This window comes from Puma concolor, chromosome C1 (genome assembly GCF_028749965.1).
Source record: "Puma concolor isolate L17-30 chromosome C1, mPumCon1.1.hap2, whole genome shotgun sequence".
Taxonomy (NCBI): domain Eukaryota; kingdom Metazoa; phylum Chordata; class Mammalia; order Carnivora; family Felidae; genus Puma; species Puma concolor.
Window position 1 is genome coordinate 177,742,276 of NC_141674.1, and position 72,089 is coordinate 177,814,364.

Below are 72,089 nucleotides of genomic sequence, written 5' to 3' on the forward strand. Positions count from 1 at the left end.
GAACTCCAAAGGGCAGGAACAGAACATGTAACTATAAGAACATGTAACAAAAGAATCTCAACCTAGAGAGTAGGGAGAATTTTCTAAATGCCACCTGAACAGAGGGATCTGAAGGGTGAGTAGGCATTGACAAATAAAGAGGACAAAGGAATATATCAAACAGAAGGAAGAAGGTATGCAAAGGCTTTATGGCTAGAGATTCTACAGTGTGATCAAGGAACTTAAAAACAACCTGTGCTACTGGAGTAGAGTGGGCAAGAGGAGATTGCTGAGATGAGATTGAGGATGTATATAAGGGCATGATTTCTGTCTGTATTGGAGAGAAATAAAAAGGCATTAGAGGAACTTAATCTTGGGAGTAGATGTGTGTATGTCCTGATCCCATTTTCGTAATGCAAATATCACTCATGCTGGTATGTTAAGTGGGATGAAGAGGGCTCGAGTAGAAATACTGAGACCAGATGGACCACAGCATACTATAGGCAAGAAATGATAGTTCCATGGACAATAAGATAATGGCGGAGATGAAAGAGTGACAAATTCTGAGATTCTAGGAGTGAAAATGGACAGGGTCTGGAGAGGAATTAAAGATGGGGAAGAGAGGATGAGGGAGAAAGAGATACCAGCAATGATGCTTGAATTTACTAACATAACAGATGGTGGTAATATTCACTGATTTGGCATATTGGAAGAGGACTTGACTTGGAGAGGATGGCTTAAGAGTTTATTCTTGGACATCCTGAGTCTGAGCAGCCTTTTTCACACCAAAAGGAGGAATTGGTAGAGCTTTTGGACATAGCGGACTGGGGCCATGTAGAGGTCTGGACTGGAAACAAGTATTTGGGAGCAATCATTGTAAAGATGCTTAATGAAGCCTTGAGATTGATAAGATGGCCAAATTTTTGCATGAGTTCTTACTAAGCTGCATCTTTTCTTCTCTGTAATGGAAAAAATAACTTTTTAGACAAAAGCACGATTATAATTTATCCTTATTTAGTTTCATCTTGCTATAACCTGTTATAACTTTTTAAGATTCTCATCCTCACTTATTTTCCCTCTCCTCTTTTCAGTTTTTTATATTCTGTAATAATAATAATAATCAGCAGCAGCAGCAGCAGCAGCATGGCAAGTCATCTCTAGATGTTCGTCAAGAACAGCGTGGAACCAAACAAGATAGAGAATGTATCCCACTTGGGACTTCCCTCCAGTGGCATTGGTAGAGGCAAATCCACTTCAGATCAACCACAGCATCCAACTTGACTATTCAACAGCCCGTTTTGTCTCCCAAGGACAGCATGACAGAATGTGTAAAATTATTTATATATCAGGTAACTTTAGAAATATGACAAGAGTACTCCTAAACCTACCGTTCAAGTCCCTATTCTATCAGTTCCTTGGTTTGTGACAAGTTTGAACACATTGCTTAAACTCTCTGTCTTATGGTTTCCATTTGTAGACTATTGGTCACAGTATCTTCCCCACAGACCTGCAGAGAGGATTACTTGAGGTGATGCGTGCAAAGCATCTGGCACCCAATATGTACACAAAAAAGGAGCTAGTTTATTTTTGTGTTATTATTACCACTATTGCCCCCCAATTTATGTGCATCTAACTTGGTACTGGAGCATATCTCTTTTTTGATAACCTGGTAGGTTCATGGGAGGACCATTGCCTCATTCCAGCAGATAATAGCAACACAAGAAATCATGTACGCAAAATTGGTTATAAAATGGAGCAAAAGAGTTGTCCAAGAATAAACTACCATTAAAGGATATTTTAAAAGACAGCATAGGGACTAGATAGGATACTATTGGTTGAGCTTGAAAATAAAACTTTGCAATTTCTTTTTATTCAAATGTTAGGCAACTAATAGATGTGTACTTTTACTATCAATTTGATGCTGAAATATTTACCACATTAGCTAAATGTCTTAGGTACCTAGAAAAATAGGCTACCTACAGAAATTTACATCCTACCAAACATTGACTTATCATGGGAAGTCTAACTTTACTAATTTTACTGAAATCTGGCCTTTTTCTAAAAAAGTCTGCGCTGGCAAAACCAAGGGTTGGGGAAGAAAGAGCACAGCTTTTGGAGTCAGACATACCTAGGATGGAAATCTAACTCTTCACCTACCCCGTGAATTGCCATTAGCAAGCTTCCCTGTTTGTCTCATCTTCAATTTCCTCAACTCTCAGATGTGAAAATTAATGTCAATACCATAAGGTTGCTGAGTGTGTTAAGTGATTTATCATATGCAAAGTGCTTTATACAAAATAAGCATTCAATAAATGCTAGCACCACTTTCCTAAATACTGCTGGCTACGCACAGGTAAACAATGGGGAAATGAAAGCATGATTTTGTTCAAATGAACTGTACCCAAACTATCTTTCATTTCCAGCACTTACTTTCACAAGCTTGTCATTGGGACCCCACCATTTATTACAGCCAAGAAAGATAACGAAATGGTATCAATTGTTAAACACTTGCTAAAAGATAAAGGAAAATCCATTTCTAATGATCTGTGCTTAATCCCATGACATTTAGTGGATGAAAAATGAGTCTCATTCTTTGCTTATAACAGTTCTTAGAGTACTTAATTTTAAATATATATATTAATCAATATAAAACATGCACTAGTAACAATGGCATAATGTAATGTAAGCTCCATGCAGGTAACAAGTTTTGTGTGATTTTTCCCTTTCTCTATATGCCAAGTGCCTGGGAACAGCACCTGCACCCAGTGGATTCAGAGTAAATATTTGGCAAGTCAATGAATGAGTGACTACACTGGTGATATCAGTGTATCAGCATTCTTACTTCCTTCTACGTGTCCCTTTTCTCCCCCTATCAGCTACATTTTTACTTTTACACATTATAAGGTTGTTAATATTTGCCTGTTGTTCCGTAAGCACAGAAAAACTTGCTGTGTTTCGTCCATAGGTCACTCAAGGCTAGTTGTCTTTGCTTTCCCCAAATGTTGTGTAGTTTATTTAGACACAGCCCTGCATGCCATCTGCCTGCATGTTGGTTTGGGGAAGGGGGCTGGAGGTGCCCACTGGTGGCAGCAGCTTTACTCAGACATCAAGTGAATCCCTTGATTTTAACACCAGTTCCCATTAGCTTGCTCTTGACTCGGGCCAGAGACTTTCTGGGAATCTGCCGAACAGATTGGCTCTTGTCTCCCTGAAGCTCCTGTGATCTATAAAACTTAGGCTCCTTCAGCATGTTTGATTCACAAGCCACTCCCAGTCAGTCCCAATCTCCCAAGAATGTGTTAAAATCATTTGTTTGTTAATTCATTCCCATCCTCATTTTCTTTAACGTTATTGATTTCTTTCTTTTTGTGCTTCTCTACTTTTATTTCAGTAGATGTTAAAATGACACCTCATACCTCATTTGCCATCTTAAAGCACAGGTGTTCAAAATAATATTTTTAATACTTTGTTTAATATGTGTGTGTATGTGAAGGAATCAAGAGACACACATGATTTGTTATGGACAACTTCCTTTTGCTTTTCCTGCTGAGTTTGACTTCCCATATGAACCATAATATAGTCAATAAGTGATTGCTGATTCTCTTAGTTTTTCTTGTTTTTAATTTCAGTCTGAGATTTATGTTAATTCTGTGATACATCTTTTAAGCCACATTAAAATCTTTTCTTTCTTTTTACAAAATGCAGCTAAAACAAAAAATATATATATATTTGAAAAGCAACATCCCCTCCCTTCCCACACACACACTGTGGATGAGCAAAATCCTACCTCATAGACAATGAAGTTGAGGAAGGACAGGGTGGGGGAAGGTGAATGAGCAACTGTGACCTGACTTCCCTGTTGTAGGGCCACAGAGCCAATGTATTAAACCAGCCAACATTGTCTAAAAGGGATTGGTCCTGGAGAATTCTAGGAAAAAATATCCAAAGACTATCTACATTTATCACACCTTTACCTAAAGAGAAACAATTCTCTTACCAAATTCATTCACTCAACTAGCACATATTTGGGAAGGAAGGAGTCTCATTAAATGATGATTAAATATCATCAAATGATATTGATCCTACCATTTTCTAACTCTTTCACCTATGTTACATTTTTTTTTTCATGGTCACAGCAAACTTAAAAAGTAGATACTACATTAGACTCTTGTCATTTAAAGATTTAACATTGGAGGTTTTCACTATTTTCCAGTAACCGCCAAAGTATAGGACTTGTAATTTTTCTAAAGTTTTCACTTGAATCTGAGGCCCACTAAAGGTTGAAATAGGGGAACAAGTGATTAAGCAGTGAATGAGAAAAGATTTATTGGTGAGCATCTCTGTTTCAACTTGATTTTCTCATCTCTCTCAGCTCCCATCTTTTGTAGCTCCAGCATCATTCTTGGATCTAAGGATTTCATGTCTCAAGAGTACCCCTTGATTATTTCAAGGGTCTCTTAGGAAAGACATAATATAATGTAGCAATGCTGACCCAGGAAAAAAAATAGCAAACTAGGATTCAAGACCATTTTTCTAGACTCAAAAATTCCTGTTTGTCCTTAGTTCACCCACTGAGATTCCTTCTAATGCTGGGGATAGAACTGCAGCAATGATTTTTATCCTCACTGAGTCAGGCCCCATAAGGAAGAGTGCACCTCTCCCAGTAGCAGACTGTGCCCTAGGCAGTTTAAGGACCCTGTGAAGGTCAACCTGTCAACAAGGAGGCTTATCTCTTCTTTATCCATAGGAGGATATAAAGCTAACTCCCTCCTGACAAGCAGCAGGATAAGATGAGCAAATGCAAACCATTCAGTTGAATCAAATGATCAGTTTAATAACAGGTAGAGATGTGTGACCTGAAGAATATGAGTTACTTGTGGAAGATTGACAAAGAAGCCAAACTTGAGTTAAGAAACAATGGTCTAAGCTCTGCCAAACTCAGAGACAGTCCATGGCCCAGGCCGCCATGGGTTACCAGCTTCATAATCAGTTGGAATTTTATACACCTCCATTGTTCTAGCTCATAATAAGGTGAAGCTTGAAGTCTTCCAATTGTTTTCAGCAACCAGTAAACCAGTGCCTTTGTGCATGGGAAATATTTTGTCAATGACCAAATCTGCTTCTCCTTCCAACATGTTACCTTCAAACCAATTAACTCTGATCTCATAAAGAGAAGTTTGCCAGATCAGAGATTAATAAGATCAATCCTTCCATACAATGATCAATGTATAAAAGGATTCAAAACCTCCATCATCTGAGACTCCAGAAGCTATTTATGAGCTTTCCTACTTCGTGTGGCACACTTTGTTTGATATGTATGTTCTGGGTTAGTTCTGCCTTTTTTTTCCCCCAGGAAAATAAGTTCAAAAACAATTTTTTTAAACCAACAGCGTTTGGGCTGGGCCCCAGGCAGCTTAGTTAGCTGAGATACCCTTAGATAAGTATTATAAACATTTAGAAGGTACCTTGGCCAGATAATCAGTGAGATTATTAGTGTTTTCTCCCAAAGAATACAGTATGCAGAAAAGGTAAAATCTAATTCAAATTACACAAATAATAACTCAGTACATTTGTGTGACACTTTAGAATTATAGAGTACCTTCACATCTATTACTTCATTTAGTCCCTATAAGATTAATGTGAGGTAGATGTTATTCTCTTATTTACCAAGTTAAGTAACTTGCCTGAGGTGACACAGGTGCTATGTGATCAAAGCCAACTCTATATATTACTCCTTCATTGAGGACAATCCTGGTGTCCATACTAAGTGAGGTGCTGGGGCAAAAACAATGAGTAAGACAGTGTCTTTCTTTACAATGTGTTTGCAGTGTGTATACACATATTCTCAGTAACATGTCTAATGTCTCCTGGAATGAGCGAGAAGGCAGTCTTTTTGCTAATAGACAAGAAAACCCAAGCCAGGCACCATTCCAGTTGAGTCTATCTGCCCTGTTTCAGCTTTGACCTGGATAGGTCATAAATCATGTGAAAAGATTGCTCAGTCATTGTGCTGATTTGGTCTTTGCTGAGATTCATACAAGTTGCCTAAAAGCTGAAAAGCAACCTGATTTATCAGATCATTGTTATGAAAGCCATTAATGTCACATTCATTGTGCCAGGCTGCATCGGTGCCCAGGTTACTCCCTAGGAAAAAGTAGGGGCAAGTCTGGAAGTTGCAGTAACTAAGAAGAAACCGTGACCTGAAAAAGTTTCAACGTGACCACAGCTAGAAGTGAATGAAAAAGTATCTGCTGATAGCTGAAATGGAATAGAGTGACATGAAATATTATTCACTCTGATGTCCCCTAAATTATACTGAAACATTGTCAGAATGTCATTATATAAAACTGTCAAACTGTTGGCCAAAGACAAAGTTAGGGGTCTGGTTACTGGAGAGTTATCCCTGCAGGCATGCAAAATGTTACAAATGGCCATAGCCTGTGTCAACAGTCTGCCCCTCCCCTGCCTCCCTCCACCTCCTGCACCCATCCTTCTCTCTGCACTGAAAGGCTTCCCTCTGGTATATTTAGGCTTTGTCCCCTATTTCTCTCCTGAACTATTATTCACCCAGGAGTTACTCCTCCCTAGTCCTTTGAGATCTGGCATCTGGCATGGCTCATTTTGCAGCTGGGAATCCTCTAGAACTTGCAATCATAGTCCCCTTTGGGGGAAGCTGCCACTCCTTCACATGGGACCAGCAGACAAGACAGGCCATTGTTTTCTCTGCTCAAACCATTTGTTTTCCACAGTATCACTCCAAAAAGCTGTATGATATAAGAGCCTTTACCAAATGGCTGAGGTAACTTGGCCAAAGAACTGGGCCAAGAAAGGAATAATTTAGTTCAGTAGAAATAGTACAGGGGCAAAGCAGCCAACATGTTTAAGCCTGGGCAGCAGTGCCTACCTGCACCACCCTCCCACCAAAACCCTCAGCCTGTTGCCATCTCCACCTTTCTTGTGGTGATCTCTATCTTCATCTTTAGAAAGCACTGGACAGAGAATTGGAATGAACTAAGGAAATAGGGTAATGTGTCCACAGACAAGTTGAAAGGAGGGACAGGATCAGTATGGTAAGTGTCACCAGTGATGCACCATATCCTCTTGAGTTCAGACAGGTTTGTTTTGATAATGCTATTCTCTGGGTGATTTGTAGTAATCACATACACACATCAATTCTTCAAATTATGATCACTTGAAAGGTCTGGCTTATTTTTAGGTTGAGAGAAGAAGAGCCTAAATTAGATTATAACAATATTTGGATGGATGGATTTATATCATGTTTTACAAAATCATGTTTTAAATCCAGTAAATGTCAGCCAGAATCTGGGAAGAAAAACTTCGGGCACAGAACAGCTGCTAAAGAGTCTCGTAAATAGAGATATATAATGCTGAATTTTCTTAAAGGGTACCCAAAGTAAAGTATCTCTGCCATGGAAGCCACCCACTCAGCAATTTGACTATCAAAAAATATTTCCACTGTAGAGAGAATCTTGTGCCAAGCCAGGTGCAACCATGACAAACTGTAAATGTCTAAAGTTGTACAAAAAGCCTCTTTATAAAATAGTGGTTGGATATTTTTCCAATAACACTGAATATCAAAAGACAGCACCAACAGTACATTTCCAGAAATCATAATCACTTCCTCCATTAAAAACATCTACTCAGAGCCTTCCCTTTTGACGAGCAACTTCATCTGGCTTTATTTTTATAACACTTCTAATGGTTCAACTGTGCAATGGGCCAGCCGTTGTGAACAGGCCAGTTCTATTATTAGATTGGTTTAGAAGAGTCTATAATCCCAAAGAGTGAAGAGATTTATTCTTCAAAACTGGCTGTTCCCTCACAATATAAACTCTAGTCAAAGAACTTCTGTCTCTGGGAAATGAAGCGGATTTGGAAAATAAGGCGGTGTTAAACTGCTTATGTGAATACATTTTTTAAGAGTTGACTAAGTCACTGTTCTCTCCGTAGTACAAGAGATTTCAGTCTGTACCACTGAGGAAACACATTGTTGGCTTACTTGTTTATGGACCTGGAGTTTACTAGGCCTAGGGTGACAAAGTACCAAAACCTGGGTCACTTAAAAAGAAACTTATTATCTCACAGTTCTAGAAGCAAGAAGTTCAACATCAAGTTGTTGACATGGTTAGTTCCTTCCGAAGGCTGTGAAAGAGAATCCATTCCATGCCTCTGTCTTAGCTTCTGGTGGTTTGCTGGCAATTTTTGTCATTCCTTAGGTTCGGCTACATCACCCCAATCTCTGCCTTTATCGTCACATGGTATTCTTCCTCTGTGTATCTGTGTCCCAATCTCCCCTTTTTAAAAAAATTTTTTTTTCAACGTTTATTTATTTTGGGGACAGAGAGAGACAGAGCATGAACGGGGGAGGGGCAGAGAGAGAGGGAGACACAGAATCGGAAACAGGCTCCAGGCTCTGAGCCATCAGCCCAGAGCCTGACGCGGGGCTCGAACTCACGGACCGCGAGATCGTGACCTGGCTGAAGTCGGACGCTTAACCGACTGCGCCACCCAGGCACCCCACCAATCTCCCCTTTTTATAAGGACCGCAGTCATATTGGATTAGGATCCCACTCTATTTCAATGGGACCACATCTTAACTAATTACATCTGCAACAACTCTGTTTCCAAATAAGCTCACATTCTGAGCTACTGGTGTTAAGACTTCAACATATGAATTTCAAGGGGGCACAATTCAACTCATAACAAAACCAAATCCATGTTCAGTATCTATTGGACCAACTTCCAGAAAATCATCCTAAAAGAAAAAGAATTCAGTTGTAAACTAATGCTTTCCTTTCACTTTTCTCTTATATGCCACCTCTCTGCTGTTGGCTTTTGAAGGAGGGATGCATATTTATGAATGATAGGCTTTTATCAGGGTAAAAGCTGTGGAAAGTTTTGATCCATACTTAGACATTATAATTAAATTTTACCAGAGACTAATTTCCAAGACTGGAAATGAGTAAAGTAATATTGTTAGGCTTTATTTTAAGAGCTAAAAGTAGGGGTGCCTGGGTGGCTCAGTCAGTTAAGCAGCTGACTTTGGCTCAAGACATGATCTCATAGTTTGTGAGTTCGAGCCCTGTGTCAGGCTCCGTGCTGACAGCTTGGAGCCTGCTTCAGATGCTGTGTCTCCCTCTCTCTCTGCCCTTCCCCCACTTGTGTGTGCTCTCTCTCTCAAAAATAAATAAAACATTTAAAAATTTTAAGAGCTAAAAGTAAAATAATGGGAGCATTTTAAGTATGATAGCTAAATTTATTTCTTAAGTTGGAAATCATTTGGCTCGGGGTAGGTTTGTTTTTTGTGTTTGTTTGTTTGTTTGTTTTTACAAGAAACCAAGAGATCTTCCCCTCATCACCATGCAAACTTTGCCATTGTTGGCCTTCTTCCTTAAACTATGTTGGCTCTTATGCCTAGCTCTTCATTTTTTATTCTTTTCCTGCCTTATTCTCACTCTTTGCCACTTCAGGGTACCACACGCCGCCTTCCAACTGCTAAATGTAGAATTTCCTCCAAATTATACTCCAATCCTATCCTCTTTCCCTGCTCTATCCTGTGATTGTAGTTACTTCCTGGATCCAATTATCATTTTTAGGCACCTGATTCCTAAGTTGATATTCTATCCTTGACTTCTCTAGCTACAGACTCATATTTCCAGTTGTTTGCACCTGAAACTCAATAAAACTAAAACTGAGAGCATCATATCCTCCACTCCCTCTGCTATTTTCTCCTCTCTATTATGTTGTTTCTGTTAATTTATTATTCTTCCACTCCACCAGGCTCAGAACCTTGCAATCATCACATATGTGTTTCTTATTGTTTCCATTATTCAGTCATTCTAGAAATTCTGTTGTCTCTGTCTCTGATATGTATGTGATCTGTCTTTAAGTTGTCTTAGTCCAAAGCCCTTATTATTTTTCACCAGAGTCTAAATTGCTTCCTGTTATCTCAGCCTCTCTCTGCTCCATTCTAAATTATACCCTGCTTCTCCCACTTCCAAGAGTTCAGCTGGAAAACATAACTGATTCTCCATTTTCTGTAAATGTTAAACTGAGACACCAGTTTTAAACTGGCATTTCTGACCTCTATGATATGGATATACTCTTCTGGTTTTCCTTATCTCCTTCCAGTTCTATACAGGTACCCCCTTCTTTGGCCAGAGTAGACTGCTTGCTTTTTTTCTTCCAATGGATTTGAAAGAAATGGATTTTTCCAAATAGTGTATTCTTTAAGGCTAAAGACTTATTTATTCCATGTTCTCCATTAAGTCATTTCTGATAACCAAACAATATCTCTGATGTTTAGCATTTTGTTTGTGTTTCATTCCACTTAACACAAGCCTTAACAGAATGATAGGCCCATGGTATATGCTCAACAAATGTCTTAACTGACTACCTTTCCCAGGATGCCTTGCTTTAGAGTTACTGACATTCTTGTCTTACCTTGTCTACTAGATTGCAAAGAAAGTAAGGATTCTAGGAAGGATCTCAGAAAGGAAGGATTCTATTTCATTTATCTCTTTATAGCCCTAAATGCTCTTCCAATCATTTTATTCTGGGCCTTTGATAGACAACTAATCAAAACTACTGATTTAAGCCAAAAATGATATTAGACAATCAACATGACACACCAAAAAAAATGTTATAAACTTCCCAGCCAATGGACAAGAAGGTCAAAATTATTATTTGATCTAAATATTTTGTTAAATGTACATCATTCACTAGATTATGTAACTTTATCTTTGAAACATCATAACAACCCTCTTATGAATATCCCATGGGCTGCTAATGGTTGGATACTTGAAGGAGTGGGGTGAGGAACAGCAGAAGGAAACTTCATGCACCCATGAGCGCTAGTGAAAGTGATGGGAAAGAAATGACCCCAAATCTTAATCTCAAGAGTGTCCCCATGACAACATTTTCATATGCAGCTCTTCCTATTGTGCTTTAGTGTAAGATTTCCTGCAAAAGACAGAACTTTAGTTTTGCCTCCTAATTACTTACACTGAACATTCAATAATAATAATAATAATAATAATAATAATAATAGTTGTCCTTCCCTGTACTTTCTCACAAGCTCACAGTAAACCATCCAAGTCTATTTTTGATTTATCTTGGAGGCTGAGTTCTCCAAAAGAAGAATGAGAGTCTGCTTTCTCCTCTAACACAATAACCTTGGTTTCCCTGAGCTTGTGGATACATATTGAGTGATAGTGATGCTGGAATTTCTGAAAATGCAGAGAAATTTGACACCATGATGAAACAAATGCAGTCTAAAACTACGGGTTTACAGATACGGAAACTATTTGCTATTTTTGTTTATATAAGACAAATACAGATCCCTCTCCACAGAAAGTTAGTCTAGTCTTGAATACCTTAAAATATAATTCAAATTGAAAAATATAATAGACTTTTTTTTCAGAAAATGTCTATTAAAGGTTATAGAGAATTTACTATACGTAAATAAATTTTATACAGTCTATTGCATAAAATCAAGTCACTAGAACCGCTTAGATGAAATAACTTGTCCAAGTCTTGTGGAGATGGTATTAGCATTCAGGAAAATTGCTGTTTCCAGCAAAGGACAGTGAAAAGCAAGCTAGTCTGAGGTGTTTGGGTGAGGTTAGCGTTTCAGAGGCTGAGCTCCGGAGAAAGATGCCTGGTCTCCATCCTACTGACTGCATCTGTTATGCTATGATTATTTACACTAGTCAGTTACTATATCAAATTAAGCTGATAACTTTCTTTCTTTCTTTCTTTCTTTCTTTCTTTCTTTCTTTCTTTCTTTCTTTCTTTCTTTCTTTCTTTCTTTCTTTTCTTTCATTCTCTCTCTCTCTCCCTTCCTTCCTTCCTTCTTTCCTTCCTCCCTCCATCCCTCCCTCCCTCCCTCCCTTTTGGCTCTAAGGCATTTGGATATCTATGGCTTTTTAAAAATGGCTTTATTGAGATGTAATTCATATACCATACATTTCACCCATTTAAAGTATACAATAAAATAGGTTTTAGTATAGTCACAGAATGGTGCAACCATCACCATAATCTAATTTTAGGACATTTTTGATCTGTGTTTTTTGCATAATAAATTACCAACTCTTTTTTTTTTTTTTTCATTTGCTGTATTCTAATTGCCTTTTTAGAATTCTTCCTACAGTCCCTGTACAGGCTATGTTGAATAATAGAAGAAACCACTTTATTAATGGAGGAGGTACACAAATTAAGTTTTTTTAAGTTGGGGAGGGACACAATTTTTAATTAATGTGAGGATAGTACTGGATGAACTCTATTTTCCTGGCTGTCTCACAAAAGGTCTAAGTTCCTAAAATTAGGCTGGTAGTACAGAGGAAAAAAAGCAATGGCCTAATTATTTTTTCAACAGTGGGATTGGAGGTTGAACTCATGCCCTGAGAATGAAAGGAATTCCCTTATCCAAGTATACATTGTAATTTTTAAGGGTCTGGGGAAGGGGAAAATGCAATCCTATACTTCTAAGTGGTATAGAGAGTAGTAACAAAACGTTATATCATGGGCTGGATAGGTACATTCTGAGGGGGAGAGAGGAATATATTGCTTATTTCATCACTTGGCTAAGCCCAGATGGACTAGGACCAGCAATATATGACTGGGCATCTGAAGGACAGGGCCTGTTCAGTGTCCGCTTGAACAGGGCATAGAATGTAAGTACCTGTGCAGGAAATTAAACCCTAATGATGGTATTCCAGAGCCATGGTTCTGAAGTTGAGGTGGGATGGGCTGAAAATGAGGTCAAATAACCAATGAAGAAAAACTGGAACCACTTCACAAACTCACCTTGTCCAACTGTGTTCAAAACACCCAACACACATCAATCTGCACTGAAATCCCTTGGTTCAGACACACAGACTGGTTTTTGCAAACAAGGCAGTAGGTTCAGAAAAAACCGAGCAAGTCTATTGCTGCCAGTCCCAGAAGTTTCCTGGATTAGTTCAGGCAACAGCTGCATAAATATTTCTTACATTGGCTGCCTGCCTTACTCCACTTCTTTGTAGGAAAGAGCTTTGCAGAAAGATTTTTCTTTTGGCAGTTCAGTTTACTACTTGTATCTTGTGCAGATTGACTTGAAGAACATTATTTCTAAAACTAGGAGTGTTCCAGGCGTAACTACTGGAAGCTAAACAGACACTACCAATTTTTCTCTTTCTCCGTCTGGTTTATTCCTATTCATCCTTCAAGACTTAGCTTAGAACATTCAGTATCAAGTAATGATAAGGATCAAACAATAAAACTCTAAACCTTTAGTAAGTAACAGAAAGAAACACTCAAATAAATGGGAAGATATATCTATTTAATGGAAAGAAAAATTCAAAATTACGAAGAAATCAATTTTTCCTAATAGTATTTATTCTCTATAATAACAGTCAAAATCTCAATGAGCTTGTTAGGAGTTGACAAAATGACTCTGAAGTTTATCTAGAAAAATTTAAATGCTAGGGGGAGGCTGGGTGGTTCAGTTGCTTAAGTGTCTAACTCTTAGTATCAGCGCAGGTCATGATCTCACAGGTTTGTGAGTTAGAGCCCTGCATTGGGCTCTGCACTGTCAGTGCAGAGCCTGCTAGAGATTCTCTCTCTTCTCTCTCTCTGTCTCTGTCTCTATGTTTCTCTCTCTCTCAAAAATAAATAAATAAGCAGTTTTTTTAATGCTAGAAAATTAGGAAAATTCTGAAAAACAATGAGAGAACTTGTCTACACATGTTATAAACCTAGAATCTGTACTGACCCATGAACTCCTAGACTCCAGTGAGTGCAACAGAATAGGGCCTATAAATAATCCCACATGATACATGAAATCGGCACTCAATAATAGTTACGATTTTGTGAGCCCTGATAACGTGCCCTGTAATCTTCTAATTCCTTTACATACAGTCATATATGCAGTCCTGACAACTCCAAGAGATAGATACGCATCTCTGTTTTATATGTAAGAAATCAGGTCCAGTGTGTAAGCAGTGGAGCCAGAAGTTGGACCCACACAGCCTACCTCCAAGACCCACTCTCTTAATCACTACTCTATATAGTATTTTAAATCAACAAGGAGAAAATATCACTCCAGATAGGTGGCTCACTGAAACCCTACCTCACTTTTTATATCACAGCTTATTCTAGATGGCTTAAATGTTTAAATATAAAAATAAAACCATAAAAGTAACCGAAGGGGCATCCGGGTGGCTCAGTGGGTTAAGTGTCTGTCAGCTCAGGTCATGATCTCATGGTTCATGGGATCGAGCACTGCATTGGGCTCTGTGCTGACAGTGCAGAGCCTGCTTGGGATTCTCTCTCTCTCCCTCTCTCTCTCTGCCCCGTCCAGACTCATGCACATGCTCTCTCTCTCTCTCTCAAAATAAATAAATAAACTTATAAAATAAATATAACTGAAGAAAATATGGGCTTTTAGAAATCTTGATGTAGAGAGGCCTTTTTACAGCCCATACAAAAGTCAAAATCAAAATAGAAAACACTGATAGATCTGACTCAAACATTTTAAAAACATAAAGTCAAACGAATAAGTGAAATAATAATTGCAGTACATACGACAGGCAAACATTAACATTCCTAGCATCAAAAGATCTTTTACAAACCAACCAGGTGGTGATAAGCATGCCAATGAATACATACATAAATAACTCATAAAATTTTTAAAAATAGAAAAAAATGTGAAAAGATGCTTAAATTTATTAATTATTAAAGAAATGCACATTAGAATAAAAAGAATTTTCATTTATCAGATTGGAAAAGACTTGATAGATAAAATTCAATGTTGACAAAGGCACAGGAAAACATGGAAACTTGAATTTGTGCAACTTTTCTGGAGAGCAATTCGCATTTGTAAATCAAATTTCTTATGTGTGTAACTTATGGTCTAGCAATTCATCCAGAGACTTATCTGTAAAGATCACTGCCTGAGTATCCACAGATATATATACAAGAATATTAAGTATAGAATTATTTAAAATTATTTAAATTTCCCCTATCACTTGATAGGGGAAACAACCTAACTGTAGTTTGATAAGAGACTAGCTAAATAAAGGCCCAAAATATAGGAGGAAACTATATACCTGTGAAAAGTGATATAATTTCAAATTTATTGATATGGAATAATCCAGGATATATTGTTGAATGAAGAAAATCAAGATACAGAAGAACACGTGGAGCACAGCCACATTTATATAAAATTATAGCTACACACACACACACACACACACACACACACACACACGCCCAGAAGATTTACTTAATCTTTTGTCACCAAAATATCAACCTGTGATCATCTCTGGGTGAAGAGACTTGGGGTGAATTTTACTCTCTTGTTTATATTTTCATGTATTATTTGGAATTTTTAAATAAGCAAATAAATACAACTAAACAAAGAAACATAAGAGATCCAGCTGAAGCATTGCCTTTTCAGGAAGCCTTCCCTAACTCTAGGCTGGTCTAAGTGTTGCTCTCTGAACTCCCATAGCACCCTGTGCACATCTCAACCACAGCAAAACCGTATTATAATGTAAAGACATCACTTACCATTAACTCACAAGCTTTGAATACCCTACTATCCTATTTATTTTGTTTTTCCTGTGCGAAGCTCAGGGACAGGCACGTAGCAGGCAGTCCATGACTCAAACTGTCTGGGAACTCAAACAACATCCTATAAAGTGATATATTCTAAGAGACCATAGGTGTCAAGTTTTATGAGATTAGGATGTGATTTTTTTTCAAGAGTTTCAGTGAGATAAATAAAACATGGGAAAAGGCAAAGTAATGGCCTTTTTTTATGGCTCTGTCTGCCTTCAAGCAAGATACAGGGTCTCAACGAATTAACATTCTTCAAAATCTTTTGAGTACTACGGTTTAAATCTTGACAATGACGGACACTGTCTTATTACAGGGAACATGTCTACTTTTTCTGGAACTCTCACTTTCTGGATCTGCAGACTGGAAATGGGAATGTTTCACCCAGCAACAGCCATTTAACCTTCAATGACTGGTGATGAGGAATAGCTGAGAGTATTTGCTCTAGGGCCCTGCTTTTGACATGCTTTATTTCAGCTCCAAATTTTCCAGTGAACTCTGTCTCTATTTTGACATTGAAAACAATGTTTCAGCACTGAGGGACACTCAAAAATGTTTCACAATAAACTCCTCTTATCTGTTTGTTGACTTCATCATGTGAGGTTTGCCTTTAGCCAGATTACAAATTATATTCCAGGGATAGTGCTTTTGAATTATAAAAACAGATACGAATTGCAGGTAGAAATGGTCTCTAAAAGGAGTGCCTGGGTGGCTCAGTCAGTTAAGCGTCCGACCATGACTCAGATCATGATCTCATGGTTCATGGGTTCAAGCCCCATGTTGGGCTCTGTACTGACAGCTCAGAGCCTGGAGCCTGCTTCAGATTCTGTGTCTCCCTCTCCCTCTGTCCACTCCCACTCATGCTCTCTCTCTCTCAAGAATAAATGAATATTAAAAAAAAATTAAAAATAAGAGAAATGGTCTCTAATTAGTAGCTATTATTAGATAGTCACATGAAATATACAATACATGAAAAGGGGAGTAGGTAACATATCAGATACCCCAAGAGTAAAAAGGAGCCCTCTGAGTGAAATTAGTTAAAAACCTAAAGACCTGTACCCAATATCCAAACTGTTAATGTATGTATAAACATCTGCCCGAAGACAGTGTTGGTTTTGTGATGTTAGTGGTGCTATTACTGCTTAAATTCAAACATGATACAATGGCAGTAAATGAAAAGTTACAGCTTTACCCCTCATTACACCAACTAGAGAGAATGCCTTCTTATTATTCTTGGGTTTTTCAGGTAGTTACTTCATCATTATGCTTGTTTGCCTATGTTTAGGCGGGTGTGATTTTCACACGCTCCTCCAGCCTGTGAAAGCACCAGCCTTTAGTGATCATGTGAAAGCTGTGACTCTTATTTTATAAATATTGACACTGCTAGGTCAGTCAGTGTCTTTCTGAGTGTTTATTTACTTAATCTTTTGTCAGTGAAGTTTAGCATTTCCACAACATGTTACTTTAAGCACGTGTCATCATTTTGAACTTGCCATATTACATAAGACTGTTTGTAAGACCTGTAATGCATGGCTAAGCATTTGTTTATTTAAAATCAATGGACCAAAATTTTTAAGAAATGTAAAATGTTGGAGCATATGAATGAAATACTACCAGGAAAAAGAAGGATAGAGGAAGAATTAAAGGGTGATTAGAAACTAGAAGAGTGATGGGCACCTGGGTGGCTCAGTCAGTTAAGTCAGCATCTGACTCTTCATTTCAGCTCAGGTCATGATCTCACCATTTGTGAGGTCAAGCCCCACATCAGGCTCCTCGCTGTCAGTGCAGAGCCTGCTTGGGATTTTCTCTTTCCCTCTCCTCTGCCCCTCCCCCACTCGTGCTTATTCTTTCCCAAAATAAATTTAAAAACTTAAAAAAAAATTAGAACCAGATGCAAATAACTTACAAGCTGTCATCAAAACAACTGCACATAAATCGTATAACATAGAACATTATAACATTTTTATATGATAAACACTGTAGTTAACTTAGATACAGTTCTAGGACCACACGGTCTTTTTTTTCCCACTTTACACAAATATAGTATTCACTTTCAAAGTAAGGCAATCTGTTATATATTCAATCAAGTCAATGACCATTTAGACTTCTTTTTTGAAAAAGTCTGTTCATGCCTCCCTAAACTTGAATTTCCAAATAAGCAGGACAAGTAGTTCTTTTGATAATTCAATCATTGGACTCATTAAGAATTGTATTGGAGAAGAATGAGCTGTTAATAAATATATAGAATAAAAAGATATAGATAAAAGACTTAGGTACAGAATAAAAATATATAGATAAAAGACTTATGTAACTATTAGAATCTACTAGAGTAGCTCACAGTAAGCCAGCTACATCTAATTTTCAATACTACTGATAGCTATTTCTTGATTTAGCAACCTGAGACACTCTCTCAGTGACATACTGTGACAGACACTTCATGTCACATTACATCTTGCTGTCTCCTGCTTTCAAATGATATAATTTATATAATTTCATATAAAATGCTTAAATTCCCTTTATTGTTTCATCATTTTTAGATACTATTAATTCCCTCTCTATAAAATGAGGACATAACAACCCTACATGATCCTTCACCTCTTTTCTATCCCCAACTCCCAGCTTTTGTCAACTACACCAGGACTTTTAATTTATAAGTATTTGTAACATTTACATTTACAGCCATGTTGTCCTTGTCTTATAGCTTTACTTAAAAGCTTCTGATCTTCACTTAGTGGTTAATTTAATTTAATTTTTAATTTTTTTATGAGGCAGAGAGAGACAGACTGCAAGCTGTGGAGGTGCAGAGACAGAGGGAGATACAGACTCTGAAGCAGGCTCCAGGCTCTGAGCTATCAGCACAGAGCCCAACATGGGGCTTGAACTCACAAACTGTGATATCGTCACCTGAGCCAAAGTGGGGTGCTTCACTGACCGAGTCACCCAGTTGCCTCCACAGTCAACTTTAAAAATTAAAGAAAAATGACATATTATTATATCTCTGCTCAAAGAAAATGATCTAAGAATCAACATAAAATTAATTCTCTTTTCTTTTACTCAAACAATTCCTCAGAATCAGGCCACAGTTTACTTTGTGTCATATACGGAAATAATTTTCTTGTACAAGTTTTTGTTTTTGTTCTGAAGTTTCTAGTTACCTTTTTTTTTCTACTGGACAAGAAACATATTAACCCTTCATCATATCATTAGGTAATCCAGCTACTTCTAATTCCCTCCCCATCCATTCATCTCCTCCATCTTTTTGTTTCTTTTTACCTGATTTTGTCAATAGAAAGATATTTGACATCCTTTTTTTCAATGATTGATTTATTGATTGATTTTTGAGAGAGAAAGTGCAAGTAGGAGAGGGACAGAGAGAGATGGGGGACAGAGGATCTAACACAGACTCTACACTGACAGGCTAATGGCAGCAAGCCATGGGGCTCAAACTCACAAACCTCAAGATCATGACCCGAGCCAAAGTTGATATCCAACTGACTAAGCCACCCAGGTGCTCCAGATATTTGACATCCTTGACATCCATCTTTAAGGTCACTTATTTTTCTTTATACATTATTTCTGTCTCTTTGTTCTACTTTTGAATTCATTTTTATTGAATTTGGGGGAGAATCATATTTTCAATTTCCAGTAATTTCCTCCTGTTCTCTTTTGCATAAAACATTAAGTATAACTTACCTGATAGATATCATTCCTTTTTGAAACTCTCTGAGGATATTAACTAGAATTGAAAAAATCTGTTTTCTCCCCTAAATTATCTCTGGATTTTTTGGTTCATACTTTCTTTATTCATCTTAGTCCCATTATTTGGAGCTTTTGGTTTTCCCCAGGTTATCTGTTCATATATATGAAAGAAAGCCTAGGTTGATGAATTGCAAGTAGCTTATGTGAATTTCCTCTACTGTTGAGTAGATTGTTTTTTCTCAACAGATGCAACTCTGGGAAGATTTCTGAGTAAGTGGGCAAGTCATGTCAATGGGTAGGCTTCTTTAAGATATGTAGGTAGAGAGCACAAAGACCATCAGGGTTTCACTTCCAGTATCAGAACAGGAGGGCTCCTCTCTGGGGTCCACACCTTCACTAGAAGTACTAACCCTTTCCAGACTAATTGTTCACTCTGCAAGTATCATCATGTCAGTAGTACTGCATACATGCTTTCCTTAGGTGGGAAGAAGCAACTGTTTTGTGTACAAACTGCCCACTTCCCTCACTGGTTCTCTATACCTGTCAACTCAAGCTACTGCAGGAAAGGTGGTTCACACCTTTTATGCTATAGCCTTTTATGCTAGGGCTTATATGTACAAGCCAAAATAAGCTGAAGGTTTTAGGTATTCTTTTACTGTTATTTCAGTGGCATCTGAAGAGGAACAGTGGATAAACATATGTACTCTGGGGACTATCTTTTTATTGAGAGAGAGAGAGAGAAGAGGGGAGGGGCAGAGAGAGGGAGAGAGAATCCCAAGCAGTCTCCACACTCAGCACAGAACCGGATGTGGGGCTCAATCTCACAACTGTGAGATCATGAGTGGAAATAAAGAGTCAGACGCTTAACTGACTGAGCCACCCTGGTGCCCCGACTATCCTTGTCTAAAAACTTGCGTTGTGAATTCCCTTCCCCCTCTGCCCAATATCTTACCTTCTTTCCTTTCACCCTTCCTCTCTTCATCCTTCTATTCTTCTGTTCCTCTCTCCTTTTCATTTACAGAGAAGTGCCTAGAAGTTAAGGAAACATTAGAATTAAAAACAGTGATGAGAATTTTCCTTTTTTTTTTTTAATTTTTTTTTTTAACGTTTATTTATTTATTTTTTTTGGGACAGAGAGAGACAGAGCTTGAACGGGGGAGGGGCAGAGAGAGAGGGAGACACAGAATCGGAAACAGGCTCCAGGCTCTGAGCCATCAGCCCAGAGCCTGACGCGGGGCTCGAACTCACGGACCGGGAGATCGTGACCTGGCTGAAGTCGGCCGCTTAACCGACTGCGCCACCCAGGCGCCCCGAGAATTTTCCTTTTTTAAAAAATAGAGGTTCTTTATAATGTCCACAAAAGAAATATCAGCTATTTGTTTTCCAGAGACCTAAAACTAAATGTAAATTCAGTGTACTTTTCTTCTAGACAAATCTGTTTGTAGATTTCTACTGTGAACATGAATATGTATATTTGAAGAAAAAAAATGGACAGGTACAATTAATTGGTATATTTAACTGAATAGTTCATTGAACATGCCACACTGGCATAAGAATAATTCAGATAAAAATTATATTGAAACAAAGAATATCCTTAATTCTTTCTCACATGAATTTAAGAAATACTTTACTGAGTGATATATCAGATATTGGGCTAGAAATGCTAATCCCCTATGAGATAGGTATTAATATTCCTATTGTGCAAATAAAAATGCAGGGAAGTTAAACAATTTACCCAGGAACACAGAAGCTAGTAAATGACAAAGCCAAAATTTAAACCCAGATCTCTGTGCTGTTCCTAATCATTTTCCTATTATACGTTAGAGGTATTAAGAAATATACCCTTATATACCTTATTCATATATCCCACAGTATTGTAAATGCTGCCCGAGGACCAACCAAGACATTTAAAATGGGTGTGGCAGCTATGAATTAGAAAAACTTCAGCTCCCTGGAAATGCAATTCGAAATCCTTGTGTTCAATGAGTCAGTTAATTAAGTTACACCCATTTTCACTGTGTAAGTTAAAATGTGTTTGCCACAAACAAATAGACCCCTTAAGGATGGTAAGGATTTTCCAACACTTCCCACAGAAAAAGCTCAAGCTAGAGGTGTGTGGTGTGGAGAGAAGAACCTTGGGAGTTCTTGGAAGAACAGACAGAAATGGCCTTGGGAGACAGACAGAAATGGTTTTCGATTCTTTTGCCACTTCCTAGCTGCCTAAGTGCATGACATTTATTTCCAAGACTCAGTGCTCTCATCTCTAAAACGGAGATGATAATACCTTCTTCACTGAATTATGGTGAAGATTAAATGAAATGAACAAAGTGCTGGTAAATAATAGATGTTTAAATGGTAGTTCCCTTCCACTGTAGTGTCTTTTATTTAAATACCTTATAATTTACAGGTAAGATATTTGGTCATATACATAGTAGTAAATAAAAACCCTATCATTGAATAAGCATTCTTTCTAGAATATATATGTATATGTTAAGTTCAAATATTCCTTTAGGTATGATTTACTATGTGACTGTATACTGCTTAATAGGATCATTTATTGTAAGGTCTTTGAAAATCAGTTCTTCAAAATATGTATTTCTCCTGAAGTGTTTTAATTTAACATATTTATCCTCCTACATCTTCGGTCAATTTAATTAGATTAACATTTGTATTATGGTCACTATAACTAAAGACAACCATTTTCTAAGACACTTGGAACATAACCAGGAACTTTGTGGTGCACTTTTCTCCCAGTAAAATGCAATAAGGAAAATGTTCAAATGGAAAAATATATACCAATTCACATAAAGGCCAGAGTGAAGAACGTGGAAGAAAGCACTTACTTGTACTTCGATCTCTCATTTGTCCATCCTTTAGATAAAATATTTGCTCCCTTTTGGACTTGGAAAATGTAAACAAGTATCCATATAAGGAAAATAGTCACTTAAGTTCTAAAGTGTGACTTACATGTGGCCGGTTCAGACTTGTTTGTGACAAATGTGTACGTGTTGTCAGAAGGTTATTCCAACATTTCAACTCTACTCTTGAATTGCTATGTTGTAAAACAAAAATGTTCTGATAGCAAAGATTGTTCTGAAAGGTGGATTAAGAGGAGAAAAAAGGAGACATAAAAGAAGCAGCAATGTTTAACTGAAGTTAATGACGAGTTTCAAATAAGTATCATTTAGGGATAAAAGGTAAAACTCAGTGGCCTTTTGTCTTGGCTGAAAGGAATCTGAGAGTAAATTTATTTCTCAATCATAATAAATATATTAGACTAGGTATTAGACTACTTCTATGTTATTGAAGTTTTTAATTACTCTGTTCTATGTGTTGAAATTTTTTAATTACTCTATCAACAATCTTAATGCAGACATGACTTTAACTCAGAATTTGGGGGGGAAATATACACTTAAAAATGAACAGATATAGATATCGACATAATCTTGGTGAACAAACCAACTGATGATATGAAGAGTTATTTTTTTAAACTTCATTACAAAGACATTGAAAGGATACACCCTGAATTCTTTTCAGCTGGCACTCTTGAGGATTTACGGAGTGTGATGGGAAAAGAGGACTTTGTCGATATAAAATTCTGTGCTTGCTGTTTCTTTTTCAAAACAGAAGCACACTATATTTATAATTCAGAAAAACTTTAAAAGCTTTTTTTTTTTTTTAATCATCATTATCCTTTAACCCAACAGTGTAAACAACACATGGAATAAAGAGCTTTGGGGCAGAATGCTCATTGACATCAATATGTCAGGAAATAAATGCATAGATGACTTGACCTTAAATGATCTCCAAAAAAGGATGTCTAAAAGCTTAATATTTTTCATCACAAAAAAGTGTTTGCCCTGTTTTCTTGCTCCCTGTACTCTACACGTTTTTTTATATGCAGCTCCTCTCCTCTTACACTTTATTCAAGTACATTCTCCTGTTTGCAAGCTATCCTCTTAGAGAAAATCTCCCAAAGGGGCTCAGAGGTAGCTTGTAGGTGTATATTGTTTGACTAGAAAGATGTTCTAGCATTTTCAAATTAGTTGCCGGTATTTAAGAATTTGGAGAGTCCACACAAAATTTCAGAATCCCAGCTTCTCTTGAAAGATCAAAAGACATAACACAGGGCCCACGTACCTGCATGGCAATGGGATTGCTTCCAGCTGCCCCTCTTGCCCCAGCCCACCATAGCCGGACCACACCATTACTTCCCAATAGTCCTTCCAGGGCCAATGCTCCATTTAGCACGCCTCCTGCACTGTTTTTCTGTCTTATGATAAACAGGAAAAAAATTTCTTATACCTTATCTTTCTTTTTGGGGGGTTGGAGGTGGGGAGAAATGAAAGGTATATCAAGCAAGCCACCTGTTTCAAGAAAAAAAAAATGGGGAAAGGCATAGTTCTTTAGGGTAATGAAGATGGCTTTCTGCATTTAGTAAGCAAAGAATGCCTATGTTGAAAAAAGGAACTTAAAAACCACCGTAGGAAACCTGCATGGAATAAAGCATGAAAAAAAATGTAATAATTTGTTTTTAACTGGGAGCAAAATAAGTGACTCTTTTAGGAAATGTAATTACAAGCTAAGCGAAGGACAATTCTCCTGTCTCTAATCCGCTTCACTCATTGGTATCACCTGATTGTCCCTGTAGATATTTGAGTTTGTCCCCCTATTTAGAAATACACCCAGACACAGGCTCTGTTCATCTGCCTGCCCCTGCCCTACTTCTATGCCTGGGGCTGTAAACAGCAAAGGCTGCCAGGCCAGCGGTGACACCCCTCCCCTCCCCTCCCCTCCTCTTCCTGCTCTCCACAGCACTCTGCAAAGATAAGCAAGGCGGCTGTAAAAATTCCTTTCGGCTCTCCAACTCCAGGCTCCTTCCTCCTACACAGGCCCCTCTCTCTCCAGACCCTCAATTTGTCAAAATGCCCACATGAAGAGCCGCGAACTTCCTTTGTTAATATGGTTCTATTCATCTTACAAGGTCACAGGCCTTCCATTAAGGCTGCCAAACTCAGGGCAGAATTCAGACCACAGCTGACCCCTGTGGGAGGGAGCAGAGGGCCTGTTCAAGACAGCAGCCAAACCTTACGGAGGCATCTGCCGTCTGTCCATAGGCCACAAGCAGGTCTAGAGCTTCGGGGTGCAGGCAAAGGTTCTCAAGGCCCCAATTTTAGGGGAAAGAAAAGGAGCCTCTGATTAACCATGTCAGAGTCAAATCTGCATCCCAGGAAGAAGCTGTCTGGGGTACAGATCAAGTCTTCATTAACATTTGTCAAGTACAGAATGCGGCTCTTTTTTTTTTTGGACTACAGCAGGAACCTAGAACTCTGTCGTTAGGCCCAATTCCTAGTACTGATACCACCTCATCCGATAGTCCACAAAGCACTTCCACATGACTTCTCTTATTTGACTTGGTCAGGAAAAGCTGTGAGGTGGGTGGAGTTGGCTTTATAGTATCATCTCCAATTTACAGAAGATGAGATAGAATTCAGAGGGCTTCATGTGACTTCTTCAAGGTCAAGGAATGAGTAATGAGTTCATGTTTACTATATTTGTATCCAAACCACTAAACTGTACATATGAACAGTGGGATAACACTAAAAATTATGAATTATTATGAAACTGCAGAGGAAGAAAATACCTTATCCAAAACAGATGTTCTATAACAAAACTAATATTAAATAACTGGGGAACGCAACTCAGGAAAAAGGACTCAAGATTTTAAAAATGTTTTTTATATAGAAATATGTTACAAAGATTTTACAACATAGTAAATCATTATGTCATACCATAGAAAGAAGATGAAACCTTAAGAAAAAAGAAGAAAGTGCTCATAGTAACGGATTGCAGTCTCCATGAAAGTGCATAAACGGTTAAGGCAAAGTACCATGTTGGTACTGACATGTTGCAAAAGGACTGGGAAAACAGTTTTTTAAAATACATACAAAAGTATTTCTTTTCTTCCATTCTTCTCAAAGACATTTGAACGGGATACATTTATAAACAGTCTTGCTCTACAACCGTGTAAAAATAACTCCTTGGGTAAAAAACAGTGAAAGTAAAAATGCTCTAGCTGAGCACATTCAAAAGTTAATCTGATGATTTTAAAACAAAACCTTTCCAAGTGTGAGCTTGCTTTCTACATTTAATCTACCAGGCTAAAAGCGTGCTCCCTCCTGTTCCAAGACAGAGATCATTAATGATAGCGGAGTTGAATTCAGATCTTGCTCTCCTGGGTGACTTTGAGCTTCTAGTTTCTATGGCCAAACTATCAGCGTATTTGAAGTCCTTATGCATTTACTGTTATATATCTACAGCTTTGTTTCTATCTGCAGCTTACAGGAGAGCCATTTTCTGAAGTGTTATATATGCTTACTACAGTATTTCACCATGATAATAAAGATACAAAGGTGCTCTCTCAAGTTATACCGTAAATCCTATTTGAGAATTCTAGTTAAGTATTTCATTTTCCACATATATGTAAATCCCTTATGATCGACAGGATCAATAAGAATAACACTGGTTATCAAACTCTCCTCTTCATACTTGAAGCAGAATTTGTTTTTTTTATAATGTGAAGAACATGCTAAAAGAAAATAAATTAGCTAGACTTGGACAAGAATGAGTTTTAAGGAAAAATGACATATCTGAATTCTTGCACAGATAATAAATATCTCCCAAAGAATAACTTAAATCACGTGACTAACTGCTCTTCGTGTAAAATTTTATCTACTCCTGAGAAATAGGGAAAAATCAGTGTTACCTTTCTCCACATTTAAACTGAGTTTTTCTTTTCCTTTTTTGATTTTTTTCCCCATCCTTAAGTGTAAGGGAAATTAACCAGTTCATTTCCTCTGACTTACGTCTTGTAAATAGCTTCTAGCCCTCAGGGTACAACTGGGGTAAAACCAGAGAGAAACACCTAGCTGTTTATTGGAATTCTGAAGTACAAAATAAGCATATGTGCTCTGTGTAATCTAGTAACAGGGATAGCAACAGTTAAATGGTCTCACACAACAGATATATTAGTTTGATTTTCATTCGTAACTTCTTTTTCCTCAGGACAACAGGCAAACATCTTGCTGCCCAGAGTTTTCTGGGCAAATCGAAAATACATGATGTGGCCCATTGCCACAAAGGAGACTGAAATCAGTACAAGCAAGCCAAAAGCTTCAGGATTCGGAGCCAGGATAACCATGATGAAATGCAGAAGATCAAGAAGATAGTTCATGGAGTTCTGAACACCATTTATAATGCCTCTTTCAGATTCAATTACATTTTCTTGCAGCAACTGTGTCACAGTTAAATCAAAGGACCAAAGACCTATTAATAGAAGATATCTGTTAAACACTGAATTTTAATTTACAGCTTTACATTTCACATTTACATTTTAAAAATCTGTTGACGTGGACAAAATATATATTCATCCCTATTATCTTGAAGTCACCATGCATATATTCATCAGAGCCTTGCCTTTCAGAATTATTTTTCATTAATAAATACTTGGTGTTGTATATGTGTTGAATCAATAAATTCTAGACCTCAAACTAATATTACACTGCATGTTAATTAACTGGAATTTAAATAAAAACTTGAAAAATAAAAATACAATAAATAAAATAAAATAAAAATAAATAAAATACTGGGTTGCTAGTGGCTTCAAGAAATGATTTTTTATAGCCACCATACTAAAGTAAGTCTAATCTACAAACTTCTTAATTCTATTTTTTGTGATTATTTATACTACAAAAGCAAAACTCCGAAATCAGAGACAATAAATCTTACTGTAAGTACTAGTGTTTTTAAAGCCTACAGTGAATGTACTAATATACTGTTGTGGTTAAAGTTTAAGGACTTTAAGTGATTATTACATTTACTGCTTGGTTTCTAAAGCCCCTGTAATAAAGCTGTCTTGCTTGAATATTAATTGTCTTTGATAAATTAATGAATTGCTTTGTATCACAAGATAAATATGGTTTCATTTAAAGAAAAAAATTCAGGCAGAGATAATTCATCAGTACTCTATTAATAATTACTTAAATTTTACTTTGTAAGAAGTCATTACATTGTGTTTCCTTCCAGAGCTATAAAATCCACTTGTTTGGCAAAGTATACTATAAATACACATAAGCTAGAGAGGACTTTTGAAGGATTTTTTTTTTTTGAAAACAAAAACACTACCTTTTTTACCTTGTCCTATACAAATATTTTCTAACTCATAGTCCTTTTAGTAGTGTTATAGCAATATAAAGACACTAAACTACTAACTGGCATCATTATAACTAATATATTTTCAAAAAATAAGTTGCATCAGGGTGCCTGGGTGGCTCAGTCAGTTGAGCATCTGACTTCGGCTCAGGTCATGATCTCATGGACTGAGTTCAAGCCCCGCATTGGGCTCTGTGCTGACAACTTGGAGCCTGAAGCCTGTTTTGGATTCTGTGTCTCCCTCTCTCTCTCTCTGCCCCTCGCCTGCCTGTGCTTTGTCTCTCAAAAATCAATAAATGTTAAAAATTAAAAAAAAATAAATTAACTAAAAAAAATAATAAATTGCATCAAGAGTAACACTTAAGATACTCATTTATTAAAAAGTTTCAGGGGCGCCTGGGTGGCTTGGTCGGTTAAGCGTCCAACTTCGGCTCAGGTCATGATCTCACGATCCGTGAGTTCGAGCCCCGCGTCAGGCTCTGTGCTGACAGCTCAGAGCCTGGAGCCTGTTTCAGATTCTGTGTCTCCCTCTCTCTCTGCCCCTCCCCTGTTCATGCTCTGTCTCTCTCTGTCTCAAAAATAAATAAACGTTAAAAAAAAAATTTAAAAAGTTTCAAGCCCTAATCATATTTTAAGCATATGTGCATATATACAAACTGTATTTTAAACTATAAAATAAAAATTTCATATGTATGTAAGGATACAGAGTGGGTTTTGCTTAAATTAAGGGAAGATTTCAGATCATTTATCATTGAATCTTCTGAACCCACACTGCAAAAAAGACACTTTAGCTCATTAACATTCAGAGAGATGACTTACCAATTCTAGCAGCAATGACGCCTGCAAACAGCAGACTGACAGACACTATGGGCACAGATTTAGGACTCATCTCTGGGACAATAGTAGCAGGGTCAGACACATTTGACATGTGCATTTCAGGTGTAAAAATGATTTCAGGTATATCTGTAGGTCTAATTGTGGACAGCGGCTCTCCTTGAATCAACCTAGAATGGATATCTTCAAAAGGAGAAACAGACAAGTCCAAGGGGCTTCCAGGCATGAACACGGAGATCACACACAAGATCAAACAGGAAAGCTGTGCAAATCCTGAGATCAGACCAGTCCGAACCAGGCCACATTTTCTACGTAGCCAAGTAAAAGCCATGGTTCCCATTATTCCAGTTATGGCTGATGCTCCCATCAGAATACTGAGGATGGACCCGCTCAGCCCCTGAGTGTAGGCGTACCCTGTGGTGATACAGTCAAAGCCCAGGACAGTCATATAGAGGAAAGCAAGACCCATGCCCGCCAGAAACACTGGCTGGTTGTAATAGGAGACCCATCCATCTCGGAAGGTGCGGAAGGGCTCAGCCATCTGGGAGGCACAGCTTGGCTCTTGCTCATGTTCAAGCTCATGGATGTTAGGGTCTTTCTCACCCATTAGATGAGTTCCCTCCAAGGATTTTGGCTCAGTTTCTGTTAATAAAAGATATTATTATATGTATCAGTATAATATGTATTTTCTTTTACTAACCTAAGAATTTCAGCTAAGAAACAATCTCCAAGTAGCATTTATGTCAAATAAACAAAATACTATGGATATCGCTGTCTCTCACATGGTCTGTCTCCCTCTCTCCATTGCCCTCCTTAGAAATTATACTCCAGAAATGAAGGAAGGAAGGAAGGAAGGAAGGAAGGAAGGAAGGAAGGAAGGAAGGAAGGAAGGAAGGAAGGAAGGAAGGAAGAAAGAAAGAAAGAAAGAAAGAAAGAAAGAAAGAAAGAAAGAAAGAAAGAAAGAAAATTATACTCCCACCAAAGTAAAAGTAAATAACAGGAAAACTCATCAAGTAAAAATATAATAATTGTCTGGAAAAACACAGCATCTTCTTTTCTGGGGCCCTGTTAGGATTCCATTAGCCCAAAAGCCCAACTTGCTCTCTCTTCTTGGGAAATGCCCACCTTCAGTCCTCATTCCCTTCCACTGTTGTACAAATAGCTATGTAACTCTTCTCTTCATAGACTCAGGAATTCTCTTATTCTTTTTTTTCCCCCCTTGTTTTTCCCATTCTTATGGCTCAATTTTTCCCAGCCATCCCTCAGTTGATTTCTCCTCCATGTCTGCTGCTCACGTTAAGGAAAAGGGCCCGAGGCCTCATTCCAGCTCCCTGAGGTCCAATCCCAAGTTGTTCCTCAGGCTGTCAAAAGCCTGGGTATTGACTCATCCATACCAAAGTGACATATTTAACCTCATGCACGCCTTCAGCAATAATAAACTGGATGAACTTTCGTCTTCACCAACTTTTAAGGTCTGAACATCAGAATAAAAGGATTGATCGCTGTATTGAGCTTACCTTTATGTAAATTCAGCTGTTTCAATTCAGCTTCCTCTACTTTAGGAGGAGCTTTCACAGCCAGAGCAGGTGTTTTTTGGTAAACCTTCCAGAGCAGAAAGTACTCCACACACATGGACACGAAATTCCACCCCGAAATGAAACCACAGCCAATGACTGCAGAGCCAAACGTCATAATCTGACCAACAGCCATAGGGGCCAAGATGTTGGTTAACTGGTCAATCCTTCGTACTGTAGCATTCATATCTATAAAGGTAGGTAAAGGAGGAAGATAAGTGTGCAAATCTATCAAAGAGAGACTGCCCACTTACATAATACAAACTCATAATCCAAGAGTATAGATTCCTAGAATGTAAATTTCTAAAAGCACTCTGTGAACAAACCATTTTGTTAGGAAATAATTTGTCATTTGGAACAAGTCATATTAAATTTGCCTCAAAAATCATGATTCCCTGGGGTTGTATAAATAAGTCTAATATTAGCTTTTAAGATGAATACAATAGTGAGTGACCCTACAAACATGTTTTCAACAAAAATTTATTAAATGCCTATTATGGGCTAGGCATTATTCTATCACTATAAAAAAAAATAAAGAATATCCTGCCCTGTCTTCAGGGAGTTTACCTTCCAATGGGAAAAGAAAGAGTAAATCAATCAATAAATATATATATATATATATATATATATATATATATGTATATGTATATGTGTATATATATACACACACACACAGAATGTCATATGTTAATTAAATATTACGGTGAAAAATAAAGCAGAAAAAGGGTGCTGGGAAAAGAGAAATTTCAGTTTTCCTTTTTTTTTTTTTATGTTTATTTTTGAAAGAGAGCATAAGCAGGGGAGAGGCAGAGAGAGAGGGAGACACAGAATCCCAAGCAGGATCCAGGCTCTGAGCTGTCAGCACAGAGCCCGACATGGGGCTTGAACCCACAAACCGTGAGATCACGACCTGAGCTGAAGTCAGATGCTTAACTGACTGAGCCACCCAGGTGCCCCAAAAGATTTGTTTTCAATATGGCAAGGTCAGGAAAGGACTCCCTGAAAAAAAAAAAAAAAGAGAGAGAGAGAGAAAGGAGTAGGAGGAAAAAGAGTCAGTCCTGTAGATATCAGTGAAAAGAGAATTCCAGACCAAGGGATGTAAAAATGTCCTGGGGCAGGAGGAGCACACCTACAGTGTTAGAGGAACAACAAGGAGGCTGGCAGGGCTAGAGCAGAGGGAGGAAGGGAAGAGGTCAGAGAGGGAGGGTAGACTGGTCTAATCACCTAGGGTCTTGTGAACATTATATGGATGCCAACTTTGTCAATGAATGGGTGAGGAAGCCTTTTGGAGCTTTTGAACAGAGAGGTGACACAGTCTAACTTATGTTTTTAAAGGTTCATTTTGGCTGCTGTGTTGTGAAGACTGTAGCATGAGGGTGAGGGAGTTGGTAGATAAGAGCAGAGGCAAGAAGACAGGTAGAAGATGATGTAGCATAAACCAGGACAGTAATAATGGAAATGGGGAAACAGATGTTGGATACACTTCAAAGGCAGAATCAGAAAGATCTGCAAATAGATTAGATATGGGGTGTGAGAGAAAGAGAAGAATTAAGGAGGACTCTGAAGTTCACTGTTGCTGTTTTCTAAGCAACTATTAGAAGGAAAGAGTGGCCATTTACTGAGAAAGGAAAGAATTCAAAAGAATCAGATTTGCAGCAAAAGAACGAGTATTTAGTTTAGAGATGCTGATTTTGATAGGCTACTGACAAGCACAAGGGTGTATCAAGTGGACAGTTAAATATGTCTGCAGTTTAGGAAAGAAGTCTGTGCCAGATTTGGTAGTCATCAGCCAGTTGAGTTTTAAAGCAGTCAGACTGGATGAGGTCAACCAAGGGACTGAGTGTAGATCCAGAAGAGGCAAGATCTGAGGACCCAGTCCTGGGCATGTCAATGTTTAGAGGTCAGGAAGATGAAGAAGAACTAGTGAAAGAGGAGAAAACCCAGAGGAGTGTGGCATCCTAGAAGCCATGGGGCAACACTGTTTCTAAGAGGAGGGGTAATCAACTGGCAAGTGCTGCTGATAGGTCAAGGAAGATGAGTACTAAGAGGAAGCTCTAGATTGGTCACACGGAAGGTATTGGGGGCTTCAAAGAGAGTAGTTCTGGTAGACCAGAAAGGGCAAATGCCTGACTGAAGCTGGTTTAAGAGATTGGTGTCAACTCCAGGAGATATACCATTTATATTATATTTTTAAGTGAGTGGCACTCCCTGGATTCACAATGTAAATGTTGCCCCCCTGGCATCATGAAAAGCAAAGCCCTGACCAGGGACAGGAAGTAGAAACAGCATAGACATCTTTTTTTTAAGATTTTCTGAAAACAGAAACAAAGAAATGAGGTGGTAGAAGGGTAAAAAGAGGTAAAAATGTTTAAGAGAAATATTATTGCACATTTATATGCTGTTGGGGATGACACCATAGATGAGAAGGGATGGAATCTGAACCAACACACAAATGGGAGAGCTACTCTTAGACGGGAGCAAAACCATCAACATGCACAAGAGTGCAGACCACATACGCAGCTGCAGGTGGATGTAATGGGGACAGCATGTGTAACTTCTCATTTCTTCTACTCTCTCAGTAAAGCACAAAGCAAGGTCATCAGTGAAAGTGAGGATGGGAGAGGAGGTATGGAATGTATGAGGAGAAAGGAGAACGTGAAACCTACTCCTCTAAGGAAACAGGAAGGAGGAAAGGGCCACAGAAATTAGTACGATCACCTGGCAGCACAAAAGGGCGAACATGAACCCAATGGTCACGAACTGTAAAACAGTGAAAACAGAGAGCAAAACTGCATTTTTCTCCAGGCATGTTCTACTGGAGAGTAACAGAAGGAGAGGAGGCCAAGTGAGCTGAGAGTATAAGCTAGGAGGTGATCATATGTGATCAGAATGTCTGACCTGTAATTTCAGCTGAGTAAGGAAGGGAGACAAGAGCGGTCACAGACAGTGAAAATGGCCTGTAGGTGACAACCAGACTGGAAGACTGTTGTGGCTAGGGTATGAGAAGGAATGAGCTGGAAAGACAGGAGGTGCCAATTCAAGACATGAATGCCCAAGATTAAGATTATGGAAGGGGAGGATTTAGTGGTGATGACCAAGTCTAGGACATGACCATGGGAACATAGCAAAATCAGAGCAGAGGACAACATGAATAAAAGAGAGGAAGTCAAGAAAATGACCAATTTTCTTATTCTCTATCTCACAGAGTAGAGTGGAACCAATGAGACAAATCCTTATCAATCATGTGGGGCACCTTAAGACAAAAGCAATAGGTGACTAATAAGTGCATTAGCAGAAAATTGCCTTTATTCCTTCTCTAATTCTTCCTGGTCCTCAACTGCCTTCCAATTAGTCCCATGAGTGTATAATGCTTACATGATAACAGGAGAACTTTGACACGTTTCACCTTTCACTTGAGAGGCAAAGGCAGTTTTCATTGATCTCACCCTTTTTTGCAGAGGCTTCGCTTTCATCCCACCCTCAAAAAGTTTCCAACTCAGGTGCTAACAGAGAAGTATAGAATAGATTCAAGTAACTCAATATTTTGATTCCCAAAATTGAGTACGAGTGAAAATATACACATGTTCTGAAAGCCCCACAACAAGAGAAAAATTAATTTAGTTAAAATGATTTGTTGTATTTTCACTTCCTCGGTTTTTAAGTGCTCCTGAAGCTTCCTAATGCCACCAATTTCAATCTTTATTATACTTAGGAAGCTAATAATGTTTGTGTGTGATGCAGTATCAGTAACCAGCTTTTATGTTTTGGAAGCAGAATGAACTATATAATGATTTGGGGAAAAGACCTCATCATTTCACTGGTAACAGGCTAGAGAAGAATCTGTCCTCTGAATATGCAAACCCATCCTTTGCACAAATTTCTATTTATTCTTATGTAAACACACATATATGTGCTCATTTAATTCCAATTTAACTATTTTCAGCTGCAGCTGAGGCACAGACCATGACATTAAATAAAGACTTGCTATTATAAAGGGTACATTAAATCTCATAGGATAATAATAATAAGCAGACCTGCTGAGCAAATAGCAGGCAACAGGTTTGTCTACCTTAAATATGAAATCAATTTTTAGTCAATAGAGTTCAAATAAGAAATTTATTGGTCATCTTGATCACGGTAACCAGCAGATGTGTCTTTAGGAAGGAGGATCAAAACAAAACAAAACAAAACACCTCAGAAGCTATAAATAGAGTGGTTAACAAAGAAAATAGGGAAGGAAATAAAACAGAAGGGATAAAAAGTCTGGGAAAAGGAAGTGAGCTTCAAACAGGTTTGACAGGCTAAGGGTCATAGCACAACAGACTGCTTTAATAAAACACTAAACCAAGTACCTAGGCAAATTAGCCGACAGATTAATTACCAGTATTTATGTAGAAAAGCAATTCCTTTTCTGGTGATCTCCAAACTAGATGGTAACAGCTGTATTTTGGTCTGATGCCACTGAAATTCTAAAATTTTTTAACCTTCCAGGGAAAATGTCTCTATTTTTTTACCCTCAGTGATACAACTTCCAGTTTTGAAACCTATTCTGAAATCAAGAAACACTGCATTAAGGGAAGGGGAGCAATTACCATCTGGCTCACCACCTCTCCTCCCAGTGCATCCAGCTTTTGCCCTTCACAGGCACACACATACAAGGCGCACACAGGTTCAGCGTCCCTGTCCAGTCCCCTGCTCGGGTTTCTAACAGTTTTCGCTGGGTTTCTAAAGTTTTCGTTTCGACTTCAAAACGCGCCCTGCGCAAACACACACAATTCCTGACTGGAGGACGTGCGTCTGTGTGCAGAGACTCAACCTCAGAGGTGACTAAGGTGTATTTCTTGACATACACTTCTTCTCCAATTTTCCTCTCTCCTCCTCTCTACCTGTTCTATAATTCTGCCTTATAGCAGAAATAGCACCAAAAAATCAATGGTTAGATAGACCCTTGCTGACCTTCTGAACTAAGAAAGTTTCTATCCTATTTTGAAGCATGGTTTTAGTTAATCTTTTAACAAATGCTGAAGAAAGACAACACGGAGGTTTTCCCTCACTAGGCTACTAACCTGCAATACTAGTTGAATGCAGAAAAGCACCACTTGCTAAAAGCTAATTCACAGTGGATGACACTTCAAAAGCTTGCTTCCTTTCCTAAACTTGAGAAATTCGACTTCACTTGCTAAAAAGCACCACTTGCTAAAAGCTAATTCACAGTGGATGAAACTTCAATGGGCAGCTTACTTCCCTTCCTAAACTTGAGAAATTCCAGAAAGTTAGAAAACAGACTGCAATTATTCCTCTGCAATTATTCCTGATAATAAAGAAAGGCAGCTGAGAAACAGTCATTCATATTCTTCTTGTTGTTCTGGGACGTCAAAAGCCCACAAAGTTATATGGAATCTTTGGTTTTTCTTATTTATTTATATTTGTATTTAGAATAAATGATAAATTCTGAGGAATTTTCACTTTACACAGGGCTTTTTTCCCCCCAGACTGTACAGACTTCACAAGAGTCAAAATGAGTTTAAAATTCATATTAAGAAGGGCGCCTGGGTGGCTCAGTCGGTTAAGCGTCCGACTTCAGCTCAGGTCGTGATCTCACGGTTCATGAGTTCGAGCCCCGCGTCAGGCTCTGTGCTGACAGCTCAGAGCCTGGAGTCTGTTTCAGATTCTGTGTCTCCCTCTCTCTCTCTGACCCTCCCCCGTTCATGCTCTGTCTCTCTCTGTCTCAAAAATAAACGTTAAAAAAATAAAATAAGGGGCGCCTGGGTGGCGCAGTCGGTTAAGCGTCCGACTTCAGCCAGGTCACGATCTCGCAGTCCGTGAGTTCGAGCCCCGCGTCAGGCTCTGGGCTGATGGCTCAGAGCCTGGAGCCTGCTTCCGATTCTGTGTCTCCCTCTCTCTCTGCCCCTCCCCCGTTCATGCTCTGTCTCTCTCTGTCCCCCCAAAAAATAAATAAACGTTGAAAAAAAAAATTAAAAAAATAAATAAATAAATAAAATAAAATAAAATAAAATAAAATAAAATTCATATTAAGAGAAAGAAAATCATTTTAAAAGACAACTTTCCCCCCAAATATATTCTACCAGATACATATGTGCTCTATTTTCAAAACAGGTCTTTTTGTACCTTTTGAATTTTAAAACATGGATATGTATTACATACTTAAAATAGCATATTAGAGAAAGTAAATAAGGAAAAAACATACAAAAAAGGACAAAGCCTAATCATATAGTTCAATGTGACAAGAAGAGACATGGAATTATTTCCTATTGGTAAATGATTACAGGAAGAAAAAAATCAATGAGAATCACTACTTTACCTCTAGAAAGAATATCCTGTGGTATATTCACATGTGCTATAAATTCATACTATATGGACACCATTCTCTAAAATCACTGTGGTATTTGTCTCAACTATAAATAACATTGCCGGGGCGCCAGGGTGGCGCAGTCGGTTAAGCGTCCGACTTCAGCCAGGTCACGATCTCGCGGTCCGTGAGTTCGAGCCCCGCGTCAGGCTCTGGGCTGATGGCTCAGAGCCTGGAGCCTGTTTCCGATTCTGTGTCTCCCTCTCTCTCTGCCCCTCCCCCGTTCATGCTCTGTCTCTCTCTGTCCCCCCAAAAAATAAATAAACGTTGAAAAAAAATTTAAAAAAACAAACAAACAAAAAAATAAATAAATAAATAACATTGCTACAACAAAGTGATGATTTAAGCAAATTCTTCTCTTTCTTCCTTTAGACCTTTCACACATTTTCTTTCTCTCACCACCTCCTTTCCTTTTTTTAGCCACATGGCCCAAACAAAGTTGCCTGCTATCCCCAACACTAATCTTGCCTTCTGTGAACTAGAATAAGCCATTTAAATCATCAGCAATAGTTTTCTGGTCTGTCAGGATGGTTGGGCAATAGGTTTGTGATACCCATTATCTCAATGACCAGCACAACTGATTGACCTGATCTAATCAGTGGATAGGTGTACCCTTCCTCCTTAACCCTGTGTAGCTATGAATCTGATGTGTGTCTGTGTCAGGGGGCAGGTAGGGAATATTGAGTGAGGTGAGTTATTCTGAGTACAAGTGATGCTAATGTAATAGGACATGTTGCTTTGTAAGCATTCTTTAGTCTGTCTCTGGCCTCTTATATATGTTTCCAATGGACAACTAAGATTATAAGCTTCTTGAAAACCATATTCTGTCCTCAATTTCTCTAGTATTTGTAACAGCAATTCTATTGCATTGCAGATAATATAATAAAAGTTATAGATTATAACTTTAAACTTGAAGGAATTAACTACTAGAGTCCCTTTTGGAAATAAAGTGTTTCCACTTGGTTTGGAGAAAAATAAAAAGCAGTAAATACTAGTCATACTACCATGGTATGAATGAATCAATCTCATGTCAGATTTTCACTGCTCTAAGTATTAAGTAAACATACAGAGACCATGAACAGAATTTAAAAGAAAGAGTTCAAAAGAAACGTTCTTCCATTTGCCAGGTTTGCATACAATAAAAGTTCATTATCCTATAAATTAATTTCATAACAGTGAGATAAATCATTGCACTGAAACTGACAATGTGATAAGACAAAGACTATATTTTCAATTTATGGAAAATAATTTTCAATTAAATACCCAGAAGAAAAGGTTTAACCCTCATTTACTACCTCTGACATAAAGTGAAGCCTCATGTAACCCCTTACATTAAAAGAGAAAGCCAAATTACCTGCTAATTTGCTTCTGTCTCCTCCTGCAACAACGACAATCCAGTCCCTTTGGATCGTGATTGCAGTAGCAGTACTGGCCAAATTTGCGATATTTGCAATAGTGATGATCAAGATGTAACAGGAAGTCTAAGGAATTATAGGAAAAAGTTGAGTTAAAAATGTCAGTTTTACCTCACAGGACCTACACCTCACTGTACAGTGTAGTTTGAAATGGTCTTTGGTGGCATAATAATAAAATTTTAAGTTCATTTCATAAAATCGTAAGAAATAATTTTACTTTGTAGACATGAAACCATAAATAACAGTAGTCAAGTTAAAGGGCATAATATCTTCCTAATCCACATCATCTGCAATACACATAGTACAAAAATTATAAAAATCATGTGCACATTTATGTGACATAGTTATCATAAAGTGTTAACATAGCAGTAGTTTTTAATTTCTTCCCAAAATACCTCTTTTGGAAAAAACAATAAAGGGGAAGTGAGAAGACCTGCATTTAAGTCAGAATTATGATACTTCCTAGTTGCACGACAATGATCAATCAGATAACATCACTTTGTCTAATTTTTTCATTAACAAAATAAAGGGAATATACTAGAAGATTTCTAATGTTCTCCCTGGCTTTGAAACCCTACAGTATCTGTCTAAATATATAAGAAGATTCAATAGTTACATAAAATCCATTATTTGCCACCACCCCATCTTTCCCCTTTTCCATCAAGCTATCATGAGACCATAGTGTGAGAAGTTATGTAGTCCATGACCCATACATACCAATTACTATTGGAGGAATACAATTATGACAAATTAATAAATATATGGATTACATTTCTTATGTACTGTGAACAAATTACAGGTTAGTAGCTGAAAACTAATTGACAACTGAATTATACAATAAACTTTTAGAAATACCACTAAAAACAAATAAGGAAAAAAAATAGGACAAAATTAAAATTCAAACAATATTTAATGAGTGCCCACTATGGGCAAACAAGCAAAAACAAAATATAATACAAACAGTAGAGGATATTAAATGGACACAGAGGGTCAACAGTGTCTTTGTGAAAAGATACCCCCTAGTCTCAAAGGGTTTTCATTTTTTACCGCTACCAGATGTTCTATTTTCTGCCATCAAGAATATCACTGAGAACTTACAAGAACCCATCCATGATACATGGTCAGAAGCTCGTTTTTATGTAAGAAAACCATCATCAGAATGATTCCACACAAGATGACTGAAACATTCTGTACCACCAGCGAAGTCTGAGCCACTGTACAGAGGGAGAAACAAAGTGTTCACTACACCAAAATATCACAATGGCCCCATTTTTGTCCACACATTAATGCATATGCAAATTACTATATGAAAAAAAAATTCCTGAAGTAAATCCTGAATCAACTATTTCCAGTAGGACCCACCAGATAACACCAGACCAGTAAAACTTACAGGAAGAGTGAAGTATTCACCATTTTCCTATTAATTAAAGCCATTCATAATGACCACATTTTCATTTAGTTTATTCTCTTGAAAGTTTACTGTCATAAACAGAACTATATTACATAGACAAGATCCATCTTTCAGCTCTTTGTTGCTGAAGCTAAAATCATAACATGCAGGAAGTTAGAGAAGAGGTTAAGAAGTCATGGAATCCACAAGCCCCTACGGAATAGGCTGAATCTGATAAGATAGTATGAATACATAGGAAAGATATGTAAAATTCACCAAGAATAAAGCAGCAGTGTGTTCCACTGGGCATTCTAATGCTGTATGCTGCTGCTATGAAATTCTAAGTAACACCTTCCCTCACAGAAAATGCCAGTTTCCTTGGTGTCCAGCACCCATGTAGATAATGTATTGGAATAAGGACTAAGTACACCAAGTAAGGACACCCACAGTCTTATTTGTAATCTTTTCCCTGCCACTCACCAGGGTAGGTGATCTAGGACAGGATACGTAATGTCTCTTATGTCTGTGTCTATAAGGTGAGGATGATGATACATATGTGCCTTCTTTACAAGGTCAGTATGATGCTCAAATAAAATACTCATGAAAAGTACCCTGAAAAATACAGGGAGTTGTATGCGTAAGGCATAATTATAGCCCTGGTCTTTAAGGGCAGTAAAGCTCATTCTGGCTTAGAAGGTCATATAAAAGCCTCAAACAAACTGCTTTCTGAAATTAGTTTGTAGTAAAATCCCAACATATAACTCATTCTTCTATTGCACAAGGATTAAATACCAACTGCGTGAAGTTTCTAACTTTTAGAACCCCACCGACCAGAGGAAGGAAAGATATGGGAACAGATAATTGTAAGAGTAGAAGTACAACAGCAGAGGTGTTGACAAAGACTCCTGAGAGCAGAGGAAGAAATGATTAAATCAGCCCAGAGACATCGGACATTTTCACAGAAAGTGACATGTGAGCTGATTTCATGGGATAAATGGGAGATTGCTATCCTACCACACACTTTTTCATCTAACTCAACATTCTTTCCCAACCTAGGATTCCAATGCTCAACAATCATAAGGTTAAAAGGTCTCCAAGATATATAATATCCCTGTGTTCCTACAAATAACGATGTGAACAACCAGGAATGTTTTTTGTTTTCTTGTATACAAAACTTAGTTCTATATGTGTTCTGGTATATCCATTCTCAAAACAGACAAATGTCCATCTTGACCATTTCACTAATAGAATCAAGTCCTAGAATTTGATAATCCAAATTGCTCTCTATCCAGGGGCAGTCATCCTTCACTGAAAGAAACATATTTCAATCTTTCTCCAATGTCTAAAATAGACTTGGCCAGGTCTTGGCATCATCAACTGCACAACCCAGGAAAATTGTGACCTGGCTTATTATCTGGATTGCACTTATATTCTGCATAGCTGAACTGTTCCATCACTTTCTCTCTTTCCTACACATAAAACTGCAATGATTTCAGTACTAATGCTCTAGAATAAATGTCAATATATTACCATTTCTTCTTTTCCCCTCAAAAATTTATAATTCAGCTCTCCATGATCCTGACTCAGATATTCTCTCTTCAATCTATAGTTTTCAATTACCCTACACCTGCCTCTATAGAAAACACTGTAACCCAGAGGACAGATGTTAAAGCTGTCCCAGGAACATCACACTGACTGACTCCAGTGCGACTCATGGTTAGAAAGAATGCCAGAGTTAAGCAAACTTTTAATGTTTAACATGGCTCCCAGAAAAGAACTATGGTGTTAATTATTAACATCTGGAATTTATGACTAGCCAAAGATCCAAAAAAATCTATAAGCTTAATATCTTGGCATTCCAATTTTGTGCAGAAGCCCCAGGACCTTCCATGTAGAAGTGCTGACGCTGATCATCCCATTGCTCAAGTATGGCAAGCAGACACACAGTGGGTCAGTCACAGTGGTTTCTCTTTAGCTCAAGCCTAGGTCCCATGAATACAAAGCCTTAGTTTACCACTTCTCACCTTTAAGTCTGGAATTCTTATCCACCCAATCACCAATGATGGCTCCTAGGACCAGAACAGACCCTGCCACCACCAGCCCGTAGACTGCAGTCAAGAGGAGGCTGTTTCCATAGAGCTCTACCAAAAACACAGACACTGCAAAGTGCCACATCCGATCTCCCTTGAATAAGAAAAGAGAAAATGTTTTGATGAAATTATTTTTATTTCCCAGGCAATTACACTCAGGAAGTTGCTCCCTTATCAAAATGTACTTTCTGGCTACACCATGAGATTTTTCCAAGTCAACAATTACTCTTTGAATTGAATATTGGTCAAGTGTTAAAATCATCCATCCTAGTCCAATGGAAAATATTCTGGGCCATTTACTAAGTAAACCCAAAAAAAGCATGATATTAATGAAACACACATACTCCTTATCATTCTAGGGAAAAAAATGTAGTTTCAACACCAAAGAAGGTTTTTTGAGACAAAACTTCTTCCCTTTGTGTCAGGTTTCTACCTGGGCCTGGAATTTACCTATTGTGATTTGAGAGGCACAAAGTAGTGTGCTACTGAACCAGAATGAAACTACAGTATAGTTTACAAATATTCATATGCTTTGAATGTCAAGAAAAAGCCAGTTTCCCAATTTGTAAACTGATAAGAATGAACTATATGATCTTTAAAGTTTCTTTCACCTAAACATTCTAAAATATATGCTCTATTTCACCAATAAATTTCAAAGTCAAAAAAAGGCAGGCTCAGAAAAATGAAATTAATATGGGGAAAAAAATAATATGGGCAATTTCTGGTACCACATTTACAAAAATGTCAGAAATAAATGCATAAGCAGCTTTTTATTTGAACATTTTAATACGGATGGGTTTGGAAAGGGTGAAAAGACTACTTATTTTTTCACTGTAGAGTATACAGGAAACGAATTCATTATGGCAAAATGTAGAATAATGAAAATTTTTAAATGAGTCAGATAAATTAATGCATAAGAAATCTATAATGGACCTTATCATGAGATTTTTGGCTCCATCCCTGACCTCTGACCTCTGAGTTAACATAAAACAGGACAACAATGTTTTATCATAACCTATCCCTGGAAATCACTACAGGAAACTAAATTCCCAGTCTAGGCTCCTTATGCATTTGACACTATCTGGAAGTACTAGAGTCCTAATTCTTTCCAAAGTTTTTTAACACCTGCTTGATAAATTCAACGTATTAGGACCAAAGTATTATCCTGGTATATCAAATTATTTTTTTTTAATTTCATAAAGCCAAGACAACAATTCTATGCATTCAAAATTTTAAATTGAGTCAGGGCGCCTGGGTGGCTCAGTCGGTTGAGCGGCCAACTTCGGCTCAGGTCATGATCTCGCGGTCCATGAGTTTGAGCCCCGCGTCGGGCTCTGTGCTGACAGCTCAGAGCCTGGAGCCTGTTTCAGATTCTGTGTCTCCCTCTCTCTGCCCCTCCCCCGTTCATGCTCTGTCTCTCTCTGTCTCAAAAATAAATAAACGTTAAAAAAAAATTTAAAAAAACAAAACAAAATTTTAAATTGATGCACATACACAATAGCAATCCTTTACAATAAACTTCATGTAGACCAGTATTTCTCTGCAGGAATGATTTTATCCTCCAGGGATCACCTGGCAGTGTCTGGAACTGTTTTGGATTGCCACAACTCTGGGGCAGGGGTAGGAGTACTACTGGCATCTACAATGCATAGCGCCGTCCCCTACAACAAAGTATCCAGCCCAAGATGGCAACAGTGCCAAGTTAAGAGAAACCTCTATCATGGAGTAGAGGATTGTGAACATAATTTAGGAAGGCAATTCAAAATTAACATAAGATTAGGGCCTTGTCAAATGGGATGAATATGGTCAAGTAAATCTTAAAACAAACAGTGGAAGCACTATGTCTGCAAGACTGATTCTAACCTGATGGTCTGGAATGTGAGCTCTAGAACATTCTGTGTTCTCAAACCTCAGCCCACTGCATGGCCCAGGTTACATACACAACAAATAACTATGGAATCAACAAAGGAGTGGATCTGCAGTGAATCCCAGTTGTGAATGAGTCAATATAGAATAAGTGGCAAAAACCTACACTGATTTATCAATAACATTGTTCTGGTACATTAGATTTGTTCCGTGACTGTTCAAAAGTTTGAGGATTAATCAGTACCATAATTCACACGTCTGACACAGCTTTTGTTTGCATTGATAATGGAAAGTTTTTCCACTTAAATTAAGTAGGAATTAAGTTTCAAATACCAATGTACTAAATGATTAAAACTGTATGATACACATACAATTCGTTTGAAACCCATAAAAAGACAAATTTATATTAAGATAAAGAGATCAATAAGAATAACAAACTGCTTCCTTAATCTTTAACAGGAGAAGCAAGTGTAGATTGGATTAGCATACAATGGGAGGGGGTGAGGAGAGGCACTTTATCTTCCTCTCCATCCCTCTGAATAGCTCCCAAGGAAAAGACAAGAAACACATAAATGCCCTAAATGATAGGTGGCCTCCAGGAGTGAATTTCCTTTTTCTTACCATAAGGAATAAAAAATAATACGCCATGACTGTGGCTTCTTTCTTTCCTTTTTTTTTTTTTTTAAACTCCTACTTTTTACCCAAAAGAATTTTAGACTCTTCTACAGCAGGCCATCAAAACAAGTGGTACCAAATGAATATTTTCTTTCTTGCTTATCCTTGTATCCATGACGCCTCCTTGATGGAGAGGAATAAAACTGCTCCGATTATCCCAATTTCTAAAGGCTTTAAGCTTTAAGAGGCAACAGATTCCACACTCATGAAGCCCAAAGTAGTACAATCTTGAGCCCACCCATTCCTTCCTTACATCCATTTCCTGCCCTCCCATGTGCTCTCACTGTACTTTGATGATTTGTTTACATGTCCATCTACCCCCAATGGGCTGAGAGCTGAGGGACAACTGAGTATCTGTGAATGAATGATCACAGTCATTAATCCACTTACTACTTATTGGGAAGCTACTATAAACCCAATCCTACGGCAGGCACTAGAAACTCCACGGTACACAAAAATCAAAGTCCATACTTTCCCACAGCTTGCATCTCAGTGAGCAGAGACCAAACACAAACCTAGAACAGGTCAAATGATATAAATGCTACAAGGAAAAATGAAGCAGCATGAGCAGGAAGGTGGCATTTTGCATTAAGTAGTCAGAGACCTCTCTGAGCAGAGACCTAAAGGAAGTAAGGGCTGGAGTCATACACACATCTGGGATATGAATGAAGACAATCCAGAGGATAATGACACAAGATACAAGCAACTGGCCACCCTTTTCCACTGTTGGTTATCTTTTGTGACTAGACACATTTTTTAAAGCCCATACTAAATCAAATTCTAAGCTCCTTGACAACAAGACCCATTTCTTACAGTACTTTGCATTCTGATAGCATAGAGTAAAATGTACTGATGTACTGGCAGATAGAAATAAAGCCAGAAATAAAAAGCATCCAACCCCACACAGATATAACCTTCTACCCTAATAGTTCTATTTTCAGTGTACAGGAAACCATGGTTTGGCAGAGTTTTCAGGGGAATGGATAGATGTGTGCGTGTGTGTGTGTGTGTGTGTGTGTGTGTGTATACATATATATAAATGTATACACACACACACAAACACATTTATTTTGTGCTAATAAAATTAGGCAGTGTCAAACAGGAGACAAAACTCAAAGGCAGACTTATCTAGAGTTACTGAGCATTCCTCTTTTGTACTCTTTTGCAATAAGGAGTAAAACTCCACTAAACCTTATATGGTTGTAGATCCTGGTCTGGGGGGATTTTGTTTCGTTTTGTTTTAATCCAACTTTCCACAAGAACTCCCTTAGCTCAACTTACTGGGGTAAGTGTCTGCCACTTTTCATATGGGACTTTTAATTAACATGACAAAAAAATCCTCCTGGAACAACTATAGTTACACCCTTTTGGCAAATCTGACCTCACAACCTAACAACAAAAGGTCACATAAACATTAAAGGTAATGAGTATTTAGAAGTGAGATACCTCATTCTCCTAAGACATAGGTCCAGACCACAGGATGGGAATATCAGATGCTACCTCTATTCCTTGTTATTGGTTTTTAAAATACTTAAAAGTAGGGGCACCTGGGTGGCTCAGTTGGTTCAGTGTCCGGCTTCTGCTCAGGTCATGATCTCACAGCTGGTGAGTTCGAGCCCCGCGTTGGGCTCTGTGCTGACAGCTCAGAGCCTGGAGCCTGCCTCCTATCTGTGTCTCCCTCTCTCTCTGCCCCTAACCCACTCACATTCTGTCTCTGTCCTCTCAAAAATGAAAACATTTAAAAAAAAATTTAAAATACTTAAAAGTATTTTTAAAAAGTACTGAATTAAATGGAAGGAAAACTATAGGTTTAGGTATAATTAAGAGTAGTTTCACTAGATTTCTACTTAGAATCATCAGCTATTGAAAACAAAACAAACTCACACCAATTCAACTTTGTTTACCTGTATTTGCAGAGTCATCCTTGTCTAAGCCTCTGGGAAGATAGGAGCTAGCCTTTCTAAAAAGCCATCTTTGAACTGCTATTTCTTAAAGAGCTGATAACCTAGCTTAATAATTTCCCAAGGGCATGGGTCCAGATTTCCTCTTACGATAGTTTGCATTCATGTCTTAAGGATGATCCAACAGAAGTTTCCAATTTAAAAAGAAAATACTATTCACAAAATTTACCTTAAAAATTCTCTCTCCTTTTGATTTTTTAAAATTAAAAATCATAGGAGGCATACATAGAATTTACTCAAATACTGCTTTTAAACAGTAAGAAGAATTGTTTAATTCGAAAGATTCTAATCATTAATCAAACACACACATACAGCATCCTTTTGGGATTATTCTTTTTTGGGATGTTGATGAAGCTAGCCAGGCCAACAGAAACACTGGCCGTCTTCTAGGACCGCATAGGAATTTGGAGAGAGAATTATGAATCATTTGCTGATTTTCAATGGATGATGGTTTTTAAGACAGCCTGAGATGCTCAACAAATATCTACCAACAGATAACATTTTTTAAAAATTTTTTTAATGTTTATTCATTTTTGAGAGACAAGGAGAGACAGAGCATGAGCAGGGAAGGGGCAGAGAGAGGGAGACACAGAATCCAAAACAGGCTCCAGGCTCTGAGCTGTCAGCACAGAGCCCAACAAACTGCGAGATCCTGACCTGAGCTCAACCAACTGAGCCACCGGGGCACCCCAGATAACATTTTTTTAAAGTTTATTTATTTTTGAGAGACAGAGAGAGGGAGTGCACACACAAGAGTGAGGGAGGGGCAGAGAGAGAGGAAGACAGAGGATCTGAAGCAAGCTCTATGCTGACAGCAGAAAGTCCCATGGGAGGCTTGAACTTACTAACCCTGAGATCCCGACCTGAGCCAAAACTGGACACTTAACCAACTGAGCCACCCAGGTACCCCCAGCAGAGAACATTTTAAAGCCAAGAATTTTTATCACCCAGATATTTGTTTTGGATGCCAATTTATATTTAAATTAATCACAGAATGATATTTTTAGCCTGAATCAGTCACTCCACTATTCTACTGTATTTTCATAGTGCAGTATGCTGGAATTTATCATTTTAACAAAAGAGGAAAAAGGAGAAATAGCTTAAATGTGAAATAGAAGATACATGAGACATTCATCCGTTTTTAGTAGCAAATATTACCATAAGCCTAGTAGCGCAAAATACAATTTATAAGCAATGCAAATATTCCTGTCCTTCTATCTTTGGATAGTTGTTCATCTACATAAAGTATGATAATTAAATAACATTTACTAACACCTATGGGAAAATATCTTGGGTGAAAATAACTTTTTGGTTAGAACATGTGTGTTTGGATGGTTTATTTAGCTGCACGGAAAACCTGGAAGGTGACTTAATAAAATTGGTCCAAATGAAAGGAAACAAGAAATTATGCAAGTATGTCGTAAGAATCACTGTACATTGTCACTTACCCAAGTAGACAGAGAATGACCAAGGTAGAGAAGGAATTTTGCCGAGGTCAGGTAGTTTGCTAAGGATCCTGCAAAGACACAGGAGGGGCGGTGGATAAAAAGCGTATTTAGGTCACTTAAGTGAGCTGAGGTTGGAATACTTGCCCGTTTTCTCCTAATAAACACGATCATTAAAACCTAATTTGTGGGACAAACCACATACATTTTATCAAGTCACCGAGGAATCGATGTGTCCAGTTTGCTTAATACCACTCGCTTCAAGTCACCACGACCTATTGGTCAATAACTGCAAAACCTCACCTACGGTTAAGAAAGCTCTTGTTTCAACATTCTTTAACTCCGCCTTTTTTTTTTTTTTTTTTTAAACAAGACAATCCAAACTTCCAGGTCTACTCCTCCTTGTCGGCGTGTAAGCCCTTTCCCCGCATCTTGCAATTCCCTTCTTCCTAGACCCTCACCAAAAGGAGTCCCGAGCACTCCGATCAACAGCTGAGCCACATTCCTCCAAAACTGCGCAGAGCTGCTGGCCTCCACCGCCCACCACCCGCGTTAGGTCAACTCACCGCAGCATCCTCCCTGGTGGTTTTGCTCTCTTGCCTTGGTCATGACCCCAGGCGCCCCCCGCTTGCTCTTCTGCTGCTGCAGCTGCCCTCGATGAGGTGCTTGTTAACAGGAGTGCAAGGAACCGAGGAGAGCACCGCTAAAAACACCACAGCCTTACGCAAAAAGACCCCGACGTCTACTAGGGCAAAGAACAAAAGAGAAACGGCCCCGGGGTCTTCTTTTAGTCTTCTTTCCAAACTTAGCTAACACTGTAGCTGAAGTTGGAAAGGCAAAGCCTTATGCAAGCGGGTGGGAGGCTTCACAGGCCGTGCGAGCCGGATCCGGCACCCCGCGCCGCCGCCGCCGCCGCCACAGCCCGCGCGGCGCAGCCCTGCACACTTATACGGGGCCGGGGCGGAGCTCCCTTCGGCCGCAGGCTCGGGGCCGCCCCCTCTCGCTCAGGGCCAGCCGGGCGTCCCCGCGGCGCGGCGCGGGGCCAGGCGCCCGCCGCCCTCACGCGCCGTGCCGCCCTCCACGCCCTTCCCAGGAGGAGTCGCCAGCCCTGGGCGCGAGTGGCCACCTGGCCACAAACAACCCGCGCGGCCTGCGAGGACCCTCGCCCCACGAACTGCTCGGGCCGGGGTGTCCGCCGTCCGGGAGGCCGCGGGAGGGGGTCGGGAAGGCCGCAGGGCGGCGGCGAAGGGGAAGAGGAGCGTGGACCCCGCGGGGCCGACGGAGAGAGGCCCAGCGCCAAGCGAGCCGACCGGTGCCGGAGGAAAGCACCCGGTGCCTGCAGTTTGGGGGAGAGGGAAGCCGCCGGACCTTCCCTGTGCAAAGCCCCAACCCGGGCTTGGGAGTGGGGGGTTATTACTTTATTACTTTTTAAAAAGAAAATCATTTTTAATATAGGAACTAAATAAACATAATTCATACCACGGAGGCCACTTTCCTGGCCTTTCCATTCCCGCCCACCTGTGGCAGAGAGTACCTTTTCTTCCCGGGACTACGGAACCGGGCTTCTCTCAAAGAACAAGAATCAAAAGGCAGGAAAGAGCACAAAGACCAGAGTTGAGCCCTCTCCAGAGGAGTAAGGGGAGGCTTGTAAAGGTCAAGACCCGCAGCGTGTTAGGGACCCACCCCCAGCCCAGAACTTAGGTCTCCAGATCCTTCCTGGAGATGCAGCAAGGAGGAACCAGCCCAACAGTTTCCCTTCACCATCCTTCCTTCTTCTTTATCACCACTTCCCAACCCCCACTCCAACCCCCGCCCTCCCGCCCCGTCCCTTCCCCACCTCTCCTCCAAATGCCCCAGTATCTGACAAGCAGTTACCAGGAATACCGGTTATCCCAGTTGCGTCCCTGGGTCTGTACCTGTCCAGATAAAGCCATTCGGTGGCCTCCTGAAGTAGCAGATGAATGACTCTAGAGAACACCAGGCTTCCATGAATTTTACACTTTTTTCCCCTTCTGGGCTGAAGCCTCGGCGCATACCAACCCCTACTGCCAGAGAGTTACCTTACGTTTCTCAATCTTGCCAAAACCCCGGGAGGGGATCCTACACACTGAAACTCCAACCAAATTCCACACCCTGAGCACAGGCCAGACTGACACCCAGCAGTGAAGGGAGACTCGGATAAATATATGCCCTGTATCTGGACTATCAATCAGGAGCCTCACAGGTCTACTGGCGGGTGGGGCACAGCTGGATTCGTTGGGATGTGGTCTGGAGGGCAGAGATAGGGGATTTGCCGTTTAGCTGCTGCTGCTAACTGCTTTTTTCCCCTTTTCAAGCCCCGTTCCCACAGTACTTTCAAGTCCTTTGACTTAACTTCAAGAGAAGTTTTCGTTTGTCTTCTTAAGTTGGAGCGTAAGTTCATGTAGACACACAATATGAGGGACCTGAAGAAGAAGGGGACTCGCCAATGAAGCCCTCCACGTTGTGGAGAGCTCTTAACTGGAGACGAATTGTGTTGATAGATCCTCAAGCAAGGAAAAGATAGTGATACTTTGCACATTTTGCCACAGGGTTTCTCAGCAACGAGGACCTCCAAGTGCATTATGTTAATTTTTACATGCCGTGAGAAGTGCTGTGCTGTCCTCAACTTCCAGGTGGCTTAAAGGAGCTTCAGTTGCTTTTATTGTTTTTAAACATTGTTTCTGTTCTTTTTTTATGTTTACTTATTTTTGAGAGAGAGGGAGAGACAGAATCCGAAGCAGGCTCCAGGCTCTGAGCTGTCAGCACAGAGCCCCACACGGGACTGGAACTCAGGAACCGGGAGATCACGGCCTGAGCGGAAGTTGGCACTCAGCCCCGGTTCAGTTGCTTTTAAAAAAATTACTTCCGGTTGACACTGCCTGAGAAATGTTTGTGGGAACAGTAGGTAAGTCAGTGTAGAGCTCAAAATGTGACATGGAGACTGTTTTCCATTGTCATCCAGGAGTCCCCAGAAGCCAAAACTGAGAGAACAAAACAAAACAAAAAGGTGGGAGACTACAGTGAAGCACATAGGAAAGATCCTCTGGAAAGAAAACAAGAAAGATCCATAACATCAAGACCGGTGAGGTGTTTGAGCTTTGGCAGGGGAATCCTAATGGATTATTAGGAAATTATTAATGGAAATAGTCAAGATATATTAGTTGGAGCTCATGAAATGAAAAGGAATTGAAAATAAAAATGGAAGGAAAATCCTCAAAATGTGTGCAAACTGCAAATAACAGTGATCTCCTGACATTGACATTGGAGTTTATAAAGCACAGCTTAAATCACAAGACCCAACTGGCTATTCTTCCTTCCGAGGAATTATTTGACTGGCTGAAAATTAACATTTCTTTTAAAAATACGCTTTTTTTTCCCCAGAACGCAGAAAACATAACTTCTTTATAAATGTAATCATAACTAAGAAAGTCACGGGAATTTTAAATCAGTTTACGAAACAAAAGCTGCCCTAAGAACGATTTTCTAGTTCATTTTCAAAGTTTTTAAGTTTATGAATAGGTTAACTAACTTTTAATCAATTCCAGCCAGAATAAAAAGTATATTTTAATTTAAAATTGATAAGTATTTATTTTGGGGAAATAAAGGAGTGTAATTATTTTAAAGTTGCTTTTTCACTTACCGCCAGCATCCTGTTTCCTCTGCTGTATCTGATGTGCTTCCCAAGACAAATGCAGGATAAAGAATGGTCACCACTACACTGCTCTAAAGAAAAGTAATAGGGTTATCATCAACTATTACAGGAAGAACTCAGATCCAGAACAGAGCTTCTGATGGGTGTGAAACTTTTTAGCCTAACTTAGGAGCTTTAAGGCCACATTGCCATTCAAAAGGCTTTTTCAATGTTACAGACATATTTCAAGAACTGTGACGTTTCTATAACCTATAACTGCCTGAACCCTTGGGAAATTTAAGTTTAGACACCTAATTTAAGTTACAGACATCTAGATGAAAAATAAGTACCCTCCCAGGTTTTCACTTCGTTCAGTTATTTTATTTACTTATTTATTTTTTCAACATTTATTTATTTTTGGGACAGAGAGAGACAGAGCATGAACGGGGGAGGGGCAGAGAGAGAGAGGGAGACACAGAATCGGAAACAGGCTCCAGGCTCTGAGCCATCAGCCCAGAGCCCGACGCGGGGCTCGAACTCGCGGACCGCGAGATCGTGACCTGGCTGAAGTCGGACGCTTAACCGACTGTGCCACCCAGGCGCCCCTGTTCAGTTATTTTAAATAGACTTGACCTTGCAAAACTTCTCGTGAATGCTGACTCTTGTTCCTCTCTCTCTCTGTCTCTCTCACTCTCATTCACATACACACACATACATACACTCTGTAGTCTACAGTTTCTAGTTGGAAAAGTAAATGCAGAATTCAGAAGATCCCAAAAGAAATACATTACTAAGGCAAATCCATAGAGACAGAAGGCATGTTAGATGTTGTCAGGGGCTGGGACTGGGAGGAGGGAAGGATGGGTAAGGACTGCTTACTGTTACAGGGTTTCCTTTGGGGGTGATGAAAATGTTCTGAAACAAGACAATGATCATGGTTGTGCAACATTGTGAATTTACTAAAAGTCACCGAAATGTATACTTTAAAATGGTTAAAATGGTGAAATGTACGTTATGTGAAGTTTACCTCAAAAAAAAAAATCTATTCTTGGGCACCTGGGTGGCTCAGTTGTTAAGCATCTGATTTCGGCTCAGGACGTGATCTCAAGGTTTGTGAGTTTGAGCCCCACCTCGGGTGAGCTCGTGCCCACTGCTGCTGAGCTTGTGCCCTGCATCAGGTGAGCAAGGACCCCACTTTGGGTGAGGTCAAGCCCCACATCGGGTGAGCCCTGCTGCTGCTGCCCTCTTTCTCTCTCTCTTCCTCCCCTCTCTCTCTGCCCCTCACTCACTTGCTCTCTCTTTCTCTCTCTCTCACAAAATCTGTTTTAATACGGGAATTTTGCCATTTTTCAGTAACAGTGTCCGTTGGTATAAATGTAAGCCAGATGTTGTCTTAAGAGATCTTAAAAAAGAATTTGGAAGGAGGAAAAGGGACACCTTGCCCATCATCCTGGAAATAAAACATGGAACTGAGTTAACTGCTTAGTTTTCTCCATGTGCAGCCAGAAAACACATACAAATTTCATTTAATAAATGTTTCAATCACTCAACTTTGGCCACAGGTAGTTTCTTTTGTTGCCTAACCTAACTCTCTCATGTTACAAGGTAACATACACTCTCTTGTAGTCTAAAGTAACAGAAGACGGTCACAGCATCATCACAATATTCACATTCTCAACAGCTTGCTCGGTCTTACCTTCCACAGGCTACATGAATAGGAATGGCTTTCTCAGCATTCAGTTATTTTAGTTGGTCTTCTTGGCACCCTTTTTTCCAGTAGCACCGTTTGCCTGCAAGCCCCTCACAGAAGACAGCACAGAGGGCCTCACCCATCTAAGCAAAGAGCTCCTGTGTTATACATTCTGATAGCCTCAATCTTCTGTCTCAAACGCCCCACACGGAATACCTGTTTCTAAGCAGCATCTTGAAGCTGAGTCCCACCAAGTTGGACATGCACTTATGCATGAAGTTTGCATTCTGGGCTCTTGGCAAAACTTTCAGAGTTCCTTAATGTTCCCTTTGGGACACAGTTCACATGTCCAGTGCAAGAGTCCCTGTTTTCCAGTTCCCTCCTGACCCCAACATCTTAGTGATGTGGTCATTGTGTCTGCTCTTTTATTTTGTTTGTTTTTAGAAATATTATTTCCATACTGCTGATTTGTCCCTCATATCTTATAAAATGCCTAATTAACATGTCAATTACAACTGCAGCCGAGTGGAAGATAATTGTGTCTCACAGCCATAAAATCCTGATTAGATGATATTCTTCATCCTGGGTCCCTGAATTGCCACTCACACAGACTAACAGTGTAATAAGGAAGATCTTAATACAATAAAGAAGACCCCTCATCATGTTTCCTGGACAAATCCTTCCTCTCTGATGCAGTTATAAAGTATTGACTAGAGTGATTATTTCAACATTTAAGGATAGTTAAAAACACAGTAAGAAGGTCCCTCCCAAGGAAGGCTGTCTGTCAGAAACGTTTTGTTACACTGTTATCTGCATTGAGCCATGTATGTAACAAATAGCACCATATATTTGGAGCACGATATAAGTGGCAGATGTTACACAAGGTGCTTGTCAGATATTATCTCAATTCATCTTCACAACACCTCTGTGAAGTAATACTGTTATTGTGCCTATTGTACATATAAAAAGACTGAGCCTTGGTATTTGCTAACTGCAAATTCTCTTCAAAAACATGGATCCCTAAGGGGCACCTGGGTGGCTCAGTCGGTTAGGTGGCCAACTCTTGATTTCGGCTCAGGTCATGATCGCATGGTTTGTGAGATCAAGCCCCATGTAGGGCTGTGCATAGACAGTGCAAAGCCTGCCAGAGATTCTCTCTCTCCCTCTCTCTCTCTGTCCCGCCCCCACAAATAAGCTTAAAAAAAACATGGATCCCTAAAATACTAAGTAAACTAAACTTTTTAAAAATCTGAGTTGCAATAATAGTTTTGAAAGAAATCTCAATAAACATTTCTACTACATATATGGGTTTTATTTCCTTTAAGAGGAGAATGGGTCATTGTGTTCTATACTTGATTTTGCACTTGAATTGATCCCATTATTACCCCTCTAAGGAATTTTGAGTTATTCTTTAAGGCAACATAGAATCCTGGCTTATTTTTAGACTGTCTACTGGATCCAAATATTCATAACCTGAAAAAATAGTATCAACAAATAAAGGACATTGGTTTGCTAACTATTTTGGTGCTTCTATACTTAAATAATTTTTTGAATTGAATTGTTTAGTCCATCTGTTATCCGAAATGTAACAAAGGATATTTGAAGCTGTGCTTCCTGAAGAACACTGCCTTTTTACGTGTGAGATTGATTTTTAATACATTTCTATAGAGTTTCCAAAGATACATAAACTATGATGCTAGAACTGATTGGCAAAAGTATTTTCAAGGCTATCAGTCTCAGAGAACGTGTCCTTCAACTTCTAGGTTTCATTTGATTTGGGAAGCCCAGCTTAGGCTGCCTTTGGGTTGCTTACTTAGGTTTACCTGACGTTTACCTCACCCTCCATCTGTACTGGCTGTGAGTCTTTCCTTGCCCATCCCCACCCTTTCCTTCTGCTAGAGTACTAACCAATTACTGTGCTGTAGCCAGCACAGCCTCCTGTTTCTTGTGGTCACAAGGTGTGTACTTTTTGTATAATCTACTTTGTGTTCTCGTCAGCATTAAGATGGCTCCATCCTTTGAAAAAAATAATAATCCATCCTTAGGAAGTGACATTAGAAAACATAAATGTTTTGACTAATTTAAAACTGCAAATGAAAAACACCTTGACTACAATTATCAGTTTATGTGGATGTAGGGTATCATTAAATGAGTTTGGTTGCTTCTTCTTAGTACCAATTACTTTAGACAAGTCTATTTTGTTTTTCTTTATATATGCAATTAGTTGCCCTTTAAGGTAAAGTGGACTGATGCAGAATAATGATTGTGTGTCAGCTCTTCATAGGGTTAGCCTTCGAAGCCAATGCTGAATGCTGATGATAAAATGGTTTAGGAAAGATTCATATTTGTGTCACAAGAATCTCTTCTGTCTACTAAAAAAGCCTTATTTTTAAAGCAGTCGACCAGCTCAAACAACACTATAAAAAAAATATATAGAAAATGTAGAAAAAATCATATAGAAAAAATAACTTCCAGTTGTTTTGATATTTCCAGTTCAAACTGCTTTCAGTTCTCTGTCAAACATGTCTGTAAAGACAATTAAGCTCACACAACTAAACCTAAAAGTCCATCCATGTATGTAAACTGTTGGCTCAACCAACAGAGGAGTCGATAAGCATTTCTAAGGTGTTTAGAAGGCTACTGGTAAAAATATCTTTCTGATATATATCCAGGTTAACTCTGGAGGTAAATACTGTGTAAATATTACTCAAATTATCCACGTATAACAATTGCCTCTTCGAGGGAAAGAAAATTTATCTACTGGAATCCTTTTTATAATTAAAAAGTAGAAGAATATCCTCCTGCAATTTAGTCTAGATTCTCTAAACTTAAAGTTTATTTGCTGGCTCTGCTGTTAAGAAGTTAGTCTCTTGTAGTAACAGGAGACAACAAAGGACACAATATAATCATGAAGAAGACAATTCAACAAGAAGATCTAACAATTGTAAGTATTTATGCATCCAACATGGCAATACCTATATACACAAAACAGTTAATAACCAACATTAAGGAAATAATATAGTAATACAATAATAGTAGGGAACTTTAACACCTCACTTACACAAATGGACAGATAATCTAAACAGAAAATCAACAAGGAAAGAGTACCTTTGAATGACACACTAAACCAGATGGATTTAACAGATATATTCAGAACATTCCAACCTAAAACAGCATAATGCACATTCTTTTCAAGTGCATACGTAACATTCTCCAGAACAGATCACATATTAGGTCACAAAACAAGTCTCAACAAATTAAAAAAGATCAAAATCATATCATGCATCTTTTCGGACCATAACACTATGAAACTAGAAATCAACCACAAGAAAAAAAATCTGGAAGGAGTACAGATCATGGAGGTTAAATAACATGCTACTACATGATGAATGGGGCAACCAAGAAATCAAAGAAGAAATCAAAAAATGCATGGAGACAAATGAAAATGAAAACACAGTGGTCCAAAATCTTTGAGAGGCAGCAAAATCTGTTGTAAGAGGGAAGTTTATAGCAATACAGGCATACCAAAAGAAGCAAGAAAAAAATCTCAAATAAACAACCTAACCTTACACCTATCAGAACTAGAAAACCCATAACAAACAAGCCCAAACCAGCAGAAGGAAAGAAATAATAAATATTAGAGCAGAAATAAATGATATAGAAACAAAAAAAAAAACCAAAACAATAGAATGGATCAATGAAACCAGGAGCTGGTTCTCTGAAAAAGTTAACAAAAATGATAAACTTCTAGGCAGATTCATGAAACAAAAAAGAGAGATGACTCAAATAAACAAAATCAGAAATGAAAGAGGATAAATAACAATTGACATCACAGAAATGCAAAGGATTGTCAGAGAATATCATGAAAAACTATATGCCAACAAATTGGACAACCTAGAAGAAATGGATAAATTCTTAGAAACATATAAAATAGCAAAAGTAAAGCAGGTAGAAATAGGAAAATTTGACCAGCATTTACCAGCAATGAAATTGAATCAATAACCAAAAAACTCTCAACAAACAAAAGTCCAGGACCAGATGGCTTCATAGGTGAATTCTATCACTTAAAGAAGACATTTTTTTTTTATGTTTATTTATTTGGGGGAGAGAGAGACAAAGTGCGAGCAGGGGAGGGGCAGAGAGAGAGAGAGGGAGACACAGAATCCAAAGTAGGCTCCAGGCTCTGAACTGTCAGCACAGAGCCTGACACAGGGCTCAGGCTCACAAGCCATGAGACCATGACCTGAGCTGAAGTCAGATGCTTAACTGACTGATGCTTAACCCAGGTGCCCCTACTTAAAGAAGACATTTAAATGGACAGTTAATATCCATTCTTCTCAAACTTTTCCAAAAAATAGAAGAGGAAGGAAAAGTTCCAAATTCATTCTGTAAGGCCAGCATTGCCTTGATACCAAAACCAGATAAAAATACAACTAAAAAAAAAAAAAAAAAAGGAGAACTACAAGCCAATATCTCTGAAAATCATAAATGCAAAAATCCTCAACAAAATACTAGCAAACCGAATCCAACAATATATTTAAAGAAAACATTCACCATGAGTGGGTTTTATTCCCATGATGTAAGTGTGCTTTAATGCTCATAAATCAATCACTGTGACACATCACATCAATAAGAAAAAAGGTAACAACTGCATGATCACTTGGATGCAGAAAAAGCATTTGACAAAGGACAATATCCATTCATGATAAAAAGCCTTCAACAGGGGCGCCTGGGTGGCGCAGTCGGTTAAGCATCCGACTTCAGCCAGGTCAGGATCTCGCGGTCTGTGAGTTCGAGCCCTGCGTCAGGCTCTGGGCTGATGGCTCAGAGCCTGGAGCCTGTTTCTGATTCTGTGTCTCCCTCTCTCTCTGCCCCTCCCCCGTTCATGCTCTGTCTCTCTCTGTCCCAAAAATAAATAAAAAACATTGAAAAAAAAAAAAAAGCCTTCAACAAAATAGGTTTACAGAGAACATACTCTACATAATAAAGGCCTTATATGAAAAACCCACAGCTAACATCATACTCAATGATGAAAAACTGAGTTTTGTTTTTTTTTTTACCTAAGATCAGGAATAAGACAAGGATGCCCATTCTCACCACTTTTATTCAACATAGTACAGGAAGTCTGGGCCACAGCAATCAGACAACAAAAAGGAATAAAAGGCATACTAACTGGTAAGGAAGAAGTAAAATTTTCACTATTTGTAGATGACATGATACTATATAGAGAAAACCCTAAAGACTATACACACACACACACACACACACACACACACACACACACACACACAACTACTAGAAAATGATACATGAATTCAGTAAAGTCGCAGGATACAAAATCAATGTACAGAAGTCCATTGCATTTCTATACACTAATAATGAAGTGGCTGAAAGAGAAATTAAGAAAACAATACCATCTACAAATGCACTAAAAATAATTAAATACCTAGGAATAAACTTTACCAAGAAGGTGAAAGACCTGTACTCTGAAAACTATAAAACAATGATAAAAGAAATTGAAGATGACACAAAGAAATGGAAACACATTCCATGCAAATGGATTAGAAGGACAAATATCGTTAAAATGTTTATAACATCCAAAGAAATCTATAGATTTAATGCAATCCCTATCAAAATACCAACAGCATTTCTCACAGCACTAGAACCAGCAATCCTAAAATTTGTATGGAACCACAAAAGACCCCAGATAGCCAAAGCAATCTTGAAAAAATAAACAAAATCAGAGGCATCACAATTCCAGGCTTCAAGTTATATTACAAAGCTGCAATAATCAAAACAGTAAGGCGTTAACACAAAAATAGACACACAGATCAATGGAACAGAATAGAAAGCCCACAATAAATAAAATAAATAAACCCATAATTATATGGTCAGTTAATCTTCCAGAAAGGAGGCAAGAATATGCAATGGGAAAAAGTCTCTTCAACAAATGGTGTTGGGAAAACTGGACGGCCACATGCAAAAGAATGAAACTGGACCACTTTCTCTCACTATACACAAAAATACACTCAAAATGGATTAAGGACCTATATATGAGAACTGAAACCATAAAAAATCTTAGAAGAGAGCACAGACAGTAATTTCCTTGACATTGGCAATAGCAACATCTTTCTAGATATGTTCCCCAAGTCAAGGGAAACAAAAGAAAAAATAAACTATTGGGACTACATCAAAATAAAAACTTTCTGCACAGCAAAGGAAACAATAAACAAAACTAAAAGACAAACTACTGAATGGGAGAAGATATTTGGAAGCAACATATCCAATAAAAGGTTAGTATCCAAAATCTATAATGAACATATATAACTTGACACCAAAAAAACAAATAATACAATTAAAAATGGGTAGAAGACACGAACAGACAATTCTCCAAGGAAGACATACAGATGGTCAACAGGCACATGAAAAGATTTTCAACATTATTCATCATCAGGGCAATGTAAATCAAATCCACAATGAGATACTGCCTCATATCTGTCAGATGGCTAAAATAAAAAACACAAGAAAGAAGTGTTGGTGATGACGTGGAGAAAAAGGAACCCTCTTGTACTGTTGGTGGGAATGCAAACCAGTACAGCCACTGTGGAAGACACTATGGAGGCTCCTCAAAAAATTAAAAATAGAATTAACCTGTGATCCAGTAATTGCACTACTAGGTATTTACCCAAAAAATATGAAAACATTAATTCAAAGGGATATATGCACCCCTATGTTTATTGCAGCATTATTTACAATAACCAAATTATGGAAGTAGCCCAAGTGTCCATCAATAAATGAATGGGGGCACCTGGGTGGCTCAGTTGGTTAAGCATCCAACTTTGGCTCAGGTCATGATCTCACAGTTTGTGAGTTTGAGCCCGTCATCAGGCTCTCTGCTGTCAGCACAGAGCTTGCTTTGGATCCTCTGCTTGCCTATCTTTCTGCCCCTCCCCCACTCATTCTCTCTCCCTCTCTCAAAAATAAATAAATATTTATTTATTTATTAACAAGGAATGAAATCTTGCCATTTGCAACAACATGGATGGATCTAGAGAGTAGAATATAAGGGAAATAGGCCAGAGAAAATCATTCCATATGATTTCACTCATTCGTGGAATCTAAGAAACAAAAGAAATAAACAAAGGAAAAAAAGAAACAGACAAATTAAAACAGACTATAAAAAACAAACTGGGGGCGCCTGGGTGGCGCAGTCGGTTAAGCGTCCGACTTCAACCAGGTCACGATCTCGCGGTCCGTGAGTTCGAGCCCGGCATCAGGCTCTGGGCTGATGGCTCAGAGCCTGGAGCCTGTTTCCAGTTCTGTGTCTCCCTCTCTCTCTGCCTCTCCCCCGTTCATGCTCTGTCTCTCTCTGTCCCAAAAATAAATAAACGTTGAAAAAAAAAAAAAAATTTAAAAAAAAAAACAAAAACAAAAAAAAAAAACCAAACTGGTGGTTACCAGAGGAGGGGAGGATTACGAGGTGGGAGATGGATGAAATAAGTGAAAGGGATTAAGAATTCACTTGTCTTGGGGCGCCTGGGTGGCGCAGTCGGTTAAGCGTCCGACTTCAGCCAGGTCACGATCTCGCGGTCTGGGAGTTCGAGCCCCGCATCAGGCTCTGGGCTGATGGCTCGGAGCCTGGAGCCTGTTTCCGATTCTGTGTCTCCCTCTCTCTCTGCCCCTCCCCCGTTCATGCTCTGTCTCTCTCTGTCCAAAAATAAATAAATGTTGAAAAAAAAAAAATTAAAAAAAAAAAAAAAAAGAATTCACTTGTCTTGATGAGCACTGAGTAATATATGGAACTGTTGAATCACTATATTGTATATCCTAAAGTAATATAACAATGTATGTTAACTACATTGGCATTAAAATATTTATTAAAAAAAGAAGTCTCTTGGACATTTCCAGGTTTCAAGATCATTGCAGGAGTCCCTGCAATGGGACTACATTGCATGGTTACACCATGTCCTTCTGTAACCATATTCAAAGACAGAAATAGCTAGTGGTACAGGGCCAAGAGCTCTTAGTACCCTGTCTCTTATCAGAAAGGAAAATATTCCCTAGGATATCCAAAGAGGATTTCCTCTTACACTTCATTGGTCAGAACTGGGTCACATGCTTGCTCTTAGGCCAAAAACGGGAGCCACTTTCCCTGAGATCATAATATCTCCAATGAATATCTAAATAGGAATTCTGTTAGCAAGGAAGAAGGAACAGGATAAGAATGGTTTTTGCTACCCTCAAACTTATTATGTTATTAGAATAACATGGAAGCTTGCTAAAAGTCAGTGTTCTGTTGATACTCCTTGGCTATAACTAGACACAACATTGGTACTCTTAGGTACCACTGCTGAGGTTGAATGTTTAATTAAAATGGTGTGTGCCTGGGTAGCTCAGTTGGTTAAGCATCAAACTCTTGATTTCAGCCCAGGTCATGATCTCGTGGTTCATGAGACTGAGTCCTAGGTCAGACTCGTGGAGCCTGCTTGGGATTCTCTCTCTCTCTGCCCCTTTTTCTCTCTCTCTATCAAAGTAAATAAACTTTTAAAAAATGTGGTGTATAATTCAAGGAAAAGAACTAATTACCCTTCTAAATTTTTGTTAGCACCTGTGATTTTGCCAGCATTTCTGAAGAACTGTATTTGAATGAAGTTTTACCCTCAAAAAGAGAATAAAATCCATTCAAACAAATAGAAATAGATTATGATCTGGAATGTTTTGAAAACATGTATTTTATTGTGGCTATAAGTATATTTTGAGTTTGGGGAACCTGGGTTCTCAGGGTTCATGGGTTCGAGCTCCGCATCAGGCTCTTTGCTGTCAGCGCGGAGCCAACTTCGGATCCTCTGTCTCCCTCTCTCTCTGCGCCGCCTCCACTCACTTTCTCTCTCTCTCTCTCCCTCTCTCAAAAATAAATAAACATTAAAATGAAAGAATACTTTGAGTTTGTGTTTGTCCTATTACTCACAAGAACAAAATGAATCAAAAAGTGAAAAATTCAAACTGCTTTCAAGTATCATTGAAGTCATAGATACTACATCACAGAAGCCCTCCAAAAAGTTGAAACCAAACTTCTGAAATTTAATTTAGTTAAACTACTTGTTTATGAAAACACAAGCTTGGTCTCAAAATACTGTTTTCAGTTTAAATGAGGAAGTGCAGGTTTTAGGAAGTAGCTGTTCGTGTGGTGGCTATGAGTTGATAGGAAATTAACTCTTTGGGAGTTAATTCTCCTTTGGGAGATTTAACTGCTTTGGGAAATTCTCCAGACTGTTATTATTAGTAAGAATAACTTTGCACAGTTTTTAGATATACTCTTTTAGGTGATAGTCACCAAACATCAAGAATACTAAAAATTGTCCACATCATAGTAAGATATCTCCTCCAAAAAAAAAAAGCATCCATTTCCAGTAATTTTTAAATGATTATTAAAGACTATAATTTGGATAAAAAGATAAAAACACAATTTTTCCATTTCCCATTATAAATGAACTTCCAAACATATCTGTACTTATATTTTACTAAAGACAAGACCTGTCAGAGTAAACCTGGCTATCAAACCAAAACACTTATCTCATCTCTACCTTTTAAAAAATAGCCAATACATTAAAATGAAAAGTTTACTTTTAGGGGTGCCTCGGTGGCTCAGTCAGTTGAATATCTGACTTTTGATTTCAGGTCAGATCATGATCCCAGGATCATGGGATCAAGTCCTGTGCCTAGTGCAAACCCTGCTTAAGATTCTCTCTCTCTTTCTCTCTCTAAAAAAATAAAAATAAAAATCATTTCCTTTTAAATGTTGTATCCTGTAAAAGGTAACTGCTAAAAATATCTTCAGTTATCCATGGATAGGTTTTCCACACTTTTAACAGCATGTGCCAGGCAAAAATGAGATGGTAATGTGATAAGTCATCATCAACCAATAACTTGTTTTATCACTCTAGTAAATAATAAGCATTAGATATGAAAGTGAAGTTAATGAGGTATAAGATTTTCTTGGTGAGATTGGAACAATTCCACAGAATGCAGGAGGGGTGGCAGCCTTACGGTTTCCTAGTAAGTAGATTATATATAAAATCTGAAGATTTCCAAGTTTGATATTTTCTATTTTATCTGTTTACTTTTTATTTTTCTTTTTTAGAATTTATTTTCCACATTATAATTTATTGTGTGTTAGATTCTTGTGAGGATATAAGAGAACATCATTTCTGAATGGGTGCTTATGAAATGAAGCCTATCTTGATCAACTGGTCAACTGAGCAATGAAATCTCTGGCCAGCAGTGAGTTGTTGGCTGGGGGAGGTTCATTTGTTTGTTTTTGTTTTGTAATATTTTATTTATATATATTTTAAGTAAGATACAAGCCCAAGGGATAGGTCCCATGGCTCATGAGCATTTAAAAATAGGATTTGAGGATTATAATTACTATAGGCTGAATTGTGTTCCCCTGCCCTAAAAATCATATGTTGAATCCTAACCCCCAGGACCACAGAACTGACCTTATTTGCAATAGGATCCTTACAGATGTAATTAATTAATTAATTAATTAAGATGAGGTAATGTTGGAGCAGGGTAGGCCTTTATTTCAATATGACTGGTAAAGGTAAGTATGGACATGGACACACACCCAAGAAGAATGCCATGTGAAGATGAAAGTAGAGATCCTGTAAGTCAAGGACCACCAATATTGCTAACAAAACACCGGAACCTAGGAGAAAAACCTGGAACAAACTCGACCTTACAGCCTTCAGAAGGAACCAACCTGGTCAACACTGATTTCGGACTTTGAGCATCCAGAACCGTGGGACAATGAATTGCTGTTGTTCTAAGCCACCCAGTTTGTGGTATTTTGTTACTGCAGTCCTAACAAACTAATAATTAATCATAGTTTAGCTTCTTTCATCAGAAAATAATAACATTTGACCCCTCCCAGGCATTGATTTTTTTCAGGATCAAACAATAAAAGTGGTTGTGATGGCTAAAGCAAACCAAACTTCTAATTTCCACTACTGTCCTTATAGGCAATACTTTATAATAAAAATTCTTTGGAAACTGATTAAATTTTGGTTATCCGGTATATATACTTAATGTCAGATATAGCAGAAGCAGAGCATTATGTGACACTGATACAGAGTGTACGTAAGGAAAGGTTTATAATATCCAAAAATGTAAATACATTTCAGCATTACAATTAGAGAGTTAAACATTTTCATATGCAAAAACATTAAAGACTTATATCTAAGATGAAAAAGGTATGATTCAACTTCAATAATAAAAAAAAAAAGAAGTGGTTGAAAAGTAATTTACGTATTTTTCTTTCCCTTTTCATGAAGTCATTAAGGGCAAATTTCACACTTTCTTTTCTGCCCTCTGAGTTAAAGATTTGGATATAATATGGAACAATATGTGGTCATTTGGCAGGTAACTAGAGGACCTAAAGTAGTGATATTCTAAATTCTAGACCCAGAGCCAAGAAATATCTGTGGCTGTCTTAAGGTATGTTAAGCCTCTCTAGCAAGATTAAACCTTGGAAAAAGGTGGTTCCTATTGAGGAGGGAGGAATCAGGGGAGGAAGGGAGAGGGAAAGAGAGACAGAGAGAAAGTTGTCAATACCATCCAAGGAAAACAGAACTACCTGACAGGTAGCCCTAGAAAACTCATAGTAAACAGAAGGATCATTTATTTGGCTTTGCCACACTTACTTAAAACTCCTTTAAAGCCATCTAATTCACTTTCTTCCATTTAATTTCCACCAGGTAATCTGGTATTTATTCATTTAGTTTTGCAGGCCCCATGGTGCTGGACAGAGGGAGTGTTAGGGAGTATTCTTTTCCCTAGAAAGGAATATGCCCCTCTGCAAATTAAAATAGTAGTATAAATCAGATCCTTACTTTTAGCAAATATAATCTAGCTGTAACAGCTGAAAGAAAAATAATGGCTAACACTTATGGAGTATTTGCTATGTGCCTGACATATCTTTTTTTAATTTTTTTTAAAGTTTATTTATTTTTGAGACACAGAGAGAGAGTGAGGGAGGGGCAGAGAGAGAGGGAGACACAGAATGCAAAACAGGCTCCAGGCTCTGAGCTGTCAGCACAGACCCCAATGTGGGGCTTGAACCCACGAACAGCGAGATCATGACCTGAGCCAAAGTCAGACACTCAACCGACTAAGCCACCCAGGCACCCCTGTGCCTCACATAGCTTTAAGCACTTTACTTGTTCATTTAATTCTCACAGAAAACCCTTGAAGTAAGTGTATTTATTAAGCCCATTTTACAGACAAAGAAATTAAGGATTAGACCTCTGGGGAAGTGTTTTACTGAGTCTCTAGATCTGAGAGTTAAGAAACAAAAACCTCGACCAGTAGTGATCCCTTAATGTACTCTACCTTCTTATACCCAGCTTAAGGTAGACAGCTTCATCAATCATGTTACCATACAAGGTAGTACCTGCACTATCTCAGCAACTCTGTACATAGCTCAGTTCCCTCTTGAGAATGAAGATAGCAGTAAAGAATTCCAAACAAATCTATTGTATCTTCTCAGATCAATCATGGCTGAGTGATTCTCCAAGTTGTAGAGATAGTATGAAACAGCTTGAATATTTTGGGTGTACAGATTAGCTGCAATTTTGTGCACTATTACATTGCTGGTCTAGAAGTAGTACTGTAAACCCATTTGGCAGTTTTGTAAGGGTGAATTTCTTTTGCAAGTACTAGATATTCAGACTGCAAGTAATGAAACCTTACCCACACCGTGTAGTAAGAGACTTCATGCATTCCTTGGAACCACTATAATCCTTAAAAATGTATGGCCAAAACTTCAGTTTGAGTTGTCTGCTTTTCTTTAATAATTCTCCAGGTCTTCAATTGATGAACTGAAATAAACACCAATAAAGTATAGGCACAGGCGATTCCCTACGATTACCTTTTACCTTGGACCAACAAGACATTTAAATTTTCTTATTCTGCTGAGAATAAGACTTTTTAGGAGTTAAGACTATGGAATTGGGCCTCAAGTATTCAGTTATATTATCAATATTAAAGAAATGAACATATATTAATCAAATTAGAGAGCAACGAAAGAAGAGGTAAACAGAGGAAAAACATGAGGTATGGCTTATCAATCTCTGTAAAAAGAGTAATTCCCTCCTGCCCCCCATTAACTAACTTCAAGATTACCAGAGAGGCTGGGAGAAGAGAGGAGAGAAAGTGGTGCTTACCCCAAGGGGGTATGGAGAGAAGTGCCTTTCACAGAGTCTCAGCAGAGCTGGAAGAGCGCACATCTTTGCTGCCTCTAGACACTCCTACGAGGTGGCAGGCACTCGCCAAAAAAGCAGAAACACGCAAGTGAACAGAACAGACAAGATGTCTACCCCGTGAGGCTCACATCCACTTTGACAAACTCATGGTTGGGCATATTACTCCTTTATACTACAGGAGAAGAAAAGCTGTGGAGGGGTGGTTAGAGAACTGACATCTACTGAGTGCTCACTTTGTACAAGGCTCTGGACCTTCTTGTACCCCGCTGACTTGTGGATCTAACACATAAGACTTGAAGAGCTGCTGAAAAATCCTGATGTCCTCCCTGCTTCAGATCCTAAATAGACCAGACTACATTATGGACTACATAATCAGTGGTCTATAAAAATAGCAATCATAGAAATACTTAGAATCCGCAAATTGGGACAGTGTGGGCACGTGGAAGACACTTAATAAATATTTTTAGAATGAATGCATGATTAATAATTTTTAAAACTGTCAAAAATCAGTTTCATTATTTAAGAATTTATTGTTTTTTTGAGTTTACTTATTTATTTTTGAAAAAGACAGAGAAAGAGAGAGAGTGAGTGTTGGGGGGTGGGAAGGGGCAGAGACAGAGGGAGAGAGAGAATCACAAGCAGGCTCCATTCTGTCAGCACAGAGCCTGGATGCGGGGCTCAATCTCATGAACTGGGAGAGCGTGACCTGAGCGAAAATCAAGAGTCAGAGGCTTAACCGACTGAGCTATCCAGGCACCCCAAGAATTTATTGCATGACATGAAGTTATTTGACACTATAAAAGTGTTTGTCTTAACCTCTCAAAGGGACCATTGCCTAAATAAATAGCCTGAACATTGCCTAAATAAAGAAAATGCTTAGAGAATTTAAGATAGGATGAAGAGCTATTTTAGGCAAGTACTCCAACTTCTTATACCCATGAGAATTCTTTATAAACAAGCCAACAACTTCAAGTCACAAAAGGTCCTCCACCTGAGCAGCACCATATTATTATAGCATGCATTCCAGGGGGGGGCTGGCTGACTCTTATCTTCAAAACGAATGATGTTGAGAACCCGAAAAGTAAACAATGCAGATTGTTCTCCTTTCTGAACTCATAGGACATACACTTTGAGGAGCAGAAAAAAAGGGGAAACATTTAGTTTGCTTAGTGAAAACAAGAGAAATCATCCAGTGGATTTGCATTCTGAACAGATTAAGTATGCCATTTGTTGATTGGCTAATTTCATTGGAAGAAATTCAATATTGAGGGAAAGAAATGCAATTGCAGGGGCCCCTGGGTGGCTCAGTCAGTTAAACGTCCGACTTCATTCAGCTCAGGTCATGATCTCACAGTTCGTGAGTTCAAGCCCCACGTCAGGCTCTGTGTTGACAGCTCAGAGCCTGGAGCCTGCTTTGGATTCTGTGTCCCTCTCTCTCTGCCCTTCCCCACCTCTCAAAAATGAATAAACAATAAAAAATATTTTTAAAAAATGTAATTGCATAATTCTCTGTCAAATATGAAGAATACTCAAATATAACATAAATTTTTGGCAAGTTAAAGAATATGAATAAATGTACGTTCCTATTATCAATAGCAGTGCAGTATCTTACAATATTGTCTTCCTGCTTAACTGCTTCCTTAACAGTCCACTTAGAGCCTAGCAAGAGCTGAGGGGGAAAAGATTTTATTACTTCTATTTAGAGTAAAAAAAAAAAAAATTAATGCTTACCTCTTTATTTTATTTTTTTAAAGTTTATTCACTTATTTTGAGCAAATGAGCAAGGGAAGGGCAGAGAGAGAGGGAGAGAGAGAGTCCCAAGTGGGCTCCATGCCATCAGTGCAGAGCCTGATGCCAGGTTTGAACCCACAACTGTGTGATCATGACCCAAGCCAAAACCAGGAGTTAGACGCTTAACCGGCAGAACCACCCAAGCGCCCCTAGAGTAAAAATTTTAATTAACCTTCCTAACAAACATGGAAGGGAAAAACCAATATCAAGTCATCTGGGTGAGAGTGGAGGAAATCCTCTCTGCTTAGGCTGATGCTTTTGTAAACCAAGTGAAGATGCTGGTTAACTCCCAACGTGAGGTAGAGAGCAAAGAGATAAGCAAACCCAGGAGATGGAAAGTTGGGCAGCTTCTGTCTTTTAGAGCCTCAGCTTTGTGGTAAAGCTTCATTGTTTTAGCAGAATTATTGGAAATTTCTAGCATGACACACCCACATTAAGATATCTGGGCTCGTTCCTGAGACACATGCAACCATACAATCGTCTCTTAATTATCCCTGCTAAAAGGGAACAGTGGTGAGGTTGAGCATCCAACTTCGGCTCAGGTCATGATCTCACAGTCTGTGAGCTCGAGCCCGCATCAGGCTCTGTGCTGACAGCTCGGAGCCTGTAGCCTGCTTCAGATTCTGTGTCTCCCTCTCTCTCTGCCCCTCCCCCGCTCATGCTCTGTCTCTCTCTCTCTCTCTCTCTCTCTGTCAAAAATAAATAAACATTAAAAAAAATGGAACAGTGGTAAAAATAACCCCAAATATCTGTGGGGGGGGGGGTTGGACACCTTTTCATTTCACATTTAAATTTTTTTATTGAGGTATAATTTACATACCTTAGTTTTAGGCATACAACATAATGCTTTGATATTTATATATATTGTGAAATGATCACCACCATAAGTCTAGTTAAAACCTGTCACCAAACACAGTTACTGAATTTATCTTTCTTGTGATGAGAACTTTTAACATCTTTCTTAGCAACTTTCAAATATGCAATACAGTATTATTAACTATAGTCACCATGCTGTATATTACATCTCTGTGACTTACTTATTTTATAACTAGAAGTTTGTACCTTTTGACTCCTCTCATCAACTTTGCCCACTGCCCAAGCCCCACCTCTGGCAACCACCAGTCTGTTCCCAATATCTTTTTAAAAACCATTTAACTGGGCTATGGATATACTATAGTATCAACATGTATTATGAAAAGTTGATGAACATTAAGAATTACTTAATTCTTGTTGGTAACCATTGTTGTTGGTAGCAGATTGTTGTTGGTAGCCATTTCATTCTTTCAAGGAGTTTATGCCCAGTGTTGATGGAAACTGAAGAGTCATAATGCATCTCCAGGAATAAATTAGGGCCTGAAGGAATATGAAAGTTGAGAAGTATCCATTTATATGTCTCTTCTTATCTAACATTTAGGAATCTGTGTCTGGAAGACAGGGAAGTTAACAGATGATCACTGGATTACCTATCACATAGAAAAGAGAAGAAGAGTTTTCTAAGAAACTTTGATCTTCAAAGTCAGAAATGAACATAAAATAAATTTATGACAGGAAACCAACGTGGGGAGCATACCAGGTGGCAAGAACCAACTGGCTTAGAACCAACTGGCCCAAGAGCAGAGTAATATTTATTGTTTCATTGAAAAGAAGAAAATAATTTTATTTATTTATTTTTGAGAGAGAGAGAAAAAGAGCATGAGCAGGGGAGGGGCAGAGAGAGAGGGAGACAGAGAATCTGAAGCAGGCTTCAGGCTCTGAGCTGTCAGTACAGAGCCCGATGTGGGGCTCGAACCCACAAACCGTGAGATTACGACCTGAGTCAAACTCAGATGCTTAACCAACTGAGCCACCCGGCACCTCAAGAAGAAAATAACTTTAAAAGGACAGTGATATAATATTTTATTTGCTAATAATTTAATATTTGAAAATTTCCAAAAAGGACATTTCTACACATTCACATCAAAAAAGCCATGTTCCCACCCCAAATATCCATGTACATTGTATTTTTAGTGTATGATACAAAACAGCTTAAGCAACTCTACTTCTAAAACATATTTCTCATATTTATTTCATGACAAATCCCCAGGCTGGAGGCAGGGTAAAACCCAAGAGGCTACTGCCCCTTCCAGAATAACCATGTGGGAAGCTTCAGGATGATTAGGTGAACATAGAATGGCTACGAGCTTCTGGTAAGCAGAACTAGGTATTATTCATCTTTAGACATGGCACTTATTACAGTGCTTGGTGCATAGTCACTATTGGATAAATGTTGATTAATAAGTGTGCACTTCATAGGTTTAAACCATAGGTAGCTACCTGGATTGGGAAGAAGTCACAGACTGAAATTCAAATTATGTTGGTAACTTGTCCTATGAACTTTTATGAGTCAGTTCCTGTCTATTTGGTCATCTAGGAAAGAGGCTGCCTGGTGGAATGTTTAATGTATCTTATGTGCATTGAACTCCTCATATAAAAGTGCCGAGTAATTACCATTATTATTAACTAAAGAGCTCATCCTTTATATTTACCGAAGTGCCTTTCATCCAAATACTTGAAAGCACTTCCAATTATGGCAAATTACTCCTAATACTTTTCTAAAACCTTAACACATTTTAAGGACTGAAAACATATCTATAGCTTTGAATTATAATTATTATTTTTATTCAGTCCCAGATGGCTTCAGTGTTATGACAGTTTTTAAAGGCTTTCTTTGGTCTTTCAAATTTTTCAGAATTAATGACATATTTACATTGAAAGGGCTACCAGCTAAAAAGAAATAATTTAGTAGGCCCTTAGACTCACTATTTAGTTCAAGGGCAATATGACTTTAACTCTGTTCACTGTGGACAGATTCAGATAAATCTGAAGAAATCTTTTGCCATTATCCAGAGACCCACAATCTCTGAATCATCACCAGCGCTGGAGGCATAAGTCAACTCTGGGATTTAAGTAGCCCAGAGTCACCAAGGAGCAGCCACGTTCCATGAAAGGAACATGAGTCCTCGGGAATCACTGACACTCATTAAGTTCTTCTAGCGCCAAAGAAGGCAAGGGTGCCTACCAACAGGGTACCTCAAGGACCCCTTGCATTTCTGCTGCTTAAATCCAGGACAGGCTTGGCTACTAGGACCTCAGGCATTTGTAGACATCCTTCTGAAGGCCATTTGTGACTATAGTGCACTGTGGTCCAGTTCTACAACTGGTGCAAACCTACCTATCTTCACTGCCAAAAAGAGAAAAAAATGCTAAGACAAAAACAACGAAGGCAGGAGCCAATGATAGTTTTAAGAAATGGTTGTGTCTAACAAGTCCCTTTACATAGAAGTATATTAGTATTGTTTTCCAGTGTCTGTATTTAACATAAAACAATGATCATTTTGAAATTAAAACACTTATATTTAAAGCATATAACATGAAGACTTGCGTTGGAAAAGTTAGAAGGGACTTTTGTTGGAAATTTGAAAAAGGTTAAATATAGATCTTCATTTCATAACAGCTGTAAAATGTAGAAAATTGTATAATTGACAAAATTATAAATCAACCTCTTTCTCTCATCTTACACAATAGAATTAACAAAGCCCCCCAAAGGATAAATCATTCCAAAATACAGACCATTTGTAATTTTTTATTTACAAATGAAGTGCATATTTCCTTATACTGCTCATTATTAATGGATTAAAATGTACTTTGCTGAATTAAAATATTTTACTTTTGTTACACATACATTTATTCAGAAAAAAAAAAGACATGGATGCTTCATCCCCTCTTATGATTGCTTCTTTTTTCCCGGCTTCCCAAAGGAGGGAAGCAGTAAGGAGAAACTTAGCAAGATCAGATAGAGCTGCCATCTTGAAATCAAATGGGAAAGAACAAGAGAATCACAATGATGCTGGTTCTGATAACACTAAGCTGCTGACATATACGAGCTACCTCCTCCCAGATTTTGTGTCATGTGAAAAAAAGTTAAACTTTATCTTTTTAAGCCACTGTCAGAGTCTCTGTTGCTTAAAACTGAAAAGCCTTTGTAACTGACAAAGAATTAATAAAAACATTTTTAAATGTTTTTACTGTTTATTTATTTATTTTTAGAGACAGCAAGTGAGGGAGGGAGAGGAAGAGAGAATTCCAAGCAGACTCCATGCTGTCAGTGCAGAGCCTGATGCGGGGCTCAATTTCACAAACCATGAGATCATGCTCTGACACAAAATCAAGAGCCAAATGCTTAACCAACTGACTCTAAAAGTATTTTTTAAGTACACAACCAATGGAAGTCCAAAGAAGGAAATTACATGAAGTAGAAAGAATTAGGAAAGGCCCTGAGGAAGATTTGTCATCTGTGATGGTCATGAAAGGTTGGGATATGGAAGTAGAGTGAATTTTAGGTATAATTATGCTACCAGGAAAATCTCTGAGAAAAATGTACAAATTATTGTTACTTTTATTAAGCCATCTGTTCACAAAGTCATTTTGCTTACAGTTTCATTTAAGGCAAATATCTGATTTATATATTTATTACTACCAAATAGTAACACATTTCCAATAATACATGTGATACAATAAATGATAC

General features: G+C 38.5%; 1 protein-coding gene and 1 long non-coding RNA gene across 2 annotated transcripts; both read right to left on the minus strand.

The window, feature by feature from the left end:
- Positions 1–25,021: 25,021 nt before the first annotated feature.
- Positions 25,022–48,041, minus strand: SLC40A1 (solute carrier family 40 member 1). Its single transcript, XM_025912258.2, has 8 exons — positions 47,697–48,041; positions 47,134–47,201; positions 41,118–41,277; positions 38,802–38,917; positions 37,643–37,769; positions 29,862–30,107; positions 28,330–28,986; positions 25,022–26,625 (listed from the first exon to the last, which is right to left on the minus strand). The coding sequence occupies exons 1-8, from the start codon at positions 47,737–47,739 to the stop codon at positions 26,312–26,314; spliced, it is 1,731 nt and encodes a 576-aa protein (XP_025768043.1). The 5' UTR covers positions 47,740–48,041; the 3' UTR covers positions 25,022–26,311.
- On the minus strand, positions 43,714–47,127 carry LOC147578592 (uncharacterized). Its single transcript, XR_015255395.1, has 2 exons — positions 46,343–47,127; positions 43,714–45,359 (listed from the first exon to the last, which is right to left on the minus strand). It is a non-coding gene; the product is annotated as an uncharacterized LOC147578592 (long non-coding RNA).
- Positions 48,042–72,089: the final 24,048 nt, after the last annotated feature.

What these genes read in the sequence shown, in the direction of transcription:
- SLC40A1 (XM_025912258.2), bottom strand. Translation starts at nt 47,739, where the DNA reads ATGACCAAGGCAAGAGAGCAAAACCACCAGGGAGGATGCTGCG. An exon ending in TGTATCATGGATGGGTTCTT is followed by an intron (nt 37,770 to 38,801) that starts GTAAGTTCTCAG and finishes ATAATTCCTTAG; the next exon opens with ACTTCCTGTTACATCTTGAT. An exon ending in ACAGCTGAATTTACATAAAG is followed by an intron (nt 28,987 to 29,861) that starts GTAAGCTCAATA and finishes TTTTATTAACAG; the next exon opens with AAACTGAGCCAAAATCCTTG.